This window comes from Somniosus microcephalus, chromosome 3, assembly GCF_052327205.1.
Source record: "Somniosus microcephalus isolate GS21.2 chromosome 3, FLI_Smic_1.0, whole genome shotgun sequence".
Classification (NCBI taxonomy): domain Eukaryota; kingdom Metazoa; phylum Chordata; class Chondrichthyes; order Squaliformes; family Somniosidae; genus Somniosus; species Somniosus microcephalus.
In genome coordinates this window covers 273,452,112-273,524,200 of record NC_140989.1, presented here as the reverse complement: position 1 = coordinate 273,524,200, position 72,089 = coordinate 273,452,112, and the positions used below count along the sequence as shown (strand labels likewise).

At 46.8% G+C, this 72,089-nt stretch overlaps 2 protein-coding genes across 2 annotated transcripts in view; both read left to right on the top strand.

The window, feature by feature from the left end:
- The window catches only part of LOC147121957 (L-selectin-like), a 60,182-nt gene extending 47,184 nt beyond the window's left edge, over positions 1 to 12,998 (top strand). The window contains exons 9-11 of the mRNA XM_085978096.1: positions 2,501 to 2,617; positions 5,461 to 5,488; positions 12,668 to 12,998. Coding sequence (XP_085834222.1) covers positions 2,501 to 2,617; positions 5,461 to 5,488; positions 12,668 to 12,674 — 152 coding nt within the window. The 3' untranslated portion in view covers positions 12,675 to 12,998. The remainder of the gene's footprint in view (positions 1 to 2,500; positions 2,618 to 5,460; positions 5,489 to 12,667) is intronic.
- An 11,126-nt stretch (positions 12,999 to 24,124) lies between these two features.
- LOC147121956 (14 kDa phosphohistidine phosphatase) lies at positions 24,125 to 63,709 on the top strand. The gene is made up of 3 exons (XM_085982548.1): positions 24,125 to 24,365; positions 50,244 to 50,368; positions 63,397 to 63,709. Exons 1-3 carry the CDS (start codon positions 24,152 to 24,154, stop codon positions 63,487 to 63,489), a joined length of 432 nt encoding a protein of 143 aa, XP_085838674.1. The 5' UTR covers positions 24,125 to 24,151; the 3' UTR covers positions 63,490 to 63,709.
- Positions 63,710 to 72,089: the final 8,380 nt, after the last annotated feature.

The following is a 72,089-nucleotide window of genomic DNA, read 5'->3' as shown; positions in this document are numbered from 1 at the left end:
CCCGCAACCCCCCGAGATATCTGCGCTCCTCTAATTCTGCCCTCTTGAACATCCCTGATTATAATCGCTCAACCTTTGGTGGCCGTACCTTCTGTTGTCTAGGCCCTAAGCTCTGGAATTCCCTGCCCAAACCTGTCCGCCTCGCTACCTCTCTTTCCTCCTTTAAGACACTTCTTAAAACCTACTTCTTTGACCATCTGCCCTAATTTATTCTTATGTGGATCGGTGTCAAATTTTTTGTCTTAAAATACTCCTGTGCAGTGCATTGGGATGTTTTACTACGTTAAAGGCGCTTTATAAATACAAGTTGTTGTTGTTGCAGTAATAATCAGATAATATCCTTCGTATTCTACTTTAGAACCACCATAATTCCCTTATTTTACTCTTAGAGTAATCAAAACCTTATTTATAATCATTTATACTGCATGAGCAACAGTCATTTTCAGAGTTCTTCCCTAGTGCATCAATCTGCATTGACTGGGTGGACGGGGGAGGTCCACCTGCCACTACTCAGTGGGACGCACCCCCAGCTGCTGTTCGAAGGCAACGCATGCATTGGGGCCTGGAGGGATGGGTGAGTTGCAATGGGAAGGCCCAGGAGGCAGTGTGCTGGGCCAGACTCAGTTGTCTTTCTGGTGAATTTATGCATGTCGTTAATTTTGTAAGAAGGGCTCAAGCTTTGGGTGTAACCATGGAACGTGAATGATTTTGTCCTCCTGCCACAACCTCCCATACTCTGCCATGACTCTAGGTTCCACCTGTGCTGCTGGGGAGGGGTGAGGTTAATTTTTGTTGAGTTTTCATTTGTTGCTATGAATAGATGCATTATTCTGTGGTGAGTGGCTTACATCCTGACTCCCCAAAGCCTTTCCACCACCTACAAGTCAGGAGTGTGCTGGAATACTCTCCACTTGCCTGTAAGGGTGCAACTTCAACAACACTCAAGAAGCTCGACACTGTTCAAGACAAAGCAGTTCGCTTGATCAGCACTTCACCCAGAGTGGATGGATATCAATGTGCCATGTATACAATACTATGTTCACTGTGTACTGTGAAAAATATCCCCCTAAGATTCAACATCCTCCCGCTCCACACCGGTGTATCGTGATTGCAGTGCTTATTATCTACAGGAAACTGTGTAGCAACTCACCAAGACTTCTTCAGCAGCATCTTCCAAACTCGTGACCTCCACCAGCCAGAAGGACAAGGGAACACCATCACCTCTAAGTTCAGATGGCCATTCTATTCCCATTTGGGATTTCACAGCCCAGTCCCACCCTGTCCTCACAAATCACACACACACACACTCACGCACATACACCCACACACACGCACGCACGCACACACATGCGCACACACACATTCACATGCACACACACACACTCACACACATACTCACTCATGCACACACACTCACACACACACGCACTCACTCACACACATGCACACTCACACGCACACACACACACATACTCACTCATGCACACACGCGCACTCACACATGCACACACATGCATACGCGCACGCACACACACACTCACGCACAGTCACACACACACACACACACACACTCACACTCACATGCACACATACGCACTCACTCACACACACACATACTCACACATTCACACACACACTCTCACACACACACACTCACACACACATTCACACTCACACACACGCATGCACACTCACTCACACACACTCACACTTACATGCACACACTCACACGCACACTCACGCACACATGCACTCATTCTCACACGCACGCACACACTCACACTCATGCACTCACACACACACACACACACACACGTACACACACACTCACACACCCGCACAATCACACACTCACATGCACACTCACACTCACACACACATGCACACATACGCACTCACTCACACACACACATACTCACACATTCACACACACACTCTCACACACACACACTCACACACACATTCACACTCACACACACACGCATGCACACTCACTCACACACACTCACACTTACATGCACACACTCACACGCACACTCACGCACACATGCACTCATTCTCACACGCACGCACACACTCACACTCATGCACTCACACACACACACACACACACACACACGTACACACACACTCACACACCCGCACAATCACACACTCACATGCACACTCACACTCACACACACACATGCACTCACACACACACATGCGCACTCACACTCACACACACACATCTATTTTCCAGAAGCAGTGATTGGATAGTAATCAGCATCTGGGCTGCTGGCTGATGATATTTTTCTTCTCCTCACCTCAGTGGTGCACAAGCTAATTCTGGTGCCTCTCCCTCCACCTGCACTTTAGCTGAGATCAGCTGACTCAGCCCACACCACCAAGAATAAGTGGGACTTTCCTGCTCGGTCCAGTCAGCCCCACCCCACAGCTTGATTTTCTCTCTATTTCCTATTCTAGTCATCATATTTGCAGCTTTTTTTTCCTGTTTTAGGCACCCAGCATGAACAATACAAATTTATGGAAGTCACCAGCATCGCTACTGCTTTATCAGCCTGCTTAATTTCTGTGCCTTTCATTATCTGGATTATCAAACACTATCGAAAGAAAGGTAAGGCTTTTTTTTAAAATCTCACCTTTCTATTCTTTGATGGATTAGTACCCAAAGTTCTCTCCCTGCTCGTGTACACATTCTGTGTGTTGATTTTGTCCAAGGGCTATTAATATAACTGGGGGAGATTTAATAGCTTAATGAGGCTTCAAACACTTTAATGAATAATTGATGACCAAATATAGAGGTTTATGATCAGACTGCCTGCCTAGACAGGGAATGATGTGTGATGCTGGGTAAAACCTAAAAGGAAGGGCGAAATAATATGTAAAAATACAATGCTAGTAAGCAGGTTACACAGTACAATTTACAGTCTGCATCCAGGAACAAGCAGAAGGCCTCATTTCAGAGCTTTGTAACTTATTACCTAGTCAAACGCAGCAGCCATTTAGCACGCTAACATTTATTGGGCCAGATTTTGCTGTGAGCGTCTGCCATTCGTTAGACATCCACTTGCCCACAGACTTTCTATGGGGTTTTGAATGGCAAGTTGCTGACAGCGGGACATCCAAACAGCATGGCACCCTCTACAGGGCATCTGGGACCTGTGCGAACAGGGCAAGCAACTGTATATCACCTTAACCAATCAGATTGAAGAATCAGTATTGAACAGCACAGACTCTGAACCAGGAAGTGTCAGTTAGAATAGTGATTTCAATGTCAAGTCAGGTACAGAAAGCGAAATAAAGAGAGGAAAAGAAAGATTGGATGAATGAGAGAGAGATAAAAGAGACAGAAAGAAAAAGTTTAAAAACAAAAATTATTTAATTTGTTTTTAAAATCTCCAACAATAATTAAAAGCTGAAAGGATGAGACTCCACACTTATAAAAGTTAATTTTTAGTTCCAGAGAGATTGTTTGGCAATAATTAAGATTTACCACGCCGTTAAAAAAGGTACTTAGACTTGAATGGATAAGCCCTATCTGTGGTGAGTTTAGTCCGTATCTACGATGTCAGTACAGGAACTTCACGCCATTCTGTACCTTTGAATGGGGATCCAGACGGCGAGATGCCTTTTTTGCGCACCTTATAGAGGAGCGGCGCATCTTGGACCGTAATCTCCGGATTTTCAGGTTTAACTGTGCATCTCCGCTCGCCAGAAGTTGCTGTCCAATTTGTGTATAAATAACGGTGAGCACAGCAAATACCGTCCCAATATGTTGTTTTGGTTGTGGGAGGAATGTTGACCAAGACAACTCCTTGTTCTTCCAATCGGATCCACTTGAAGAGACAGATGGGGCCTTGGTTAACAGCACCTCTGATAATGCAGCACTCTCTTAGTACTACATTGGAGTGTCTAGCTAAGTTAGGTGTTCCAAGTCCTGGAGCAGGGATTGAACTCAGAACCTTCTGATTCAGACTAACTGAACCAAACTGACACTGTAGCACAATGTGTCTCCGTTTCGATCTGTTTGCTCTTTATTAGATTTTTCTGTGGCAACAAGTGCCTGGTTCCTGTGCAAGTTAGATAAGGTATCCCAGTTTATCTCATTTAAACTGAATGGAGTCACAGGAACAGGAATCTGTAAACTTCAAGATATGAGATTATAAATGGCTGGATGAGCACCAGGTCTGGAATGGAGTTTGAGGATTATAAAGATAAGTATAGGTGGAGAGATGACCAGATAGTGAATGCAATGTGACGGATCCTGAGCTGCTGGCACCAAATAAATCCCATATCCTAGAAGGCAACATGTCAAGGATGAATAATTTCATTTCGCTAGATATTGTGGAGTTTTCCTTGATCTTGATTTACCTTGTAGGAGTTGAGGGAGAAATTTTGCATAACCTTTTCTCAGGAGATTAAATGGGTGGAGTGGAGTCCATGATAGAGTGGATTGTACGGAGTCTGAGTAAGGATCAAGCTTGATGCACTCAATGGCCTTTTTTCCATTGTCTGTGTTCTTATGTTCTTATATAGTGGAACCTGCATTATCTGCCAGAATGAAGGAGATCCCACCTGATAGGTATTGGTGATTAGTGGGTAATCGGAAGTCCCTGAATTTTAGTCTTGATCATATGGTACAGTAATAGCCTTGGCATGTGAATACAAAGACAAGAGCCATACAAATAACAGAAACTGAATTCAATCTTTCTTGGACGAGTTCGAGTTAGACAGCAGGAGACTGGGGTTAGCGAGATGTACAGTGAGGCAGTGACCTGCGCAAGGTTTTTTATTGTGAAAATTCTGGCTTAAAGCAGGACGTCAGATAATGGAAGTTCAACTGTAAATTAATTGTTATGTCCTTTGACTAATAAACTGAAACTTTTAAAATAAAAATCCAATAAAAATGTAACATAAACATAGAAACATAGAAGATAGGAGCAGGAGTAGGCCATTCGGCCCCTCGAGCCTGCTCCGCCATTCAATTCGATCATGGCTGATCATCCAAATTCAGTGCCCTGTCCCTGCTTTCTCCCCATACCCCTTGATCCCTTTAGCCTTAAGAAATATATCCAACTCCTTCTTGAATATATTTAAAGAATTGGCCTCTACTGCCTTCTGTGGTAGAGAATTCCACAGGTTCACCACTCTCTGGGTGAAGAAATTCCTCCTCATTTCTGTCCTAAATGGCTTACCCCTTATCCTTAGACTGTGACCCCTGGTTCTGGACTCCCCGGCCATCATAAACATCCTTCCTGCATCTAGTCTGTCCAGTCCTGTCAGAATTTTATAAGTTTCAATGAGACTGCGTAACAGAAACTGCGTTAATTGAAGTCTGTGGAAAGGAGATTTCAGATCTATCACAATGATCAGTTTAAAGTTATTCCTCAAATACAATGTTAGCTGAGAGCTGAGATGTACATGAATAATAACATATTTTCTGTTTTTGTTTTCTAGTGATGAAGAGAAGTTTTTCGCCTGTAAGGTAATGCTTTATATGTATCTGTGTAAAAAGACTGCAGTCCAATTGGCTGCTTTCTCAATGTTTAAATGATTGGGTTGGTAAATGGAACTATGACTGCAGCCAGTAGGATTCCAGCTTTAGCTTCTTATGTAACTATGTAGCTAATTAGGTAGCAGATCTGCTTGGATTGCCTGGGATGGTAAAACCGCTACCAGCTCTCACTGGCATTTCCACGTCCCACGAGGTTTTCCAGTGTCCTGATTGTCAAGCCCTTTTTTTTTAACTCTCACCCTCTCACTATTTCCTAGGTCTCATTTTTACAAGCAATCTCTTGAACTTTATCTTATTGCCCCTTCCCTCCCATCCTTTTCATTGCTCAGCTCTTCATTACATTTTTTCCTCCCATGTTGACTATGTCCTACTTTGACTTCTTCTTTCTCAGGTCTGGAAACTATGGCGCTCCTTACCTCCTTCATTCTTCCCTTCCTCCAGCAGTCTACAGGCTTGGCATCACCTAATCACTGCTTCTGTATTTGTGTTGTTTTCTTTCCTACTCATTTAAATCTTGGTGTTGTCCTGGCACTTCACTTAAATTTATTGATGAAACAAAAACATTTTGAGCCAATCATATTCATCAATTGCCTCTGTGGTATTTTTGCTATGGCCAACCCTCCCCTTAACTGGCATGAATGGACTAAGAATATAACTGGTGTCTTCATGCTACGTGCGATTGGTTAGTGTCACCGTCAATCACACGATACAGTTATACAATGGTACCAGCAGAAACCTGGGAGATTTTCACTTGTCTATGTTCTCGATCAGAGGTTGGTCCCCAGTACCAGCAGAAACCTGGGAGATTTCACTTGTCTATGTTCTCGATCAGAGGTTGGTCCCCAGCACCAACAGAAACCTGGGAGATTTTCACTTGTCTATGTTCTCGATCAGAGGTTGGTCCCCAGTACCAGCAGAAACCTGGGAGATTTTCACTTGTCTATGTTCTCGATCAGAGGTTGGTCCCCAGTACCAGCAGAAACCTGGGAGATTTCACTTGTCTATGTTCTCGATCAGAGGTTGGTCCCCAGTACCAACAGAAATCTGGGAGATTTTCACTTGTCTTTGTTCGCGATCAGAGGTTGGTCCCCAGTACCAGCAGAAACCTGGGAGATTTTCACTTGTCTATGTTCTCGATCAGTGGTTGGTCCCCAGTACCAGCAGAAACCTGGGAGATTTCACTTGTCTATGTTCTCGATCAGAGGTTGGTCTCCAGTGTAGTGTATGTACCCGTCTACCTTTAAGAGAACTATTGTATGTAACCGTTCACCTTTAAGAGAACTACTTTAGGTGTGGCACTACTTGTTTGGCTTCTGTATACTGTAATACCGACGGTGACCACACCGGTATATAAGTGTTGTGGCATGATTCCTTGGGCAGATTCGCCCTGACCTTCGAATAGTAAAGACCTGTTTGTTTGTTATTCCTGAAGTCTGTGTCGTTATTAACTGTACAACCCACAGACTTTACAGTGGCGACGAGTCCGATCGTACCCTGCGGCAAGACTACCAAAGCAACTAAAGAGCGTCGAAGAGAGGCAAACGCCCTCGTCGTTCTGCTGGAAGAAAACACGAGGCTGCAGCAATAGAAAGGAGGAAGTCTTTAGCAACAAAAGCTTCCATCAGCAACAGGCACTGACTACCCTTCTACCACGGTGCGGAGTGAGCCGATCAGCAGGAAACAAGGCGGCCGCGGAGACTGTGAGTAGGGGAAAGTGTAACGAAATCCAGAGGATAAGGGCTGTGCACTCGACCACGGTCGAGGGGGAGCAGAGCTGGTCAGGAAGGCGGGTCCAACGGCGTCGTGAGATAGCCGGACTGCGATCGGCGGGAAAAGCCGGGCAGCGACCGAAGCCACGAAGCGCTGAGACCGGGAGCAGGCGTGGGAAGAGAGAAACTCAGCCGCAGCCGGGGAGGGAAGCACCGGACTGCGTGAGGGCTGGGAGGCGAACGGGAGCCGGGCGTGTGGGAGAGGCAGAGCCGACCAAAGGAGGCTGCGCGAGAGCCAGTCCAGCGGCTGAACTGTTCTCCACCAACGGGGTACCCAGCGCCGGTAGAGCCGAACGTGGGGGAGAGAGAGACAGAGCCGAGCAAGGGGAGAGAGACTGCGCGAGAGCCAGTCCAGCGGCTGAACTGTTCTCCGTGAACGGGGTACCCAGCGCCGGTAGAGCCGTGCGAGCGGGAGTGAAAGACAGAGCCAAGTAAGGGGAGCTGTGCAGAAGCCAGCCCAGCGGCTGAACCTGTCCGCTGTGGGGAAAGCGTACCCCTCCCACCAGGGAAGAAACGCGGGAAGCCGCCATTAGGCGGAGAAGACGACAGACGCGGGAGACCGCCATTAAAGGGGCGGGGAGAGAAGGAAAGAGTGGGAAACCGCCATTTTCGCGGGAAAAACCGCCATCTTAGAAATAAATAAATAATAAATAAGAATTTAAAGAAATACTTGTGCTGCTCCCAAGGAAAGGAAGATGCCTAAGCGAGGGAATATTAACGATTTTAATTCTGAGATAGAAGACTGGGCCACGTACGTGGAACGCATCGAGATCTATTGTGAAGCCAACAAAATAGAGGAAGACGACAAATCGATAACATTGCCAAACTCGATGGGCGCAAAGACATACGGGCTCTTGAAGCATCTACTAGCACCAGCTAAACCGGCGGATCAGACTTTCGAAGGGATTGTGGCTGTTCTGAAGGACCACTTGAACCCCACACCGTTGATGTTGGCTGAACGATTCAAATTCTATGCAAGAACGCAACGGAAAGACGAAAGCAACGCGGAATATTTGGTCGAACTGCGTAGGCTAGCGAAATGCTGCCAGTTCGGAGGGAATCTGACAGAGGCACTGCGAGACAAGTTCGTATGCGGATTGTCCAAGGAAGGGACACAAAAGCGACTACTCGAAGAGAACGACCTCATACTTGACAGGGCTGTCCTTATAGCCGCATCGCACGAAGCCGCAGCGAAAGGAACGGCGGAAATGCAGTTAAAGGCGGCGGCACTCGGGGTGGACCAAATTGCCTCAAGTACAACAAAATGCTATCGTTGTGGGAAGACAACACACGACCAGAATCAATGCTGGTTTAAGAACCAAGAATGTAGGAAATGTGGCAAACTGGGTCACATCGCTAAGGTATGCCGGTCAGGGAAGAAGACCAACAACCAAAGGAAGCCACCACAAGAAAAGTACAACAAGGTACACAAGGTGGCTGAGAAGAGTTCAGACGAACAGAATTCAGACTCAGACCCAAACAGCCAGGAGCTGGGTAGTCTGAGAATTCACAATGTGAGTAAGGAAGCTGACCTACAAACTATCTGGGTCATACTAAAAATAGCTGGAGTCCAAGTAAGAATGGAGTTGGACATTGGATCAGCTCTATCAGTCATAAATCGAAGGGACTACCACTGGCTATTCTCTCACATACCCTTAAGAAATACCAAGTTCGTATTGCAGACATACACGGGGCATAAGGTATACCCCATGGGGAAGATAAGAGTCAAGGTGAGAGATAGGGGTAAAGAACACCCAAGAATGAACTTGTACGTATTATCTGAGGGAGGACCACCACTTCTAGGACGAGAGTGGATCAAGAAAATAGACATGGAATGGCACTATCTAAAAGCCATAATGAGTGAGGACTCGGTGCAAGCTATCAGCTCAGATTCTGAAACGGATGACGATAAGACCAACTCAAATATGGAAGACAAGGCTAAAATGAACTTGCCGACTATGGTGGAGAAAACGAAGACATGCATAAAGGCTTATGCTACCGAGAAGAATAAAGCTTCAGAGCAGAACTCCAGTTTGACAGAGAATTCTGAGCCTGTTCAAGTTAAGGACTTATCCACGACGGAAGAACACCGAACTCGGACTCAAACTTATTTCAAAGTACGACAACAATTAGAACAGTTGAGTTACCGTCTCGTACAAGAGATGAAAACAATGGAAAAGTTCTGGGACACCGAATGGGAGAACCTGGAAAGACAGCAGAGGCAGCTAGCTCAAGCAAAGAGCGACCATACAGCCATCGTGACCAGTTACCGATCACATCTCCCTTATGATGTTCAGGAGTTAGAATATTTGCATGATCTAGAGATACAGCATAAAGGCAAACCACGCTACACTGAGGATTTTGTTCTGCAATTGGAGACGGAGCTAGTGCAAGCAAGGTTAAGAGAAGCTGAATCGCAGTGTGCACTTAAAGATATGCAGAAAAAAATCTTGGACATGGAAAAGAGAAACGCTTCTTTACCTGATGTGAATAATGTGGCCATGTTGCAAGAGGAGCTTATAGGGGCGAAACTGAAAGAAGCTAAGCAAAGGATGTTGGAACTTGAAACACAGAACCAAATCAGCAGTAACCAGCTATGTCGAGCAGAGAAGGAGTGCTATGGTCTACATGAGAAGGTGCAATATCTCTCAGCCCAGAATAAGGGACTACTCACTCAGTTAAATGAAAGTAATCGGAAAATGGCTGAGATAGACTGCAGGAATAAAGAAGATTTGATGGCAGTGAGACTTCGAGAGGCAGATAGCATAGCAGCCTTGGCTGAACTCCAACAGGAAATTGCGAAAGAAGCAAATGAAGAGGAATCTTCAGGAAGCCAGGATGTTATTCCAGTTCTTCTCTACGACTCCTTACAAGCAGAGTGTGAGAAGTTGAAAGAACAGTATGAACAGGCCCAGGCTACAATTCTGGAGGGGGTTAACTCGGCAACCTCCGAAAAGCTAGTTTCAGTAGAAGCATATGAACAACTAAAGGTTGAACATGAGCAGGAAGTCCAAAGGCTGCAGGAAATTCTTGATGAGCTCAAGGCCAAGACAGACTCATCGGTAGAAGTTCCATCCATAGATGAGAAATTAGAGGTGAAAGACATGGCAGAACATGAAAGACAAGATGTCCAAGAACTCATAAAAATATTGAAGGAAACCCAAGACAAATATGAGGCGGCAATGACCGAGGTTCAACAACTTGAAGAACAGATTCAACTGGGAATCCTTTCAGTGGAAGAAAAGGAAACTGTAAGAAACACAGAGACTGTAAGAATGGTCCCTGAACATGAGCTAGAGAGCATCAGGGCGCAACTTTTCCGAGCGCTGAAAGCCAAAGTACAAGAGGAACAGAAGGTGGAAGCATTGGAGGAAAAGGTGGATGAAATGGAGAAGACTCTGATCCACAGTGTTCCCGTGGAAGAGTTAACAGTCAGCCAACTCCTTCATATGCTGAGGGAAAAGACTCTGCAATGGGAACAATCTGAACACGAGCTTCAATCTTCAACGGGAAGGAGTTCGGAGCTCTCAAAAGTTTGGGAAATAGCTGAGGTTGCAAAACAGACTTTACTGGGATGCCAAAAGTACGCTGAATCGCGTCTATGTGAACAACAGAATGTTGAAACAGCTGCTCCAGTAGAAGGATTGAATAGCCCGATCAATCAATCCCCGAGGGAAGGGGTAGTGTTGAAATCACAAATGAGGTCATTAGTGAAGGATTTGCAGGAAACCCAGGAAGAGCGGGTTGAAGATGAATGCATGAAGAAGTCTTTTCAAGAAAGATGTCTAGGGAAGGAACCACAGTCAGCTAACGTCCAGATGGGTAAGGAGGAAGTAGAAGGCCCTCTCGCTGGCCTAACTCAGGACGAACCCGAATATTACCATGACCTGTTGAGTGACACTGAATATTACGAGGATGTGGTCTGCCCAGTTTGTGATGAAAACTCCCAAAGTGCCGAAATCAGGATGAAGCACTTAAAGTCGAAGGAACATAGAGAGTTGGTGGCGCTACAGCTGGCAGCTGATAAGGGAGCCCCGAGGGTCTCCAAAAAGCAGAAAAGAAAAAGAAGAAGCAGAAGATGATAACTATCGCAAATATTATCACTTCTACCAGATCATGCGTGGACCCTACGAAAGGAGTTAAATCAGTTGGGAAGTAGGAAAATATCAAGGCAACCCAGTTGTTGTAAAAGTCAGCACTGCTGGTTCAGCAGGACGAAAGTTCAAGCTGTTACGTCAAGAAAAGGATATGGAGGAGTCACGCTAGCAATGTGAACCATCTACACCAAAGAGATGTTGTTCGGACCGAGTCAAGATCAGAGACTGAATCTGTGAACTGTTCCCGCAGAGACTGAACCTGTGAACTGTTTCCCACCGAGACTATGTCTGTAAATTGTTTTATATGAAGTTGAAGATATGTTATGTTTAATGGGGACTCTGTATGTAATAAGCTAAAAAGGGAGGATTGTAGTGTATGTACCCGTCTACCTTTAAGAGAACTATTGTATGTAACCGTTCACCTTTAAGAGAACTACTTTAGGTGTGGCACTACTTGTTTGGCTTCTGTATACTGTAATACCGACGGTGACCACACCGGTATATAAGTGTTGTGGCATGATTCCTTGGGCAGATTCGCCCTGACCTTCGAATAGTAAAGACCTGTTTGTTTGTTATTCCTGAAGTCTGTGTCATTATTAACTGTACAACCCACAGACTTTACACCCAGTACCAGCAGAAACCTGGGAGATTTTCACTTGTCTATGTTCTCGATCAGAGGTTGGTCCCCAGTACCAGCAGAAACCTGGGAGATTTCACTTGTCTATGTTCTCGATCAGAGGTTGGTCCCCAGTACCAGCAGAAACCTGGGAGCTTGTCACCTGCCTTGGTCGGGGGAGAGCTCCCGGCGTTCAACATGTCCATTTTTTTTAAACAGCAGCTAAGATTCTCTCTAAAGCAGTCAAAGACTGCATTCAGGCTACTGGAAACTACCCAAAATGATTAGTCCTGGGAACACCGCACTGGAGGGACTTCTGTCCATTGAGCAGGCATTGGAGCCTGGAGCTTTCCTTTAAATTGACATTGTTAAAGAATTCTTAATTTAAACATTAAACACAGTGGGATCCTGTTAAAGGAAAGGAAAGTCGAGGACTATTCTGTGGTCTACTGAGAAATATATATTGGAAAAAGTACAGTTTGATCTTTTTTGTAATATATGTCAATTTTACTTCACAATTTAACAACTGAGAACTATCAATAGTTATGGATATAATGAAGCAACTAACTAGTTAGGCATCTTTAATGAAGGTCCACCAGACACTGTTTTTAAAGTGCTGTGGTCAAATAATGATAATGGATTCTCAATTTTTCTCCTTTAATTACAGGTCTTAAATAGACCGGCCAACTCCAAGACGAAACCAGAAAAAATGGGGGGATGTTCGGAGTCTGAGACATATCATTTCTTCACAAAGAACTTGAGGCTTTTTGTCGCTATGATTCCCTGAAAAAACATAAATGTAAAAAGTATTCAAATACAGAATAATACTGCCCTTTAAAACTGTGAAGATGTCACACTCTATTATCGGTGGTTGAGAGGAGACACCAATGTTTATGTCCCATGTTATCATTCATTACTGGGCAGTTTCGGAGCTGCAAGAACCTGCCCTATACTCCATAGAAGCTAATTAAAATGAATAAAATATTGGTAAAATTTAATTCCTTGATTTACTAGTTTGCTTGGTTGGTTAGTGTGTAGAGATGAGAACTTATTAGTGACAGAAAGTAGCTCCTTGGATGGCATAACTGCAAAAAGCAGCACATAGCTGAGCTACTCACAGCCAAAAGTCCCAGGTTCAATTTCTGGTCTGTGCTGAGAGTCCTGATCTCAGCTGGGGTGCAGTGCGACAATCTGCCTGAACACTTGTGTGCTAGAGAGGAGGAACTAAGCCAGGGGTCCCTGCTCTTGAATAATATCTAGTGATCTCTGCTGGAAAGTGTTTGTATGCGGATAGGGTTGAAGATAAGTCTGCTGATACTCACTGTTTAGGCTCCCACAAGAAGAATGAGCATTTTGAAGAGGTACCAAAGGGTGATTAGCATCTGTGGAACCAGACACCAGAAGGAGCCAGAGTCAGAGCCTGCAGGACAGCAGGAAGAAAAAGAAAACTTGGTGAAAAAGAATTGAGAGAGAGAAAATTGTATCAGAGCTACCAACAGACTGAATCTGCATGGGAAATTCAATCTCTTCTCTTTTAGTTTATGAGGAAAGGTTAAGGGAATAGGGGAGACTTTGACTGGTTTGATATTCTGAAGGGAATTAAGAAATTGTTCACTTCAGTGAAAGATTCAAATACTATAAGAAAAAAGAACTGTTGTGCCTAAAGCATAATAAACTTGGGAAATAAGGACCATAAGGCAACTACAAACATTCCTGGAGGGAGAAGGGATTGAGGGAAGTAAGTGAGCACACAGGGCTGATCCTGCATTACAACAGTGACTAAACTTCAAAAGTACTTCATTGGCTGTAAAGTGCTTTGGGACGTCCTGAGGTTGTGAAAGGCGCTATATAAATGCAAGTATTTTGTTCTTTCTGATTTATAAAAAAGGGACAAGCTTATTAAGCTTTTCTCTGTTGCTAACAATTTTTTGGTACACTTTAGAACTTCTCCTCACTAATTTCACTTCTAATGCATTCATATCTCGACACACTAACTAACCAAGAAAATGATGCCAGAGTAAATCAGTTAACATTAGCTACCACAGACCAACATGTTTGATATTTTCTTTTAGTGAATTTGATGTGGAGATTGCTTTATATTTTTGAGCGCTGTTTACGTCTGGTATCATGATATTTTGTTGATTCAAGGTTCTAAATCTGATTAAGACACTGCTTTATTTTAGCACATGCTATCTGTGAATACAACTGACTAAGAGCTTCTTCAGCTTCTTCGGTACTTTATTGTTTCAGAGCTGAGGCCTCGATGGGATTGCTAATGTGTGCTGCAGTCTATGAGATTCTGCGCATTGATGAGACTTAGGCAGATTTTGTTGTTCTACAAATATATATTCACGTATATATGTTAAAAATTAGAATTGCTGTTTTAGAATAATGAAATATAAACAGCAAAATACTGTAAATATAGAGTTGGTCTGCAAGTTTCTGAATGAGAAAAGACAGATTAGCATTTCAGGCCTAAGCTTTCATTAGAAGTCTCACAGTTGAATCTGATCATATCTTCAGTTGTTTTTGCATTGCTCTGCCTAACTTAAAATTGCCAACCAACAATTACTGGGCAATACTATAGTGTGACATCATTTTTCAACCTCATAAAAGTGGACACTCTTGTTAACAAGTTAATACCAACTGTAAGATACCCTAGTCGTATATACATATATAGGTAGGGTTAGGATTTGGTTTCATCTCATATGATTTTGCTTTCTTTTTACTTATAAATGACCTGTGGATTTGTACTGTAGCTAGAAATAATGAAATGGTTAAAGTTGTTAATTCCCAGGATGCTTTAGGGTTTAATGTGTCAGGGTACGATTTAGCTGACTGCACTGTTTAGCTTCTACTGAAAGTGCAGGATGTGTGATTCATGCCTGTTGACTTACTTTCGTCACCACATTGTGAAACAAGATAGCCAAGACAATCTTGAGATAAGTAGATGGAACAATGAGCTCAGGATAATCAGTGACATGCTTATGGTAAACAGATTGGCCATCTCAAAGTTTGTAGGAACTATCTCATTTGTGGGTGTCTTGTTCACAATAATACTTGTCATGCCATAATGAATCAACAAAGACAGTATGGGTGACTAGAGGCCTATAAAGATTTCGAGCTTTCCTTCACAATTTGTAGAGTCAGCATCAAGAAGATTGATGAAGGTTACGTCTCTACCCAGGGGAAAAACGGGGTAATATTGTTTATTTCTCTGTCTGTCTACTGCTTAAAGACATTGCGTGTGTCAAAGGCTTGATTGAACACAATAAAAGGATTAAGTTGCAAACCATATTCAGATGTCAGATTCGAATTGTCTTACACAACACAGTAAAACAGATGCTAACTTCAGCCTGCAACATCCACATTTAACAAACTGAACATAATAGAAACATAGAAGATAGGAGCAGGAGTAGGCCATTCGGCCCCTCGAGCATGTTCCGCCATTTAATGAGATCATGGCTGATCATCCAAATTCAGTACCCTGTCCCTGCTTTCTCCCCATATCCCTTGATCCCTTTAGCCGTAAGAAATATATCTAACTCCTTCTTGAATATATTTAATGAATTGGCCTCAACTGCCTTCTGTGGTAGAGAATTCCACGGGCTCACCACTCTCTGGGTGAAGAAATTCCTCCTCATCTCAGTCCTAAATGGCTTACCCCTTATCCTTAGACTGTGACCTCTGGTTCTGGACTCCCCGCCATCGGGAACATCCTTGCTGCATCTAGTCTGTCTCGTCCTGTTAGAATTTTATAAGTTTCAATGAGATCCCCACTCATTCTACTAAACTCTAGCGAATATAAGCCTAATCGACCCAATCTCTCTCCATACTTCATTCCTGCCATCCCAGGTATCAGTCTGGTGAATCTCCACTGCACTCCCTCCATGGCAAGAACATCCTTCCTCAGACAAGGTGACCAAAACTGCACACAATACTCAAGGTGTGGTCTCACCAAGGCCCTTTACAACTGCAGCAAGACATCCTTTGCCCCTGTAGTCGAATCCTCTCGCTATGAAGGCCAACATACCATTTGCCTTCTTAACCGCCTGCTGCACCTGCATGCTTACTTTCAGCGACTGGTGCACAAGGGCACCCAGGTCTCGTTGCACTTCCTCTTTTCCCAATCTATTGCCGTTCAGATAATAATCTGTCTTCCTGTTTTTGCCACCAAAGTTGATAGTCTCGCATTTATCCACATTATACTGCATCTGCCATGCATCTGCCCAATCACCCAACCTGTCCAAATCATACTGGAGTTTCTCTGCATCCTCCTCACAGCATACATGCCCACCCAGCTTTGTGTCGTCTGCAAACTTGGAGATATTACATCTAGTTCCCTTGTCTAGATCATTAATATATATTGTGAATAGCTGGGGTCCTAGCACCGATCCCTGCGGTACCCCACTAGTCACTGCCTGCCACTTGGAAAAAGACCCGTTTATTCCAACTCTTTGCTTCCTGTCTGCCAACCAGTTCTCTATCCAAGTCAGTACCTTACCCCCAATCCCATGTGCTTTAACTTTGCACGCTAATCTGTTATGTGGGACCTTATCGAAAGCCTTCTGAAAATCCAAATACACCACATCCACTGGTTCTCCCTTATCTATTCTACCAGTTACATCCTCAAAAAATTCCAGTAATTAGTCAAGCGTGATTTACCTTTTGTAAATCCATGTTGACTTTGTCCGATCCTGTCACTGTTTTCCAAGTGCTCTGCTATTACATCTTTTATAATGGACTCTAGCATTTTCCCCACTACCGATGTCAGGCTTACTGGTCTATAATTCCCCATTTTCTCTCTACCACCTTTTTTAAATAGTGGGATTACATTAGCTACCCTCCAATCCATGGGAACTGTTCCAGAGTCTATAGAATTTTGGAAGATGACCAGCAATGCATCTACTATTTCTAGGGCCACTTCTTTAATACCCTAGGATGTAGATTATCAGGCCCTGGGGATTTATCGGCCTTCAATCCCGTCAATTTCCCTAACACCATTTCCCTACAAATGCTGATTTCATTCAATTCCTCCCTATCATTAGACCCTATGTTCCCCAACATCTCTGGGAGGCTATTTGTGTCCTCCTTTGTGAAGACAGAACCAAAGTATGTATTTAGTTGGTCTGCCATTTCTTTATTCCCCATTATAAATTCCCCTGAGTCTGGCTGCAAGGGAGAAGTGTCTGCTGCTGCAGGAACTCCAGCTCCGTGTTGATGAGCTGGAGTCTGAGCTTCAGACACTGCGACACATCAGGGAGGGGGAGAAGTACCTGGACTCTGTGTATCAGGAGGTGGTCACACCTATGAAGTTAAGTAATTCAGATGTAGCCCATGGTCAGGGACAGGACGGTGTGACTACGAGTGAGGCAGGTACGGGGATCCAGGAGGTAGAGCTGGAGGAGCCACAGCCCTTGCTCTTGACCAACAGGTTCGAGGTTCTTACTCCCTGTGGGGACAGGAGCAGGGACTGCAGGGAGGATGAGCAACCTGGCCACAGCACCGTGGAACGGGGGGCCATTCAAGAGGGGGGAGTAAATAGAAATGTTGTAGTGGTAGGGGATAGTATTATTAGGGGGATAGATAGAGTTCTCTGCAGCCAAGAGCGAGAGTCCCGAAGGCTGTGTTGCCTACCCGGTGCCAGGGTTAAGGACATCTCCTCTGGGCTGGAAAGAAACTTACAGTGGGAGGGGGTGGATCCAGTTGTCGTGGTCCATGTTGGTACAAATGACGTAGATAGGACTAGGAGGCCGGTTCTGTTAAAGGAGTATGAGCAGCTTGGGGTCAATTTAAAAAACAGAACCTCAAGGGTAATAATCCTACCTGAGCCACGAGCGAATTTGGCTAGGACAAATAAAATTAGAGAGTTAAATGCGTGGCTCAAAGACTGGTGTGGGAGAAATGGGTTTTGCTTCCTGGGACACTGGCACCAGTACTGGGGCAGGAGGGAGCTGTTCCGTTGGGACGGGCTTCACTTGGCCAGTGCTGGGACTAGAGTCCTGGCGGACCATATAACTAGGGCTGTAGAGAGGACTTTAAACTAACTAGTGGGGGGGAGGTTCCTAGAGAGCAAATATTAAAAATGACAACAGAGAAGGTCATAGACTTAGGTAGCAGTGGGGAAATTAAAAACCAGAGCATGTCAGGAAGGGGCAGAAGGTATGGAGTAAAAGGTAAAGTAATAAAAAGGGCAAAAGCAGGAACTAAGTGTCACAAAACATATTTGAAAGTTCTCTATCTGAATGCACGTAGCATTCGTAACAAAATAGACGAGTTAATGGCACAAATAACTACATATGGGTATGATCTTGTGGCCATTACAGAAACATGGCTGCAGGGTGACAATGCCTGGGAATTAAACATACCAGGTTATTTAACGATCAGGAAGGACAGGCAGGAAGGAAGGGGAGGTGGGGTGGCTATGTTAATAAAGGAAGGAATCACTGTAATACAGAGAAATGATATTGGGTCAAAAGATCAGGATAATGAAACAGTTTGGGTGGAGGTAAGGAATAATAAGGGGTAAAAAAACTAGTGGGCGTAGTCTATAGGCCTCCGAACAGTTGCAACTCTGTTGGATGGAGTATCAATCAGGAAATAGTTGAGGCTTGTAATAAGGGAGCATCTATAATTATGGGGGATTTTAACTATCATATTAATTGGACAAATCAAATTGGGCAGGGCTGCCTTGAGGATGAGTTCATTGAGTGTATTAGGGATGGGTTTCTTGAGCAGTATGTAACTGAACCGACCAGGGGGCAAGCAACCTTAGATCTGGTCCTGTGTAACGAGACAGGATTAATTAAAAATGTCCTAGTAAAGGATCCCCTTGGAATGAGTGACCATAACATGGTTGAATTCCATATTCAATTAGAGGGTGAGAAGGTTGGATCTCAAACAAGCGTGCTAAGCTTGAATAAAGGAGACTATGAAGGTATGAGAGCGGAATTGAGTAGAGTGGATTGGGAAAATAGATTAAAGGGTAAGACGATACATGATCAGTGGTGTACATTTAAGGAGTTATTTTACAACTTCCAAAAAATATATATTTCACTGAGAAGAAAAGGGTGTAAAAGAAAAGACAGCCATCCGTGGCTAAGTAAAGAAATTAAGGATAGTATTTGACTAAAAACAAGGGCATATAAGGTAGCCAAATCTAGTGGGAGGATCGAGGATTGGGGAAACTTTAAAAGACAGCAAAAAATAACAAAAAGATTGATTAAGAAAGGGAAGATAGATTATGAAAGTAAATTAGCAAAAAATATAAAAACAGATAGTAAGAGTTTTTATAGTTATATAAAAAGAAAAAGGGTGGCTAAAGTAAATGTTGGTTCCTTAGAGGATGAGACCGGGAAATTAATGGTGGGAAATATGGAGATGGCAAAAACACTGAATGAATATTTTGTATCAGTCTTTACAGTAGAAGACACTAAGAATATCCCAACACTGGACAAACAGGGGGCTATAGGGGGGGAGGAGCTAAACACGATCAAAATCACTAAGGAAGTGGTACTCGGTAAAATAATGGGACTCAAGGCAGATAAATCACCTGGACCTGATGGCTTACATCCTAGGGTCTTGAGGGAAGTGGCGGTAGGGATTGTGGATGCATTGGTAATATAATTTTCCAAAACTCCCTGGACTCAGCAAAGGTCCCGGCAGACTGGAAAACTGCTAATGTAACGCCCTTATTTAAAAAGGGCAGTAGACAGAAGGCTGGAAACTATAGACCGGTTAGCCTAACATCTGTGATAGGTAAAATATTGGAGTACATTATTAAGGAGACAGTAACAGGACATTTGGATAATCATAATTTAATAGGACAAAGTCAGCATGGTTTTATGAAGGGGAAGTCATGTTTGACAAATTTGCTGGAGTTCTTTGAGGAAGTAACATATAGGGTGGATAAAGGGGAACCAGTGGACGTAGTGTATTTAGACTTCCAAAAGGCATTTGACAAGGTGCCACACAAAAGATTATTGCTTAAGATAAAAAATCACGGGATTGGGGGTAATATTCTGGCATGGATAAAGGATTGACTATCTAACAGAAGGCAGAGAGTTGGGATAAATGGTTCATTCTCGGACTGGCAATCAGTAACTAGTGGTGTTCCACAGGGGTCAGTGCTGGATCCCCAGCTCTTTACAATCTATATTAACAATTTGGAGGAGGGGACCGAGTGTAACATATCAAAGTTTGCAGATGATACTAAGATGGGAGGGAAAGTAGTGAGTGAGGAGGACATAAAAAACCTGCAAGGGGACATAGACAGGCTAAGTAAGTGGGCAGAGATTTGGCAGATGGAATACAATACTGGAAAGTGTGAGGTTATGCACTTTGGCAGGAAAAATCGTAGAGCAAGTTATTATCTTAATGGCAAGAAACTGGAAAGTACTGAAGTACAAAGGGATCTGGGGGTCCTGGTGCACGAAACTCAAAAGGTTAGTATGCAGGTGCAGCAAGTGATTAAGAAGGCCAATGGAATGTTGGCTTTCATTGCTAGGGGGATAGAATATAAAAATAGGGAGGTATTGCTTCAGTTGTACAAGGTATTGGTGAGACCGCACCTGGAATACTGCGTACAGTTTTGGTGTCCATACTTAAGAAAAGACATACTTGCTCTCGAGTCAGTACAAAGAAGGTTCACTCGGTTAATCCCGGGGATGAGGGGATGGACATATGAGGAGAGGTTGAGTAGACTGGGACTCTACTCATTGGAGTTCAGAAGAATGAGAGGCGATCTTATTGAAACATATAAGATTGTGAAGGGGTTGGATCGGGTGGATGCGGGGAGGATGTTCCCGATGATGGGTGAAACTAGAACTAGGGGGCATAGTCTTAGAATAAGGGGCTGCTCTTTCAAAACTGGGATGAGGAGGAACTACTTCACTTCGAGGGTGGTAGGTCCATGGAATATGCTGCCCCAAAAAGCTGTAGAAGCTACATCATTACATAAATTTAAAACAGAAATAGACAGTTTCCTAGAAGTAAAGGGAATAAAGGGTTATGGGGAGCGGGCAGGAATTTGGACATGAGTCTAGGTTCGGATCGGTCATGGCCCTGTGGATAGCGGAGCGGGCCCAGGGGCCATGTAGCCTGATCCTGCTCCTATTTCATGTGTCTAATTCTGTTAGATTCAGGAGATGGTTCTGTGATAGTAGATTGGCGGTTAGGATCAAATCAGCCATGATCTTATTGAATGGCGGAGCAGGCTCGAGGGGCCGATTGGCCTACTCCTGCTCCTATTTCTTAAGTTCTTATGTTCTTATGACCTACGCTTGACTTCACCAATCTTTTTCTCTTCACATATCTATAAAAGCTTTTACAGTCAGTTTTTATAATCTCTATTATAATTCACACAATGACAGTCAAAATAATCTGGAGCAATGAAGCTCCCATATTTCAAAGGCACTTGGAAGGACAAATAAAATATCTAACTGTGGTACTAAATCAATGTGTGCAAATATGATCTTTGATAAAACTGGTGCTTGTTTAATAAATTAGACTAGCGTTTGATTTATTGCTTTCAATTTTTTATTGGCAAGATCTGAACCTATTTAATTGTGGAGAAATGTTCTTGTAGACACTGCATGTGTGAACCAGTTTGCAATGAGCTAAACTATGTAGCCAAATCAGTAGTGTACAAGTTGAAGGATGACATGCTAAGAATGTATGGTATTCTGGTCAGATTGCACTTTCACTACTATGTCCTGTTCTGGTCATTGACATGCAACAGGGCAATAGTATTTACTCCTAGCACAGGTTATGAATTTAATTTCTGATTCTGCAAAAGATAGATATTTTCTTCCTCCAAGTTCTGATTATTGACTTATTCAATCACGAATGTGGAACAGCATCAAACACTGGTGCAATTAAAAGTTCAGAATAGGGAAGGAAACAGACCCTATGGTGAATGATCCAAACAGAGAAAGAGCAGCGCCCTGGGAAGAAAACATCCTCTATAAGGTTCATGAAAGAACTATGTAGAGAAGGCACGCCCTGGTGAACAGGGGAAAGCAGTCACTGGAGATAATATTCAAAATATTTTACACAGTGATCTTAGAGAGATTCTTAAAAAAAGTTAACACAACTAAGCTACTGAGTCACATGGACAATAATAGGTGGATTAAAACCACTGCTACATGGTTAGAGATGTACAAGATACTGCTCCACATCCAACTTATTTATTTCCTTCACTATTTGAAAAATTTGAATCTTATCCCCAAAGCTCTCTCCCTGCCCCGAGACACAATGCCTTGAATCCGCCACCACCCACCCCAGCAAGGCCTCTGTCACGCTCTCTTCCATCCCCTGAGCCCCAATCCTCTGGCCTGTAGTCCCTGTTTACCCGAGCCCCACTCTGTCTCTTTCTCTCTCCCAGAATCCTGGCAACATGTCGGTCCCCTGTCTGCTTATCCTGAAGCAGGGCCAGCTCTGTGTATGGGGGTGGGGAGGAGGGGGCGATGCCACTGAGCTGGAGGCTTCCGGGAGACTCCCGGGCAATGCACGGTTCAAGAAAGGGTGTAAGGACAATCCTAGTAACTATAGGCCGGTCAGTTTAATATCAATGAAGGGTAAAGTTTTCGAAATAATAATCAAGGAAAAAAATTAACCTGCACTTGGAGAGGTTTAAGCTAATTAAGGAGAGTCAACGCGGATTTGTAAAAAGCAGATCGTGTTTGACTAATCTAATTGAATTTTTTGATAAAGTAACAGAGAGGATTGATGAAGGGAATGCAATGGATGTTGTCTACATGGATTTTCGGAAGGTGTTTGACAAAGTACCACGTAGAAGGCTGGTTAACAAAATTGAGGCTCATGGACTAGGTGGGTCAGTGGCAGCTTGGATAAGGAATTGGCTTAAGGACAGAAAACAGCAAGTTGTGGTAAATGGCTGTTTTTCAGACTGGAGGATGGTAGACAGTGGTGTTCCCCAAGGGTCAGTGCTGAGGCTACTGCTTTTTTTGATATTTTGACCTGGATATTGGAATGCAGAGTAGAATTTCTAAATTTGCCAATGACACCAAACTTGGGGGTGTGGCAGACAGTGAGGATGATACCAATCGACTGCAACAGGACATAGAAAGGCTAGCAGAATGGGCAGACAAGTGTCAGATCGGATTTAATACAGAGAAGTGTGAGGTGATGCATTTTGGCAGAAGGAACAGGGAGAGGCAATATACAGTTAATGGCACCATTTTAAAGAGTGTGCAGGGACAGAGGGACCTGGGAGTTAATGTGCATAGGTCCCGGAAGGTGGCAGGACATATTGAGAGAGCGGTTAGCAAAGCATATGTCATCTTGGGCTTCATAAATAGGGTTATTGAGTACAAAAGCAGAGAGGTTATGCTGAACCTTTATAAAGCGCTGGTTAGGCCACAACTGGAGTATTGCGTCCAGTTCGGGTCACCACACTTTAGGAAGGATGTGAAGGCACTTGAGAGGGTGCAGAGGAGATTTACCAGAATGGTTCTGGGGATGGGGGACCTTAGCTACAAGGACAGGTTGGAGAAGCTGGATTTGTTTTTATTAGAGCAAAGGAGGTTGAGGGGTGATTTGATGGAGGTGTACAAGATTATGACCTAAAAGCAGCAACAGAAAGACTAGACGGGGAAAGGCTGTTCCCACTAGTTGATGGTACAAGGACTAGGGGACACAGATTTAAGGTTTTGGGCAAGAAATACAGGGGGGATGTGAGGAACAACTTTTTGTGAGGTCCTGGAACTCGCTGCCGATGGAAGTGGTGGAAGCGGAGACACTCAATGTGTTCAAGGGGAGACTGGATAGGCACTTGAGGGAAATAAACTTGCAGGGCTATGGGGATAGAGCGGGGGGAATGGGACTGACTGGATTGCTCTACAGATTGCCAGCACGGATGCGATGGGCCGAATGGCCCCCCTTCTGTGCCGTATGACTTATGTTGGATATGTCTGATAAAAGCAGAAAAAGGGCCAACATATGAAAGGATAAATTAACGATTGGTGCGGCAGAACAACCCAAATGTATCTGTTTTTCTGACCCCACTGGCTCCACATCCAGGTTTTCCTTATTGCTGACTGGCACCGGCACTAGCAGTGTGCGGGATTGGAGTGGGCTCTGCTCCCTCCTCTCCGCCAAGTTTGCATTGCTCCCTCCTCCTGCCGCCCCTATGACCGTTCTGGCGTCTCTCTGGCGCATAGCCCGCCCGGCACTCCGCCCACTCGCAGCTCCGCACCACAGGGACATGGCTGGTCTGGCGAGCGTCGCGGACGTGGAGATCGACTCTGACGGGGTGTTCAAATACATCCTGGTGAGGCTCAGCCGCAAGGGCGGCTCCGAGCACAAGGACATCGTGCGGGGCACCAAGAGCGCCGAGTATCACAGTAAGTGCCCGGGGAGGGAGCCGCCCCCAGCCCGCCCTCTGCGGTGGGGGCACCGCTCCAGCCAGGGGAGCCACACCAGCGCTCCCCCTCCCGCTCAATGCGTGCAGTAGTGAAGTCTTTCTGTTGCTGCTTTTAGGTTATTTTAACATTGTGCAAAGTGCAGGGAGGACGCGCCTCCTGTGTATTGCGGTGACCGTATACAGCACTGCAGTGACTGGAGGATCCATCTGGGCCAAGTTTAGGGTTTCAACCTGGCAGGAGACCGAAACCATCTGTTTCAGGGCTAATGAGTGGGGGAGTCAAATGAGGTCGAAAAATAAAAGACCCTATTTAGAACCATAAGCCCAAATGTTTTACAAACAGGCCTATGTAGCCTGAGCTTTTGCCCTGTGTCCATTCGCTTGTGCACTTTGGCTGCCACTCCGGACCCGAGCCATTCCACTTTTTCCCCCTATTTTCCTTTTCTCTCTATTCCTCCTTGACCGCATTCTCCTGTCGTCATGCCTCTTTTCATCTCTCCTCTCTCGGATACACTGCCCTCCCAAATCCCTACCCCAATTCTTCATTACTCTTCGATCTTCCTACTCACCTGCCGCTGTCTCAGGCTTGACTCCCTCTTAGATAAGCCCACAGCTTCCCTCTGTGCCTCTCTTGGCATCCTACGAAGGGCCCATCGAGGCACTCGTCGCTGCCGCCTTAAGAGCAGCAACCCCAAATGTCCCATCCTACTCTCTCGCCGACCTTCCCGCCCAGCGCGTTCACTGGGGGCAAATCTTGCCAATCTCCTCCCCATCCAACTCATCGCCTCCCCCCCCCCCCCCCCCCAGCGCTGACCCTGTGGATGCTGGCAGTGGGGCAGCCATCACCGACCCTCTCCGCATCTCCCTCCAGAATATCCGTTCACTTGCAAACAAGGCCTTTGCCATCCATGAGCTTATCGTGGATGACTGCATAGATATCATGACCCTGACTGAAACTTGGTTGAGGGGTGATGACACCTTACCCTTAAATTAAGCCTCCCCACCTGGCTATACCTTCCACTACTTGCCCCGCTCAGACCGCCGTGGTGGCGGTATGGCTCTCATTACCAAATCACACCTTGGTCTGTCCCCCTACCCAAGTACCATAAAAATGTTATTACTGAGATATCTTCAATGTTCTCCCTCAGCCTCTGCACCGAATGACTTCTCATTCTCGGTGATTTCAACCTCCATCTCAATTCATCATCCTCTCCTCTGAGTTCACTAGCCTCCTACCCTCCCTTAATCTCTCCCTCTATGCAAACTCCCCAACCCAACCCCCTCGACCTTGCCATCTCTCGTGGCCTCACTACTCCCATCGTGTCAATTGCAGATAAGGCCATCGCTGACCATTTCCTTGTATCGCTCTCCACCCACATCCCCATCCACCCACCCCTCCAATCCTACTTCCGTCTGTGTCCACCCCTGGAAAAAACACTCTTCCCAACTCTCTTACAACTGCACTTATGAAATCCCAACTGTCCAGCCTCTGGCCCTCCATTCACCATGATATATCTGTAGCTACCGATCTGCTCAACCACACCCTCACCGCTATCTTTGATGCCCTAGTCCCTACTAAAACAATTACCCTCTCTCACGCTGGCCGTTCCCCTGGTACGGCTCTCATCTTCGCTCCCTTAAGTTCAAGGGACGCAGACTCGAACGGATATGGCGGACAACTGGTTTAGCCATTCACCGTCAGATCTGGCTGGACCACATAAAGTACTTTCGGGCCCTGCTCTCGTCTGCCAAAATTGCTCACTATTCCAGAATCATTTTGGAATGCAAAGATAAACCCCGGCTCCTATTCTCTACTGCTAACCGACTTCTTAAACCCCTCTCCCCTGTCTCCTCCACCTTGACCACCAATAACAAATGTGAGGAGCTCATGGACTCTCTAAGATTGAGACCATCCGTTCAGCTGCCTCTGCCACTTCCTTCCCCTAGCCCTCTGGGCCAAACTTCCTCTAAGGTTCCCCCTGTCCTAGCCCTGAACTCTCATCTTTCTCCAGTTTCTCTCCGATCTCCACTCATGACCTCTCCGCGCTCATCTTGTCCATGAGACCCACCTCCTGCTCCCTCGACCCTATTCCCACCAAACTGCTGACCACCCAACTTCCTTTTCTGGCTCCCATGTTAGCTGATATTGTTAACGGTTCTCTCTCCTCGGGTACTGTCCCCCTCTCCTTCAAATCTGCTGTCATCACCCCTCTCAAAAAAAACAAACCTTGATCCCTCTGTCCTTGCAAACTACTGCCCCATCTCCAACCTCCCTTTCCTCTCCAAAGTCCTTGAATGTGTTGTCACCTCCCAAACCCATGCCCATCTTTCCCGCAATTCCATGTTTGAATCGCTCCAATCCAGTTTCTGCCTCTGCCACAGTACCGAAATGGCTCTCATCGAAGTCACAAATGACATCCTTTGTGACTGTGACAAAGGTAAACTGTCCTTCTTGAGTTGCCTGCAGCCTTTGACACGGTTGACCACTCCATCCTTCTCCAACGCCTCTCCACCGTCGTCCAGCTGGGTGGGACTGCACTTGCCTGGTTCCATTCTTATCTATCTAATTGTAACCAGAGAATCACCTGCAACGGCTTCTCTTCCCGCTCCCGCATTGTTACCTCTGGTGTCCCCCAAGGATCTATCCTTTGCCCCCCTCCTATTTCTTATCTACATGTTGCCCCTTGACGACATCATCCGAAAACACAGCGTCAGTTTCCACATGTACGCTGATGACACCCAGCTCTACCTCACCACCACTTCTCTCGACCCCCACGGTGTCTAAATTGTCAGACTGCTTGTCCGACATACAGTTCTGGATGAGCAAAAATTTTCTCCAATTAAATATTGGGAAAAACGAAGCCATTGTTTTCGGTCCCTGCCACAAACTCCGTTCCCCAGCTACTGACTCCATCCCTCTCCCTAACATCTGTCTGAGACTGAACCACACTGTTCGCAACCTTGGTGACCCTGAAATGAGCTTCAGGGTCAAATATGACACCAAGGCGACATATCCACAGCATAACAAAGATCGCTTACTTCCACCTCCGTAACATCGCCTGTCTCCACCCTTGCTTCAGCTCATCTGCTGCTGAAACCCTCATCCAAGCCTTTGTTACCTCTAGACTTGACTATTCCAACGTACTCCTGGCTGGCCTCCCACATTCCACCCTACGTAAGCTTGAGGTCATCCAAAACTCGGCTGTCCATGTCCTAACTTGCACCAAGTCCCGTTCGCCCATCACCCCTGTGCTCGCTGACCTACATTGGCTCCCGGTTAAGCAGCGCCTCGATTTCAAAATTCTCATCCTTGTTTTCAAATCCCTCCATGGCCTCGTCCGTCCCTATCTCTGTAACCTCCTTCAGCCTCACAACCCCCCCCCCCCCCCCCCCCCGAGATATCTGCGCTCCTCTAATTCTGCCCTCTTGAGCATCCCTGATTATAATCGCTCAACCTTTGGTGGTCGTGCCTTCTGTTGCCTATGCCCTAAGCTCTGGAATTCTCTGCCTAAACCTGTCCACCGCGCTACCTCTCTTTCCTCCTTTAAGACGCTCCTTAAAACCTACCTCTTTGACCAAGCTTTTGGTCACCTGCCCTAATTTATCCTTAGGTGGATCGGTGTCAAATGTTTTGTCTTAAAATACTCCTGTGTGGCGCCTTGGGACGTTTGAGATGAAGGGCCCAGGCCCCTGGTAGATGAGGTAATCAGGAAATGGTAGTTTGTTGATGCCAAGTTTGTTTCAGTTATACGAGGAAGGAACAGAACAGACTGAGGGAGGTAAGGAAGTTTGACAGTTTAGAGGCCCTGGGAAAGATTGAGTTAAGAGCCTGCACAGTGAGTTGATTTAAACACAGTGAGAGTGCAGGCACAAACTATAGAACATCCTCTTTGGATCTTGTTGGGGGAAAAAAACCATATAATTCAGAATAGCGATGCTTGTCATAGTAGTAAATGGATAAAGATAGAAAAGGTTGCGACACAGAGCTTACAGGGCTGATGTGTAAATTCATGCTCCTGGCAGGGAACCTCGCCTGTTGGCAGCCTACAGTGGGAAATCGCCAGTGCGCCCCTCACTGTTTTCCATTGCTAAAGTCACGGGGAACATACCTGTGATTGCCCAATAGGTGTTCCCAACCGGTGAACTACCCTGCTGGAAGAATTTATTAGTAAAATTGCTCCAAGTGAGGGAAGAATTGCCTAACTGATGAGTTTTTGCCTGTGTCAATTCCATGGTTGTATGTGAGGTATTTGAGTCTCTCCAGATGTGTGAGCTGCATCCAAGTCTTTCAGGAACTCTGTGTGTAGAAACAGAAGGAAAAAGAGAGTTGATGAGGGAAGAGAAGTGTTTAGCATGAAGCAAAGAATCACGTTTCTTGTCAACTCTAGAATGGAGGAGCTGCACGAGAAGATGAAAAAAAAACAAAGGGTGAAGCCATCGAGGCAACTACCCCATTGAAGGGCCCGGAGATCAAGATTTAGTTATTCATTGCACTGCAAGAAGAATGAAGGTTTTGTTCATTGAGAGTGTACAATCTCAGTATTGTAAGGTGAAATCATTAGGAAGAGAGTCGGTAGAGTTCGATGGTGAGTAAAGGAGGGCGCAGATATGAGTTGTTTCACCAACAGGAAGAAAGAAGGTAGTTTTTGGCAGCCCAGCTGCTCATTCTAATCTGTTCTGCCCCTCTTGTAATCTAAGCCAAGTATGGACGAAGACTTGCTTGAGAATCTGTTGAGTTTCCCAATTGCCATGGAAAACTCTCTTCAACCAGTTAAACCATTTGTGCTGCTCTGGTATTTCCCAATTTCAAAGTCGGACATTTGTCGAGTTGAATGGCAGATCCCATGGATGGATGGGCTGTGAAGAGAGAAGCGAAAATGAACATTTATGTCACTTTTATACCGCACTGAGTGGTACAGTATCAGCTTATTTTAATAGCATGCAAGTGGAGGGCCACAGTTTCACTGCACATTCAGATCATTGTGAAAGTGGAAAAGGCTGAGCTCTACACATGCAGATAACTCAACAGTGTTTGTAAGTATTAAAAATGGTTAAAAGTTAAGATTAAATTCAATATCTTCTTGACCATTCCTGTTGATTTTAATTTGTGTAAAGATTCCTGTTTAAATGATGAAGTGAGTGCTGGCTTTACTGAGAGAATATGGTAATTAAGGAATTGGTGTATCAGTAGAAGTACAAGTTTCTGTTGGTGATATTAGCAGATGAACATGGAATGGAATTTCTATGTCACTCCTGTTTCTGCTGTTTTAATGGAGGTGTTAACCAGTTTATTTTAAATGATTGATTAGCAGGCATTAAGCATTTGTCCACTAATATCACCAATGGTAAATATTAAGCTACAGTCATTAATACCAGCTACTGGCTGGGAGTGTTACTAATCCAAATGGTATGGTCGGGATCTTCTGCTTCTGCACTTGTCAGGCAGCGACTTCACATCTATTTTTGTCATTTGAATTGCGCATGTTAATTCAGTTCCCTCACTGCCTGAGCTCGATATCTGATCCAACCCATTTCTCCCTGTAGACACTTTTATAGAAACATCAAAAAATAGGAACAGGAGTAGGCCATTTGGCCCTTCGAGGCTGCTGTGCCATTCAATATGATCATAGCTGATCCTCTATCTCAATACTATATTCCCGCTCACTCCCCATACCCCTTGATGCCTTTTGTGTCTACAAATCTATCTATCTCCTCCTAAATATATTCAGTGACCTGGCCTCCACAGCTGTCTGTGGTAGAGAATTCCACAGGTTCACCACCCTCTGAGTGAAGACATTTCTCTTCATCTCAGTCCTTAATGTCCTACCCCTTATCCTGAGACTGTGACCCCTCATTCTAGACCCCCCAGCCAGGGGAAACATCCTCCCTGCATCCAGTCTAGTGAATACAGTCGACCCATTCTCTCCTCATACGACAGTCCTGCCATCCCAGGAATCAGTCTGGTGAACCTTTGTTGCACTCCCTCTGTGGCAAGTATATCCTTTCTTAGGTAAGGAGACCAAAACTGCACACAGTACTCCAGGTGTGGTCTCACCAAGGCCCTATATAACTGTAGTAACATAGAAACATAGAAGATAGGAGCAGGAGTAGGCCATTCGGCCCCTCGAGCCTGCTCCGCCATTCAATGCGATCATGGCTGATCATCCAAATTCAGTACCCTGTCCCTGCTTTCTCCCCATATCCCTTGATCCCTTTAGCATTAAGAAATATCCTTCTTGAATATATTTAATGAATTGGCCTCTACTGCCTTCTGTGGTAGAGAGTTCCACAGGTTCACCACTCTGGGTGAAGAAATTCCTCCTCATTTCTGTCCTAAATGGCTTACCCCTTAGCCTTATGTCAGAAGTCACACAACACCAGGTTATAGTCCAACAGCTTTATTTGAAATCACAAGCTTTCGGAGCGCTGCTCCTTCTTCAGGTGAAGTGGAGAAATGCATAAAGACCAGCTTATATAGTCAGAGAATCATGTCAGATGTTTACAGGTAACCTTTCCAACTACCATTTATCACACCTCGGCAGAGAGATAATCACAGCAGTCAAAAGTGTGAATGGTGTCCAAACAGGTCAGTCAGGGAAACATTACATCAAAGAACAATAAGGTGGGGTCACAAGGGGTCAAATATTGCAGATGCTGGGGTCTGTATGAAAAACAAAAAAACAGACAAAAAACATTTTTTTTGGCTGGAAATCACAGCAGGTCCGGCCGCATCTGTGTAGAGAGAACAAGCCAATGTCGACTCGAGTCTGGATGACCCTGCATCAGGTGGGGTTACATGTAGCGTGACATGAACCCAAGATCTCGGTTGAGGCCGTCCTCATGGGTGCGGAACTTGGCTATCAGTTTCTGCTCGACGATTTTGCGTTGTGTGTCTCGAAGGCCACCTTGGAGAATGCTTACCCGAAGATCGGAGGCTGAATGTCCTTGACTGCTGAAGTGTTCCCCGACTGGGAGGGAACACTCCTGCCTGGTGATTGTTGCGCGGTGTCCGTTCATCCGTTGTCGCAGTGTCTGCATGGTCTCGCCGATGTACCATGCTCCGGGGCATCCTTTCCTGCAACGTATGAGGTAGACAACGTTGGCCGAGTCACATGAGTATGTACCATGTACCTGGTGGGTGGTGTCCTCACGTGTGATGATGGTATCTGTGTTGATGATCTGGCATGTCTTGCAGAGGTTGCTGTGGCAGGGTTGTGTGGTGTCGTGGTCACTGTTCTCCTGAAAGCTGGGTAATTTGCTGCGAACGATGGTCTGTTTGAGGTTAGCCTTAGACTGTGAGCCCTGGTTCTGGATTCCCCGACCATCGGGAACATCCTTCCTACATCTAGTCTGTCCAGTCCTGTCAGAATTTTATAAGTTTCAATGAGATCCCCTCTCATTCTTCTAAACTCCAGCGAGTATAAGCCCAATCGACCCAATCTCTCCTCATACGTCATTCCTGCCATCCCAGGTATCAGCCTGGTGAATCTTCGCTGAACTCCTTCCATGGCAAGAACATCCTTCCTCAGATAAGGCAACCAAAACTGCACACAATACTCAAGATGTGGTCTCACCAAGGCCCTGTACAACTGCAGCAAGACATCCTTGTTCCTGTACTCAAACCCTCTCGCTATGAAGGCCAACATACCATTTGCCTTCTTAACCGCCTGCTGCACCTGCATGCTTACCTTCAGCGACTAGTGCACAAGCACATCCAGGTCTCGTTGCACTTCCCCTTCTCCCAATCTATTGCCATTCAGATAATAATCTGCCTTCCTGTTTTTGACACCAAAGTGGATAACCTCGCATTTATCCACGTTATATTGCATCTGCCATGCATCTGCCATGCTTCTGCCCAATCACCCAACCTGTCCAAATCATCCTGGAGTTTCTCTTCATCCTCCTCACAGCTTTGTGTCATCTGCAAACCTGGAGATATTACATCTAGTTCCTTTGTCTTGATCATTAATATATATTGCGAATAGCTGGGGTCCAAGGACTGATCCCTGCGGTACCCCACTAGTCACTGCCTGCCACTCGGAAAGAGACCCGTTTATTCCAACTCTTTGCTTTCTGTCTGCATACCAGTTCTCTATCCAAGTCAATACCTTGCCCCCAATCCCATGTGCCTTAACTTTACACGCTAATTTCTTATGCGGGACCTTATCGAAAGCCTTTTGAAAGTCCAAATACACCACATCCACTGGTTGTCCCTTATCTATTTTATCAGTTACATCCTCAAAAAATTCCAGTGGATTAGTCAAGCACGATTTACCTTTTGTAAATCCATGTTGACTTTGTCCGATCCTGTCACTGTTTTCAAAGTGCTCTGCTATTACATCTTTTATAATGGACTCTAGCATTTTCCCCATTACCGATGTCAGGCTTACCGGTCTGTAAATCCCTGTTTTCTCTCTACCACCTTTTTTGAATAGTGGGGTAACATTAGCTACCCTCCAATCCATGGGTACTGTTCCAGATTCCATCAAATGTTGGAAGATGACCAGCAATGCATCTACTATTTCTAGGGCCACTTCCTTAAGTACCCTAGGATGTAGATTATCAGGCCCTGGGGATTTATCGGCCTTCAATCCCATTAATTTCCCTAACACCATTTCCCTACAAATACTGATTTCTTTCAGTTCCTCCCTTTCATCAGACCCTATGTTCCCTGACATCTCTGGGAGGTTCTTTGTGTCCTCCTTTGTGAAGACCGAACCAAAATATGAATTTAATTGGTCTGCCATTTCTTTTTACCCCATTATAAATTCCCCTGATTCTGACTGCAAGGGACCTACGCTTGACTTCACCAATCTTTTTCTCTTCACATGTCTATAAAAGCTTTTACAGTCAGTTTTTATGTTCCCTGCAAGCTTACTCTCATGTTCTATTTTCCCCTTCTTAATTAATCCCTTTGTCCTCTTTTGTTGAATCTTAAACTGCTCCCAATCCTCAGGTTTACTGCTTTTTCTGGCCAATTTATATGTCCTCTCCTTGGATGTTATGCTATCCTTCATTTCCCTTGTTAGCCACGGTTGAGTCACCTTTTTTGTTTTATTTTTATGCCAAACTGGGATGAACAACTTCTGTAGTTCATCCATGCGGTCTTTGAATGTTTGCCATTGTCTATCCACCATCAACCCTTTGAGTGACATTCCCCAATCAATCCTACCCAACTCGCGCCTCATACCATCGTTGTTTCCTTTATTTAAATTCAGGACCCTAGTCTCTGTGTCAACTACTTCACTCTCCATCTTAATAAAGAATTCTATCATATTATGATCACTCCGACCCAAGGGGCCTTGTACAACAAGATTGCTAATTAATCCTTTCTCATTACATAATACCCAGTCTAAGATGGCCTGATCTCTGGTTGGTTCCTCGACATATTGGTCCAGGAAACCATCCCGTAAACACTCCAGGAATTCCTCCTCCACAGTATTGTTACTAATTTGGTTAACCCAATCTATACGTAGATTAAAGTCACCCATGATAACTGCTGTGCCCTTATTGCACGCTTGTCTAATTTCCCTTTTAATGCCATCCCCAACCTCCGCATTACTGTTTAGAGGTCTATATACCACTTTCTGCCCCTTGGTATTTCTCAGTTCTACCCATACAGATTCCACATCATCAGAGCTAATATCGTTCCTTACAATTGTGTTAATCGCCTCTTTAACCAGCAATGCTACCCCACCTGCCTTTCCTTTTTGCGTATCTTTCCTGAATATTAAATACCCCTGGATGTAAGACATCCTTGCTCCTGTACTCAAATCCTCTTGCAATGAAGGCCAGCATGCCATTTGCCTTCCTAACTGCTTGCTGCACCTGCATGTTTGCTTTCAGTGACTGGTATACAAGGACATCCAGGTCCCTTTTGTACATCAACATTTCCCAATCTATCACCATTTAAATAGTAGTCTGCCTTTCTGTTTTTCCTACCGAAGTGGATAACTTCACATTTATCCACAATATACTGCATGTATTTGCCCACTCACTCAACTTGTCTAAATCGCCTTGAAGCCTCTTTGCATCCTCCTCACAACTCATAATCCCACCTAGTTTCGTGTTGTCAGCAAACTTGGAAATATTACATTTGGTTCCCACATCCAAATCATTGATATATATGTTGTGAATAACTGGGGCCCAAGCACTGATCCCTGCAGTACCCCACTAGCCACCGCCTGCCACCCCGAAAAAGACCCATTTATTCCTACTCTCTGTTTCTTGTCTGATAACCAATTTTCAATCCATGCCAGTATATTACCCCAAATCCCATGTGCTTTAATTTTGCACACTAACCTCTTATGTGGGACTTTATCAAAGGCCTTCTGAAAATCTAAATACACCACATCCACTGGTTCTCCCTTGTCTATTCTACCTGTTACATCCTTAAAAAACTCCAGTAGGTTTATCAAACATGATTTCCCTTTCATAAATCCATGATTTGTCTAATCCCGTTGATATTTTCTAAGTGTCCTGTTATCACATCCTTTATAATAGACTCTAGCATTTTCCCTACTACTGATGTTAGGCTAACCGCTCTGTAGTTCCCTGTTTTCTCTCTCCTTTTTTAAATAGTGGGGTTACATTTGCCACCCTGCAATCTGCAGGAACTGTTCCATAATCTATAGAATTTTGGAAGATGACAACCATTGCATCCACTATTTCCATGGCTACCTCTTTTAGTACTCTGGGATGCAGATTATCAGGCCCTGGGGATTTATCGGCTTTCAGTCCCATTAATTTCTCCAGCACACTTTTTTTTACTAATACTAGTTTCCTTTAATTCCTCCTTCTCACTAGACTCTAGCATTTCTGGGAAGTTATTTGTGTCCTCTTCCGTGAAGACAGAACCAAAGTATTTGTTTAACTGCTCAGCCATTTCCTTGTTCCCCATTATAAATTCCCCTGTATCTGACTGTAAGGGACCTAGTCTTCACTAATTTTTTTTTACATGCTTGTAGAAGCTTTTACAATCCGCTTTTATGTTCCTTGCAAGTTTACCCTCACACTCGGTTTTCCCCCTCTTAATCAATGTCTTGGTCCTTTTTTGCTGAATTCTAAACTACTCCCAATCCTCAGGCTTTTTCTGGCAACTTTATATGACTCCTCTGGATCTAATACTATCCTTAATTTCTTTTGTTAGCCATGGTTGGGCCGCTTTTCCTTTTGTGTTTTTGCGCTAGAAAGGAATGTGTAACTGTTGCAATTCATGCATTCGTTCCTTAAATGTTAGCCATTGCCTATCCACTGTCATGCCTTTTAATGAAGTTCCCCAATCTATCATAGCCAACTCACTCCTCATACCTTTGTAGTTTCCTTTTGTTTAGATTTAGGACCCTAGCTTCAGATTGGACTTCTTCACTTTCCATCTTAATGAAGAATTCTATCATGTTATGGTCACTCTTCCCTAAAGGACCCCGCACAACAAGATTATTCATTAACCCCTTCTCATTGCACAGTACCCAATCTAGGATAGCCTGTTCCCTAGTTAGCTCCTCAACGTACTGGTCTAAGAAAACCATCTCGTACACACTCCAGGAATTCATCCTCCACAGTATTATTGCTAATTTGGTTTGGCCAGTCTATATGTAGATTAAAGTCACCCATGATTACTGTAATACCCTTGTTACATGCATCTCTAATTTCCTGTTTGATGCCATCCCCTACACTACCACTACTGTTTGGAGGCTGTAGTGTCCGTGTGTAGATAAAGACACTGAAGACAGGAGTTGGTTCATAGGTATTTACTAAGCAAGTCTGGGGGGGGGTTCTAAAGGATATACACAATACACAGGCTTATATAGCCCAAGTGGCCATTACCAGCATTACGTACACCTGGGGCTTTTAAAGGCACATACACCACAATTCCTCCCCTTCTAGCTAACTAGTACATCATATTTTAAGTAATTATTAATTACATGTTATATGCAAAATAATATACATTGCTGTATTAATTAATTATAAGTTAGTCTCTCAGGAGGCTTCCTGACTCGGTCCGGATAACGCCTCGGGGGTGTAGTAGTTTCTGGTGGTGTAGTAGGTTCTTCTGGCAAGGCTGATTCGGCTTGAAGGCCAATGTCGGGTTCATCGGGTTCCAGTATCACCGGATCGGAGGTAGATATGGGTATCTCTACGTCATCGTTCGATGTATAGCGTGGTGGTGTAGGTTGTCCCTTTTCGGATGACTTGATGATTTGGTCAGCATGGCGCCTTATTATGCTTTCTCCGATGTCCACGGTATACATCAGTGGTCCTAGTCGTGTGCAGATAGTTCCAGGCTGCCATTTCTCGGTACGGTAGTCCCGGGCCAAAACCGGTTGGCCTATCTGGAAGGCCCTAGTCGGCCTTTCATTCATGCCCTGAAACTGCCGGTTCTCCACGTCCCTTCGGATGTTGGGCTTGACCAAATCCAGCCGGCATCTTAGGTTTCTATTGTAGAACATCATGGCGGGAGTTTGGTTTGTAACCATATGTGTTGCATTCCTATATGCAAATAAGAAGTTATCCACCTTGTGCTGAAGTTTTATGTCTTCATTACCCATGGCCTTTATGGCCTTCTTAAAGGTCTGGACAAACCTTTCAGCCAATCCATTGGTGGCGGGATGATATGGGGCGGACGTGTAGTGCTTTACCCCATTGTTCTTTAAGAACTTTCTGAATTCTTCGGACACAAATTGCGGTCCATTATCAGAACAGATCTGTTCCGGCAGCCCATTCCTGGCAAATATGGTCCTTAATACTGTGATGGTTTTTTCCGTGGTGGTGGAGGACATCTTTATTACCTCCGGCCACTTGGAGTGTGCATCAACTGCGATTAAGAACATTGAGTCCATAAATGGACCAGCAAAGTCGATGTGCACCCTTTGCCAGGGAGATGAGGGCCACTCCCATGGGTGTAGAGGGGCCTGTGGCGGAGCATTTTGGACCTTCTGGCATCCTAGGCAGCTCTTGGTCATGTCTTCGATGTCTCCATCGATACCTGGCCACCATACAAACGCCCTAGCTAGGTTCTTCATTTTCACTCCACCCAGATGCCCTTCGTGAAGCTCCTTTAGCACTTTATCCTGGAGTTTGGGTGGAATCACCACTCTGGATCCACACATCAAGGTTCCTCGGCACACTGACAGCTGTTCTCTTCTTTGCGAGAATGCTGGCAACAGTGGTTCGCCATGTGCTGGCCATCCCTTCGTTGTTAAATCGTAGACCCGTGAGAGAGTAGGGTCATTTCTTGTCTCCCTTTCAATGGCAGAATTTGTCACCGGTAGACATTCCACTATGGTAGAGTGGAATATCTCTACTGGGTCTACTGTAGGTGCCTCTTCTATCGTTGGCAACGGCAGGCGCGATAAACCGTCAGCATTCCCATGCTGTTTTGACCCTTTGTATTCAATGTTGTATTGGTGTGCCCCTAGAAAAAGGGACCACCTCTGTAGTCTTTGTGCCGTCATAATGGGGACACCTTTCTTAGGGTTGAATATGGAGATGAGGGGTTGATGGTCAGTCAGCAAGGTAAATTTTTGTCCGTGTAGGTAATGGTTGAATTTCTTCACTCCCCATACCAGGCTGAGTGCTTCCCTGTCTATCTGGGAATAGTTACGCTCAGCTGAGTTCAATGAGCGTGACGCAAAAGCTATCGGCCGTTCCGAGCCATCAGGGAATCTATGGGACAATACCGCTCCTATGCCGTAAGGGGATGCATCGCACGCCAGTCTGATTGGTAGTGATGGGTTGTAATGAGCCAAAACTTTCTCGGATGTGATTAAGTCTTTACATTTATGGAAGGCACGTTTACAGTCTTCGTTCCATTTCCAAATCACTCCTGTGTGTAGAAGATCATTAAGAGGGTGTAGAATAGTTGATAAGTTCGGTAAAAATTTATGATAGTAATTTATTAATCCCAGGAATGACCTCAATTGTGAAACATTTTCAGGTGCTGGGGCTTTTATAACTGCTTCAATTTTTTCAGGTGACTTATGCAACCCTTCCTTATTAATTATGTGGCCACAATATGATATCTGATTTTGGAAAAATTCGCACTTGGGGCGATTTGCTCGTAGGCCCCGTTCTTTCAGCCTAGTGAGCACCTGCTCCAAATTGGCAAGGTGCTCGTTGTCATTTTCTCCTGTTATAAGGATGTCGTCTAGGTAGCATTGAGTCCCCGGAATCCCTTGCAGGACTTGCTCCATAGCTCTTTGCCAGATAGCTGGAGCTGATGCTACTCCAAAAACCAGTCGATTGTACTGGTACAGGCCTTTGTGTGTGTTTATTGTGAGACACTTTTTAGAGGTCTCCTCAACCTCCATCTGTAGATATGCCTGTGCCAAGTCAATTTTTGTGAAACGTTTTCCTCCGGATAGTGAGGCGAAAATATCTTCTATCCTCGGAAGAGGATACTGTACCGTGTGAAGGACCGGGTTTACAGTCACCTTAAAGTCCCCACAGATGCGAATTTTTCTCTGTTCCTCAGAGTTATTTTTCAATGCTTTTTTCATGACTGGAACGATGGGTGTTGCCCATTCGCTCCAATCTATTTTGGATAATACGCCTGCCTTTTCCAAATTCTCCAGCTCTGCCTCGACTGCCGGACGTATTGCGTATGGCACCGGTCTTGCCTTAAAAAATTTTGGAATTGCTGCATCTTCCACTTTTATTGAGGCGGTGATGCCTTTCAAGGTTCCTAGTTTCTCTTGAAACACTTCTTTGGCGTTGGCCAAGATGTCTTTTAATCGTTCAGGTATGATGTCATCATTGTTTTTTTCCTTACTGGTCACCGTCAGTGCCTGAATGGAGTGCCAGTCTAAACGTATCTTCCTTATCCATTCACGTCCCAACAACGGTGGACCACCATCTTGTAGAATGTATAAATACAACTTTTGTATTTCTTTGCCGTTGTATACCACAGGCACCTTTATTTTTCCATTGGGGTATACTTTCTGCCCCGTATATGTTTTTAAGATAATGGATGTGTCTTTTAGAGGTATATGCGAAAATAGCCTCTCGTAATCTCGTCGATTTATTACGGTTAGAGCTGATCCTGTATCTAGCTCCATTTTAACTGGGGACCCTGCTATTATGAGGGTAACCCAAATGGTCTGGTAATCTTCATTGGCAATTACATTATGTAATTTGAGAGAGCTTAGTCTCTTGTTCCCGGAGTCGCTATCGCTCTTCTGGTCTTTGGAGCTACTGTCCGTCATCATTTGTACCTTTCTGTGCTTTTCATTATTGATTCTCTTCCCGTTAGTGGATTTTTTATTTTCAGATCGGCATACACGTGGAATGTGTCCCATTTTTCCGCATCGCCTGCATGCTTTTTCTTTGAACCAGCAATCCCTCTGGTCATGGTTGGATCTGCCGCAGCGATAACATCTCTTGAAACCCCGTGTCATTTCATGGGTGCCGAAGTCCTGTGGCCTTTGCTGTATCTTTGCCGCTCCTATTGCACTGAAAGCCTTGTCCAGTGTTAAATCTTTTCCAGAAGATACCTTTTTTTGTGTTTTTACACTTAGGGGATCGCAGATGAATTTGTCTTGCAGAGAATCTGCCAGTCCTGCCTCGAATTGGCAGTGTAGGGTATCAACAATCTCCACAAAATTCTTGTCCATCGGTTCGGCTGGAGTGATTAAGTTGCGTAACAGCTTGTATGTTTCTGCGCCCATTAGATCCAGAAGCACTGAAGCTTTTTTTTCATCTTCTATTCCACTTGCGGTGCAAAACACCTCCACTCTTTCTACATATGTGGTCCAATCCTCTATCTTGTTATCAAAAACATCAATATTGCCAAAGTTAGGCTCTGTTTCGTTATCAAAAGCATCAATATTGCCAGACTTAGGCATTTCAAAAAAAGATATGGCGCTTCCCGCGCTTTTTTTTTCTCTGTAGCAACGATATGGCGCTTCCTGCGCTTTCCCGCCGCTGCTACCGATAACAACGCTGTTTTACTGTGGTTTCCGTTTATTCACTGTTGGAGACTCGTTCCCGATGGAGGTCTAAACGCTGACCTGCTTGCCGCGCCGGCCGTCTCCCGAGTGCACCCTCCCAGTCCGTTATTGCTTGCCTCCGATTTCGCTGCCTGTCTCAGCTGTAGAGCCCGCCGCTGGAGCCCCAGCCTGACGCCCAGGAAGGATTAGCGCAGTACCTGCCACCAGCTTGGCCAGCTAGTGAAACCACAGTTTCTATTACTTCCTTGAGTCTTCTGGACGCTGGAGGAATCGATGTCCTTGAGGTGCTGCCGAATTGCAGGTAAGTCCGTTTCCACTTCGTCGCCACTGTAGTGTCCGTGTGTAGATAAAGACACTGAAGACAGGAGTTGGTTCATAGGTATTTACTAAGCAAGTCTGGGGGTGGGGGGTTCTAAAGGATATACACAATACACAGGCTTATATAGCCCAAGTGGCAATTACCGACATTACGTACACCTGGGGCTTTTAAAGGCACATACACCACAGAGGCCTATAGACAACTCACACCAATGTTTTCTGCCCCTTAGTGCTTCTTAGCTCCACCCAGACTGATTCTACATCTTTATTTTCTGAGCCAATATCCTTTCTCACTATTGCTCTGATTTCATCCTTTACTAACAAGGCCACCCCACCTCCTTTTCCTTTTTGCCTGCCCTTCCTAAATATCGAATATCCTTGGATATTCAGCTCCCAGCCTTGGTCACCCTGCAGCCATGTCTCCGTAATCGTAATTATATCATATCCGTTTACATCTATTTGCGCTGTTAATTCGTTTACCTTATTACGAATGCTTCATGCATTCAGATACAGTGGGCTCGATTTTGCCATTGGGGCGGGCTGGGGACGTGTCAGGTGTTTTTCGAGTCCTGAACCCGACTCCAGTGTGATGTGGGAAAAAAGTGCAATTTTGCCCTAATTGGGCAATTGATTTCCAGCGTGTGGGAACCCCTGGCCCAATTAGCCTTTCCATCCTGAAAGTCGCCTCCAATGACGTCATCAATGCTGCTGGATTTAAGGCCTGTAAGCAGCCTTGCTTCTTCTGGAGACTGCAAACTTTATGCCCATTGCTGTGATCGCTTCATTCAGCAACTATGTCCAGCAGTAGGCCAAAGTGTGCTCCACGGTTCAATGATGCTGCCCCTGCAAGCTCTGGTGGAAGGAGCAAGAGCAAATAAGGAGGTGCTCTTCACTTCCTCAGGGAGGAAGAAGCCTCCTCAGCAGACTAAAGCTGTGTGGATGCAAGTGGCCCAGAAGGTCAACTCTATGTCTATGTGTCGCAGAACCTGGCTGCAGTGCAGGAAGAGGTTTCATGACTTTCTGCGCACAGGAAAAGTGAGTGTGACTTTCCCATCACCCGCAACCGGATCCCCATCGCCTCTCCTCACCAGCACTCTGCTTTGCCAACCTCTTCCTCCACATCCCACTTGACACTTACATCCCTGCACCCTTACCCATTCCCTCTCTCTCTCTGTGGTCACATTCACTTAACTATTCTACCATGCAGCCCTCACACACTCTATCACTGTGATGCAATGACAACTTACAACACACAGGGAGGGCCCTTTGTCTCCTAAGCATCTATGCTATGGATTCCCTACACTCACTCCTTCATTCTCGCTCAAACTCCACTTGTGTCCCTCATTGCAGGAAAAGAGTGCTCACAATAAGAAGGAAAGAGCAAGGACAGGAGGAGGGCCACCCTCAGTAGCCCAGCTCACCACCTCGGAGGAGGCGGCCCTGGAAATTCCTGGGATCGAGGAGGATTCCCAAGTGGGGGACGGACAGGCAGGCGCATCACAGCAAGCTGGTGACAGAATAGTTTGGCATCGCTCTCATTGACATTGCATGAGTCACTGATAATGAACCTGATGCTCTAACAGATTGACTTATGATCATCTGCACTGTTCAATGTGCATGTAACCTCGACCTCACATCTCTAACTCTTTCCTTTACTCCCCCACAGGACCATCGACAGTCCCCGTCCCCACTGTCCAGGAGGAAGAGCCTGAGCTTCCAGACTCCTCGGAGGAAGCCGCAACCTCTGCGGGCGCTGCGTCAGCAGAATTAAGCGCACACATCACCAGCGCAGACACTCGCACCTCGGTGGGACCTTCGGGACATAGAGTAGAGTTGTCACCTGGTGTATCACAGCTCACAAGTGAGCATCAGCAGATGGTGGAGACAGGGACAGCAGTGGAGAGTCCTCGTCGGAGGGCGCAGGACGCTCCCAGCTTGGCTCTGCTGCATGTCGACCCTGTGCCTCCGGGTCCATCCAGAAGGAGAGCGATGCTGGAACTCCAGGAACAGGTGCAGGAGTCTCTGGCAGGTTTTGTCTCCAGGGTCGCTGCGAGTGTGGAGCGAATGGAGGAGTCCATCGCTAACATGAGCAGAGCCTTTGTGGAGGCGTTGGCGCATGAACGCATCACCACGGAAAGGATGGCAACCTCCGTGGAAAGGATGGCTACCTCCATGGTAAGGCTGGCTACTGTAGAGGAGAGGGTGGCTATGTCCATGGAGGAGCTTAGTCGCCAGGGTATGGAAAACATGGTAATTGTTCAGAATAGACTGATATATCTGGAGGAGCAATGGTCAGCTATTGAGCAAACAAACCAGACCTTTATGCACGTCCTCGGGAGTAGGACTTCCAGTACAGAAACGGGTCCTTATGGCCCCCCTGAAGTGCAGCAAGGTTCTGTCAACCCACTTGCTAGTCCTGAAGTGGGGCTGACCCATGAGAGGGATGTTGGTGGCAGACAACAAGTAAGTGGGGGCTCTTCTCCAAGCGCTCACACGACCATACCACTGCAAAGCCCTCGATCAGAGCCCCACCAGACTCCCCACCTAACTGAGATCGGCGTCTCAACCCCTGCACAGCCGCAGGAGCAGCAGACTGTTGCCGAGCCCTCACAGGCTCACAAACCCAGAGGACTCCCACCAAAGGTGTAGAGACAGGAGCAGCAAGAAAGTGAGCAAGGGGCCTCCGCATCTGCTGAAGCCACAGGGGAAGCACCACGTAGGAGCACGCATAAGAGGAAGATACTGCACAAGTAGTCACTTGGGCGTAATGTTATGTTTAATTTTGAAAAGCCATCAGTTGGTTATTGTCATTAAAAATTCTGATGGCAAACTGTTGCAGTTGTGGCGTGTCATTTCGCTAATGGGACTTCCACATTGAGGGCTTAGGATGACTTGCAATTGTCAGTATGGTGGTCAGAGTGATAGGAATCCGCAGGTTCTTGGCCATTGTCGATGGTCTGATAAGAAGGTGCGAGGCAAAAGTGTTTGATTGTGCAGGCTAAGCAAATCTGGCCAAGATGAGTGCATGCCTTGCATCCCGGGCAGCAATGTGCTCGCATGCTGCTGTCGCTGGTTGATGCGCCTCTGCAAGCTGGTCGTTGTCGCTCTCCTCCTCCTCATCTAAGGAGGCTATGTGATGAGCCATTTGTTCCTCAGGCATCGGCAAGCCACAATGCTGTGCCATGTTGTGAAGTGCACAGCAAACCACGACCATTCTGGAGACCCTGGCTGCTGAGTACTGCAGGGCTCCATCTGATCTATCAAGGCATCTGAAGCGCATCTTCAGCAAGCCGATGGTTTGCTCGATTATGGATCTGGTGGAAATGTGGCTGGAGTTGTAGCGCTCCTCAGCTTCGGTGGATGGGCTCCTCAACGGCGTCATTAGCCATATCTTCAGGGGATAGCCCATGTCTCCAAGTAGCCATCCAAAAAGTTGGTCTGCAGACTGAATAGCGGAGGCACACTAGACTGGCGCAAGCTGAAGGAGTCATGGCAACTGCCAGGGTACTTGGCACAAACATGCAAAATTTCCTTGTGGTCACACACCAGCTGTACGTTGAGGGAGTGGAAGCCCTTGCGGTTGACAAAAATACCTGGATTGTGATGGGGTGCGTTAAGGGCCATATGTGCAGTCAATGATGCCCTGCACACTTGGAAAGCCTGCCAGATTGTCGAACCCAACCGCACACGCAGTTACACTGGCTTGATCCTTGGAGAAATTGAAGTAATTGTGCACGATGGCAAAGAGGGCAGCAGTTACCTGCATGATGCAAGTGTGTGCAGCCGCCTGGGAGACGCCGCTGATGTCTGCTGCTGATCCCTGGAATGAGGCTGAAGCAAAAAAGTTAAGTGTGGTGGTGACTTTGACGGCCACTGGTAAGGGGTGTCCACCTGGTCCTCTGGGCTCCAGGTCTTGCTGCAGCATTGCGCAGATGTCACCCACCACCTCTCGCGAAAGTCGGAGCCTCCTTTGGCACTGCTGCTCAGTCATGTAGAGGTAGCTGATCCTCTGTAGACGCTGTTTTGGGGGTATCTCCTGCGCCGACGTGCTTCCATGCGCTGGCGCCTTCTGGCTTGTGCAGCTTCAGGTGGGTGAGCAGCAGCTTGGAGCTCCTGCAGTTGGTGCTGCTGTTGGTCAGGGCTCTGCTGCTGCGGTGGCTGGTCTTCATCCGAATCTGATGTCCAGGAGGAAAGGAAATAAATAGTTCCCATTCTTCTGGTATATACCTCAGTTGAGGAAGTGCTCATTCAAGATGGGGAGAGGGGTTTCCCAGGAGGTCATACTGGAGATGGGTGTCAGGCTCTAAACTTCCATAACAATGAGTATGCCTGCTAAAAGTTCCACCAGACCTGAGTCAACAAAGTTCTGCCACCTGCAAATGATTGGTGAAAACTCCTTTTTAATGGTGGCGCTGCAGCTGTTTGTAAGCAATCCACTTGCGATGCCGCCAGGATTCACTGGTGTGTTCCAGAGGAGGAGTGCAGCACGTGGGAAAAGTGGGAAAATTAGAAAGGCCCCTCAAAATGGGATTATAGAGGCAATTAAGTGGTTGTTAAGGGCCTATCCCGTCTCTTGGAGGCCGGATGGAAACGGGGTCAGAAAACTCGCATGTGGGAAAATTGCTCGGAGGCGGGATCGGGCCCGCATGCCATTTTTTGTGATTTTTACCACCTCGCACGCCTCCAATCCCACCTCCTCGGGCCTGGCAAAATCGAGCCCAGTGTCTTTAGATTTGTGTTTTTAACATTTTTAGACACCATAACATTTTTTTGTACTATGGCCCTATTTGTCTTATTACCATTTTTTTTTCTTACCCAGACCCTATTTGTTAGTGCACTCCTTTGTTTGTACGTTCTGTCCCTTCCTGACACAATCTGGTTATCCTTACCCCAATCACTTTCCAGCACTGCTTCCTTGTCTTTTCTCTCTTTAGCATTCTAGATTTCTCTCCGCCAGGAACCTGCCCCCCCCCCCCCCCCCCCCCGACCCCTTTATCTAGTTTAAAGCCCTAAAGCCAGTTTAAAGAAACTGTTCACATGGAGACTTGTCAGCACTGAGTGCCATCCTCTCCTGTTTACTAACCTGCTACTCGATCCCCATTAGGCCCAAGGGAGAAGGTCCATATGTTTTACAGTTGTTGGGAGCCAGGAAAAGTCGGGCCCTGCTTACAATCGGAGACATGGGGGTCGATTTTCCCGCAGGTGCAGGGAATTGTCGGGTTCCCCGAATGTCGGGGTTCCCACACGAATGTAAATGGGTCTGCCAGATTGATGCAATTTTCCCTCAATTGGCCAATTCATTTCCAGCGTGTGGGAACCCTTGCTAATTGACTATTTCCAGTCAGAAAGCCCCACAGTATGATGTCATCATTCGTGGTGCTTTTAAAGTCTATAGCAAGCATTGCAACCTCTGCAGGCTTCCATACGAACCACACAGGCTGGCAGAGGAGCCTGCAGCAGCTGTGGCCAGTGCCAGAACCCGAGCTGGCAGCAAATTCGACGAGGCTTCACTGGAGACATTATTGGATGGGCTGAGGGCCCACAGGGAGGTCCTCTTCCCTAGGTCAGGGAGGAAGAGGCCTTCTACTGAGACCAAGGCTGCATGGATGCAGGTGGCAGCAGATGTCAACTCGCTGGGAGTCACCAGAAGAACCTGGATACAGTGTCGGAAGCGATTCCATGACCTTCACCGTACAGGAAAAGTAAGTATGAAGTTTCCATCACCCTCAAACTGATCCCCTTTGCCTTTCCCCACCAGCATTCTGCTTTAGCACTCTCTTCCTCCACATCCCACTTCACAGTCACATCCATGCACCCTTACCCATTCCCTCTCTATGCTCACATTCACATAACTATTCCACCATGCAGCCCTCACACTCCCTCTCACTCTGATGCTTTGAGCACAACTGACAACACACAGGGAGGGCCCTTGGTCTTGCAGCCTCACACCATCTTTGCCTCCCTCTAAGTACCTATGCTATGCAATCTCTACACTCACTGCTTCATTCTCACTCAAACTCCACTTGTCTCCCTCATTGCATGAAAAGAGAGCTCACAACAACAGAGAGCGAGCCAGGACTGGAGGAGGCCCACCCTCAATAGCCCACCTGACCACCTGGGAGGAAAGAGTCCTGGAAATTGTCGGGGCTGATGTGGCTGCGGAAGCTGGGGAAGGAGAAACAGGGGCAGGTCCGCAAGCTGGTGACAGAATAGTTTTCCATCTCTCTCATTGACATAGCATGAGTCGCTGTTATGATTCTGAAGCTACATCATTTGGACTTATGAACATCTGCAAAATCCAATGTGCATGTAACCTTGGCATCACATCTCTAACTCTTTCCTTTACTCCCCCACAGGACCATCCGAAGCCCCCGTCCCCACTGCGGAGGAGGAAGAGGTTGAGCAGCCAGATGCCTCCGAGGAAGCTCCAACCTCTGAGGGCGCAGCGTCAGCAGAATTCAGCGCACCCAGCACCAGCGCAGACACTCGCACCTCGGTGGGACCTTCGCGAGATAGAGTAGTGTTGTCACCTGGTGTATCATAGCTCACAAGTGAGCATCAGCAGATGGTGGAGACAGGGACAGCAGTGGAGAGTCCTCGTTGGAGGGCGCAGGACTCTGCCAGCTCAGCTCTGCTGCATGTCGACCCGCTGCCTCTGGGTCCATCCGCAAGAGAAGAGGTGATGGATCTCCATGCACAAATGCAGGAGTCTCTGGCAGGTTTTGTCTCCAGGGTCGCTACAAGTGTGGAGCGAATGGAGGAGTCCATAGCGAACATGAGCAGAGCCTTTGTGGAGTCATTGGCGCATGAACACATCACCACGGAAAGGATGGCAACCTCCGTGGAAAGGATGGCTACAGTAGAGGAGAGGATGGCTATGGCCATGGAGGAGCTAAGTCGCCAGAGTGCTGAAAACATGGTGAGTGTTCAGAATAGACTGACATCTCTGGAGGAGCGATGGTCAGCTATTGAGCAGAGAAGTCAGACCTTCATGGCAGGCCCTCTGAGTAGGACTGCCATTGTAGAAACGGGTCCCCATGGCTCCCCCTGATGTGCAGCAAGCTGCTCTCAAGCCACTTGCAGGCACTGAGGGGGACCTGACCCATGAGAGGGAGGTTGGTGGCATACCGCAAGGAAGTGGGGGCTTCTCTCCAAGCGCTCACACTTCCATGCCACTGCAGACCCCTCAGTCCGAGCCCCGCCGGAGTCCCCACCCAACGGAGATAGAGGTCTCAACCCCTGCACAGCCGCAGGAGCAGCAGACTGCTGGCGAGCCCTCGCAGGCGTGCCACCCCAGAGGACGCCCGCCAAAGGTGTCGAGACAGGAGCAGCAGGAAAGTGAGCAAGGGGTCTCCACATCTGCTGAAGCCACAGGGGGACCACTACGTAGGAGCACGCGTAAGAGAAAAATAAAGCACCACTAATCACAAGGGTAGTCACTTGGGTGAAATGTGTTTATTTTAAAAATGCCATCAGTTGGTTATTGTAAATAAAATTTCAGATGGCAACTTCTGCAGTTGTGGCGTGTGTCATTTCGCGATTGGGGCTGGAGGTCCTCTAATGCCAAGAGGGGAAGGAAAGAAAGGCCTCCCATGCTTCTGGTAGGTGCCTCAGTTGAGGAAGTGCTGAGTGAGGGTGGCGAGAGGGGCTTCCCAGGAGCTCTCACTGGAGAAGTGTGTGAGGCTCCAACCTTCCACAGCTGTGCCTAAGCCTTGAACAAGTTGTCCCAAGCCTGAAACAACAAGGTCCTGCAACCTACAAATGCTGTCTGATTAAATCTCTTCTTTCCTGATTGACCTGCAGCTGAAAGTAAGCAAGCAGACATTGTTCACGCCAGGTTTCATCAGCGGGGTTCCCACCAGGCGTGTTTAGAGTGGGAAAAGGCTGAAAATAGCAAGGGCCCCTTAAAATGGCATTAAAGATGCCAATTATTGGTGATTACGCTCCCGACGTTCAGTCCTGCCAGCTGCAGGCGGGACTGATTCAGATCGGATTGAAACGCCGGGGTGAAAGTCAGACGGGGCGGGGAATCAGGCGGGGTGGGGGGGGGGGTCGCGGCCCCCTATTTTTGCAATTTCCCCCCCCCATGCCTGAAACCCTACCTGATGGCTCCAGGAAAATCGACCCCATGGAGTTCACCTATATAAGTCAGCACTCGGTCTATAGCCAGCAGAAAGACCGAGCTGACTCTGACTCCATGGTAGTCTTTCACCGTGTATGATGTGAGCAACTGTGATTTAAGGATTACTATGTTGAGACGCAACATAGGGGAAGTGTCTTTGTTGGTTTGACCTTTTGAGGAGAATAATAAATTTTTAAAATTACTGTAAATATGCTGTTTATACTAAATATTGTTCATTTACTAAATTTGTTTGTTGGGCCTCAGTCTGACAAAGTGTATATTCATCCACCTACCAAAGTCAAGGAAGGCACGTGATATATTCCAGTAAGCTGGAGTATAGTATGAAGGGTTCTCTATTCAACCCTGGGTCTTAGTCAATGTCCCCTGTCATGTTTTTTTGGGCTGCATGGCCTGTGCAAAAATCTGTGCATGCGTTTTTGTTCAATTTAAAAGCTGGCCGTGCAGCTTAAAGGGAATATTGGTCTTAGTCCGATTACCCAGATAAAGACACGCTCTGATTCCTAGGGAATGCGGGGTCTTCTTACTGGAGTGGTCACTGACCTTGAACCATTGTAGTACGTGTCACATAAAAACCAAAAAACATGGATGCAAGGAGTCCCACAGTTTTGAGGTCTTAGGAAAGAATGAGTTGGAGTAGGAGACTGTTTGACTAGTCTTAATTTCAACACACCTGAGGATGTGGGCAGGAGGACAACATACTTGGAGTTTAGAAAGAAAATGGGAGGAAAGTTCAGAGGAGCACTGAATGTAGTATTAATTAGGATTGCAGTGGAGCGGGGTGGGGAAGGCGGTTGGAAGCTAGAATTGAGGGGAGGCGCAGCGATTTTCATTACCCCATTGAAGGGTGTAGAGATCAAGATTTAGTGATTGTTGTTGCACTGAGAGGAATGGAGGGTTGACAGTTGCAATGTTTGGGTAGTGGGAGTCACCAGGAAAAGAGTGGATAGGGCTGCTGAGTAAACAAGATTGTTGATACATAGAAGGAAGAGAGTGGGAGAGGACAGAGTTCTGTGAAACACAAGGGAAAAAGTGATTTAAACAAATTAATTATACCACAGATACAGTGATTTAAGAGATAACTGAAGGTAACAATTCTACTTCGACACTCCCAGCGCATGCCTCAGAATGCATATCGTGAATTGCACAACCGCATAATAAGTGGAAAACCGTGAGCTGGGGTTGCACTATTTCGGGATCTGCGTACCTGGGTGTGTGTTGGCGCAGAAGGCAGCATTTTTACCCCTGGGTAGTCATGAATCTCGCACAGAAATTTAAATGACAGAACCATTGGTGGGGTAGGGGGAGAGAGACGCAAGACTCATTATCATCACTGCTGCGTACCTTTTAGTTCTCGGAATGTTTTGGTTTGGGTAATTTAAATCTACAAAACCAGCAGGTTTGTTTGATGGAAATGGTGGATTATAAAACCGATTCTCTCATTGCGCTACAGATAACATCTTTGAAAAGTTGAGTCCTGAAATGGAGAAACTGGACCTGGAGTGCAAGTGTTTGGGAGGTGGGAAGATTGATCACAACAGCAAGCAGAAGAAAATTCGAGTATTCGGTGTTTCCACGGTGAGTAACCTATTGCCACTCCTTGAGCAGAATGCAAAGTCACTTAAGCCTTGAAAATAATGTCGTATTCCAAAGAATGCCTGCACTATAAGTGATTTACAGGGAAGTAATATCGGGAGTGCAGAGTAATGAACAGTTCCTGCCTGTTTATTGCACGCTGCCCAATTGCTCTTTGGCGGATCTGGTGTGTTGGTGCTGGAGAAGTGTGTTGAGCTAACTAAGCTAATTATTGGCAGCAGAACAGCTGGTTAGTTGAAACGTGCAGCATATTCCAAGGTCACACATCATGGGTGTATCTAGTAGGTCATAAATTTATTTTCAGCAGGGCCAACAGCTTTAACCCTTTCCCCATTGACTGACAGCAATATGCGACAGTAACACAATTCTACTGGCTTTAGTGGAGCCCAGGTGGGTCATTAATTCCACCGCCGTTAACATTGGCTACTGCAGACAATGCCGAGACCTATATGAACCATAACATTTATATTCCATCAGTACAGCTGGTATGCGAAGAGTAATGCAGGCGAATGCCTGCTTTAACTGGAGCTCCCAAGGTGCATTTCTTTTTAGGCAGTCATCTGTACTTGTCGCAGATGCATCTGTCCATGACAGCATCGGTAGCAGTGACCACCGCAGAGTCATTGTGGAGACGAAGTTCTGTCTTCACACTGAGGACACCCTCTAACGTGTTGTGTGGCACTACCACCGTGCTAAATGGGATAGATTCAGAACAGATCTAGCAGCTCAAAACTGGGCATCCATGAGGCGCTATGGGCCATCAACAGCAGCAGAATTGTATTCCACCACAATCTGTAACCTCATGTCCCTCACTCTACCATTACCACCAAGCCAGGGGACCAACCCTGGTTCAATAAGGAGTGTAGAAGAGCATGCCAGGAGCAGCACCAGGAGTACCGAAAAATGAGTTGCCAACCTGGGGAAGCTGCAACACAGGACTACATGCATGCTAAAAAGTGAAAGCAGCATGCTATAGACAGGTCTAAGTGATCCCACAATCAACAGATCAGATCAAAGCTCTGCAGTCCTGCCACATTCAGTCGTGAATGGTGGTGGACCATTAAACAACTAACGGGAGGAGGAGGCTCCCATGAATATCCCCATCCTCAATGATGGTGGAGCTTAGCACATGAGTGCAAAAGACGAGGTTGAAGCGTTTGCAACCATCTTCAGCCAGAAGTGCTGAATGAATTATCCATATCGGCCTACTCCCGAGGTCCCCACCATCACAGAAGCCAGTCTTCAGTCAATTCGATTCACTCCACGTGATATCAAGAAACAGCTGAGTGCACTGGATATAGCAAAGGATATGGGCACCGACAACATCCCGGCTATCGTGCTGAAGACTTGTGCTCCAGAACTAGCTGCGCCTTTAGCCAAGCTGTTCCAGTAAAGCTACAACACTGGCATCTATCCGACAATGTGGAAAACTGCTCAGGTAAGACCTGTCCACAAAAATCTGGAGAAATCCAACCTGGCTAATTTACCGCCCCATCAGTCTACTCTCAATCACCAGCAAAGTGATGGAAGGTGTCATCGACAGTGCTATCAAGCGGCACTTACTCACCAATAACCTGCTCACTGATGCCCAGTTTGGGTTCCGTCAAGACCACTAGGCTTCCGACCTCATTACAGCCTTGGTCCAAACATGGACAGAGAAGCTGAATTCCAGAGGTGAGAGTGATTGCCCTTGACATCAAGGCGGCATTTGACTGAGTGTGGCATGAAGGAACCCTAGTAAAACTGAAGTCAATGGGAATCGGGGAAAACTCTCCACTGGCTGGAGTCATACCTAGCACAAAGGAAGGTGGTTGAAGATCAATCATCACAGCCCCAGGACATCGCAGTAGGTGTTTCTCAGTGCAGTGTCCTAGGCCCAACCATCTTCAGCTGCTTCATCAATGACCTTCCCTCCAACATAAGGTCAGAAATGGAGATGTTCGCTGATGACTGCACAGTGTTCAGCGCCATTCACAACTCCTGATATAATGAAGCAGTCCATGCCCACATGCAACAAGACCTGAACGACGTTCAGGCTTGGGCTAATAAGTGGCAGGTAACATTTGTGCCACAGAAGTACCAGGCAACGACTATCTCCAACAAGTGAGAGCCTCACCACCTCCCCTTGACGTTCAGCGGCATTACCATCACCGAATCCCCCACCATCAACATCCTGAGGGTCATCATTGACCAGAAACTTAACTGGACCAGCCACATAAATACTGTGGCAACAAGAGTAGGTCAGAGGCAGGGTATTCTGCGGCTGTGGCTCACCTCCTGACTCCCCAAAGCCTTTCCACCGTCTACAAGGCACAAGTAAGGATTGTGATAGAATGCTCTTCACTTGCCTGGATGAGTGCAGCTCCAACAACACTCGAAGCTCGACACCATCCAGGACAAAGCAGCCCATTTGATTGGCACCTCATCCACCACCTTAAACATTCACTCCCTCCACCACTGGCGTACCGTGGCTGCAGTGTGTACCATCTACAAGATGCACTGCAGCAACTCGCCAACGTTTCTTTGGCAGCACCTCCCAAACCCACGACCTCTTCCAACCAGAAGGACAAGGGCAGCAGGCGCATGGGAACACCACCACCTCCAAGTTCCCTTCCAAGTCACACACCATCTTGACTTAGAAGTATATTGCTGTTCCTTCATCGTCGCTGAGTCAAAATCCTGGAACTCCCTACCTAACAGCACTGTGGGGAGTACCTTCACCACACAGACTATAGAGGTTCAAGAAGGCGACTCACCACCACCTTCTCAAAGGCAATTAGGGATGAGCAATAAATGCTGACCTTGCCAGTGACGCCCACATCCCATAAACTAATAAAAAAGAACAGGGAGTGCTGCCTGAGGCTGTCCTTGCCTCGCTGCAGCTGTCAGGATACCCGAGTCCCGGGACATGTAGCGCCGTGTGACAAGTAGCACTTAACCTTGTACTTCACCCAAGTGATTCCCTTATGGCAGGAATATTTGTGCTGGCTAGCTGCTTGGTTTCAGCATAAGTGGTATTTGGAGAACAGCCAGCCTGCTGGGAGTCTACCTTGTGAGAGTGCCTAGCGATAGGCTTACATTGAACCAGCCATGCCTGATGCGCTTGTGGCTGGCTTCTTCCATCAAGAAATCCCTTGTCAAAATGCTGTTTCAAATAATCACCTCCAAACAGACTTTCATTGCATGATACTTTTTATGATGTTACTTGTGGTAAACCACGTTCACTATCTTATCACTGTTAGTAGTTAGCACTGTTCACCACTGTTCGTTATAACTGTATCACTGACCACTATTGTATCACGGTACGAGGTCGCCTCTTGCCACACTGCTATACCTGGGATGACCACTGCCGACTCCGCCTTGGCTCCACCCACCAGGCCAGGTATAAAGGTGAGCGACTGGCTGGTATTCCTCCTGCTTGGATCGGATCACCCACGAGAGTGGGCTCTGTTATTTAGTCAATAAAAACCTTTAGTCACCTTCGTAACTCTTCGCCTTTTATTGGAGGAATTGATAGGTATATCAATTTTATTGACTAAATTTAATGATGTCCGACAACGAGTCACAACCGGCGGAGGAGCCACCAGCGCAGCTCCCAGGAGCACAGCCACACCAGCCAGCTTGGCTGCGAGCCCTCAGACCGCCGTACCTGGACCTGAACCCACGAGCAGCAAACTCAGCCGCAGACTTTAAACACTGGCTGGTCTGCTTCGAATCATACCTGAGAGAATCCAGCGTCCCTCAGGCATCCAAACTAAGTGTCCTGCAGGCACAACTGAGCCCGAGAGTATACACTCTCATCGAGGACATGACTACCTACGAGACCGCCATCAACCTGCTGAAACAGAAGTACCGGACCCCGGTAAACTACATGTACGCTAGGCACCTCCTAAGATCACGGCCGCAACAGCCAGGAGAATCAGTAGCCGAATTCTCACAGGCGCTATATGCACTCGCCAGGAACTGTGACTTTAAATCGGTGTCGGCAGCCGAAAATACTGAAGATAATATCCGCGACGCATTCCTGAAAGGCCTACGGTCCGAGTACTCACGGCAAAGACTGCTGGAAGCTAAAGACCTCAGCATGGAAAAAGCTGAAGCCCTCGCTATCTCCCTGGAAGTGGCCCACCAAGATCAGGAAGCATTCACCAGGTACTGCTCGCGACCCTGGGACTCGGGCCCGACCCCTACCACAGCACCCTTCCCAGCGCTGCCCCCGGGACCTACCTCTGCGTCGGCGTCCTGGACCCGACCGGCCCCGCCACCCCCGGCACCGGCCCCGACATCGGGCAGCCGCGATCGGGCCGCCGGCTGTTTTTTTTGTGGCCAGGAGAAGCACCCGAGGTCGCGCTGCCCAGCCAAGAACTCCATATGCAAAACCTGCCTGAAGAAAGGCCACTTCTCCAAGGCCTGCAGGAGCGGATCCTCAGAGGCCAGCAGTGCCGCATGCGAACTATGGGGGCGGCCATCTTCGTTTAGGGCAACTGAGGCCAGCATCCCCACACATGAGTCATGGGGGCGGCCATCTTTGATTAAGGCAACCGACCCCAATAGTGCCTCATGTGAGCTACGGGGGCAGCCATCTTCTCCGTCATTTTGCCCTACCTCGTGGGAGACGCCATTTTACTCACCACGCCCGACCGCCTCGCCCGCAGATGACAACGACTCGCTCAGCTACACTCTAGCTTCCGTCACCCTGGACCAAGCCCGCCCGCACCATCTGTCCAAGTCAATGATGGACATCAAAGTGAACGGCCACGCCACGACCTGCCTGTTCGACAGCGGAAGCACGGAGAGCTTCATCCACCCAGACACGGTGAGCCACTACTCCCTCTCTGTCCTACCAACGCGCAGCCGAATCTCGATGGCATCGAGGTCCCACGCCACGGACATCAGCGGCTACTGTGTCGTGACCCTGTCGGTTAAGGGCACGGAGTATAAAAACTTTAAACTCCTCGTCCTCCCCCCATCTCTGCGCTGCCGTCCTACTAGGGCTGGACTTCCAATCCCACCTCCAAAGCGTAACCCTAGCATACGGTGGACCCCTCCCCCCACTCACAGTCAACAACCAGCAAACGTTAAACCGCCCACCGCGTAACACCTGCAGCCTCTCCACCCTCAAGGTCCCGCCACCCTCTCTGTTTGCTAACCTTACCCCTGACTGCAAACCCGTCGCTACCAAGAGCAGGCGGTATAGCGCCGGGGACAGAGCCTTCATTAGCTCTGAGGTGCGGCGCCTCCTGAAAGAGGGCATTATCGAGGGGAGCAGCAGCCCCTGGCGTGCCCAGGTCGTAGTTGTAAAGACCGGCGATAAAAACCGCCTGGTCATCGACTACAGCCAGACCATAAACAGATATACCCAGCTGGACGCATACCCCCTCCCCCGCATATCTGACATGGTCAATCAGATTGCACAGTATAAAGTATTCTCGACCATCGACCTGAAGTCGGCCTACCACCAACTCCCTATCCACCCTGAGGACCGCCAGTATACCGCCTTCGAGGCGAATGGGCGCCTATACCACTTCCTTAGGGTCCCCTTCGGTGTCACTAATGGGGTCTCGGTCTTCCAAAGGGAGATGGACCAGATGGTTGACCAGAACGAACTGCAGGCTACATTCCCCTACCTAGATAACGTCACTATCTGCGGCCGCGACCGGCAGGAACATGACGCGAATCTGGAGAAATTCCTCCGTACGGCCCAACGGCTGAACCTCACCTACAATAAGGAGAAATGCGTGTTTAACACCACGCGCCTTGCCATCCTCGGCTGCGTAGTGGAGAACGGAATCATCGGCCCCGACCCAGAAAGAATGCGCCCCCTCATGGAGCTACCCCTCCCCCACTGCCCTAAAGCACTTAGGAGAACCCTGGGGCTTTTCGCCTACTATGCCCAATGGGTACCCAATTACGCGGACAAAGCCAGACCCCTCCTGAAAGCCACTTCCTTCCCCCTCACGGAAGAGGCGTGCGCGGCCTTCTCCCTCATTAAGGGAGACATAGCCAAGGCCACGATGCACGCAGTGGACGAGTCCATCCCCTTCCAGGTGGAGAGCGACGCATCCGACTTCGCCTTAGCCGCCACCCTAAACCAGGAGGGGAGGCCAGTGGCCTTCTTCTCAAGGACCCTACAGGGCCCCAAGATCCGACATTCGTCGGTCGAGAAAGAGGCCCAGGCGATCGTGGAGGCAGTACGGCGTTGGAGGCACTACCTGGCAGGCAAACGATTTACCCTCCTCACCGACCAGCGTTCGGTGGCTTTCATGTTTAATAACAAGCTGAAGGGCAAAATCAAGAATGACAAGATTTTGAGATGGAGAATCGAGCTCTCCACCTACGATTATGAGATCTTGTACCGGCCAGGCAAGCTGAACGAATCCCCTGATGCCCTTTCACGAATGACATGCGCCAGCGCGCATATCGATAGGCTTCAGACCCTCCACGACCAGCTCTGCCACCCCGGAGTCACCAGACTCTACCATTTCATTAAGGCCCGCAACCTGACCTACTCCATCGAGGAGGTCAGGACCATGACCAGGAACTGCCAGACCTGTGCGGAGTGCAAACCGCACTTCTATAGGCCGGACCGAGCAAGCCTGATCAAGGCCACCCGCCCCTTCGAGCGCCTGAGCATCGACTTTAAGGGGCCCCTCCCGTCCTCTGACCGTAATGTGTACTTCCTCAACATCGTTGATGAGTACTCCCGTTTCCCCTTTGCCTTCCCCTGCCCCGACATGACCAGTAGCACGGTCATTAAGTGCCTGAATGCCCTCTTCGCCTTGTTCGGGTTCCCGAACTATATACACAGCGACCGGGGCTCCTCCTTCATGAGCGAAGAACTCCGGCAATTCCTCCTAGAGAGAGGTATTGCAGCAAGCAGGACCACCAGCTACAACCCCAGAGGTAACGGTCAGGTGGAAAGAGAGAACGCGACGGTATGGAAGGCCGTCCTCTTAGCCTTAAAGTCTAAGGGCCTCCCAACCTCCCGCTGGCAAGAAGTCCTCCCGACAGCGCTGCACTCCATCCGGTCATTACTTTGCACGGCCACTAACACCACCCCCCATGAACGAATGTTCGTTTTCCCCAGGAAGTCGACTACGGGAACCACTCTACCAACCTGGCTGACCGCCCCGGGGCCGGTCTGGCTGCGGAAACACGTGAGGGCCCATAAAACGGACCCCCTGGTCGAGAGGGTGAACCTCCTGCACGCCAACCCCCAGTACGCCTACGTGGCGTACCCAGACGGGCGGGAGGACACTGTCTCCCTACGAGACCTCGCACCCTCAGCCGATCCGGAAACACCGCCACCACCCCCCCCAACCCCAGCCCAGGTAGACGGCATGCCGGAACCCCACGAGCCCTCGCCGACCACGCAAACACCAGCATCAACACCGGATAAGGCACCAGCACCGGATAAGGCAACACCACCGCTGCGGCGATCGGAGAGGCTTACGAAGCCTCCGGACAGACTGACCTACCAGAATTGGTAGTACACTTCACCCCGCCGGACTTAATTCTAAACAAGGGGTGAATGTGGTAAACCACGTTCACTATCGTATCACTGTTAGTAGTTAGCACTGTTCACCACTGTTCGTTATAACTGTATCACTGACCACTATTGTATCACGGTACGAGGTCACCTCTTGCCACACTGCTATACCTGGGATGACCACTGCCGACTCCGCCTTGGCTCCACCCACCAGGCCAGGTATAAAGGTGAGCGACTGGCTGGTATTCCTCCTGCTTGGATCGGATCACCCACGAGAGTGGGCTCTGTTATTTAGTCAATAAAAACCTTTAGTCACCTTCGTAACTCTTCGCCTTTTATTGGAGGAATTGATAGGTATATCATTACTCAAGTTCATTGTGTGCATTACATGGCATGAACATGATACCTGGTACGTACTGGGCATGAGCTCAGGGGAGGCCCCCAGTTTCAACAGCTGCTCTTCAATGTGGAGGGCAGCTCCTCAAATGGAGCCTTGGACTTGAATGGCTTTGGGCCACTACCCGTGCAATCCCACTCTTGCGATTATACTGATGTTATACTGGAAGCAGACAGATAGTAGTGAGATTCTGCAAGTACATAGAGCTCAGACATTGTCATGCAGCTGCACAGTTTCAACCCACACTCCGATATAAATTGAACAGACATCACTGCTCGGTTGACATACAAGCATTCCTTGTGTGAACCTCCTTTAACAATTGTTGACGTTCACACATGTTGGTATATGGACATGCTCGTTGTATCTTTCCCAGTTGTGCAAAGCGTAGATTGCCCTGATTCTTTCATGGAAGTACTGCAGTGTACAACCTCCACTAGCATGGCTTAGTGGTCAAGGATTTAAGAAGTGTGTCAGGATAGCCATTTCTTGCATATCTACGTGTAACAGGCGCTTGTTCTAATAACTATTATTGTATTACTCGAGCAGTTTTATTTAGATCTTACATTGCAGATCTCTTTAGGTCCTGTGGGTGCTCCTATTTCCTTCCACACCTGCTGCAATTGGTGCTTTATGGGTGCGGCGGGGGCAGGGGTGTGTGGGGGGGTGGGTGGCAGGAGGCTGCCATAAAGTCCTATAAATTCTGTCCTTTCTTTCTCACTCTTAGTAATGCAATTGTTGTGCCCTGGTGCACAGGACAATCGCAGCTTGGCCTCGCTGAAAGGCACTATTTCAATGGTTTAACTGGCTGTTTAGCACTGCTAACAGATGCTGACTGTGATTTAGATGCTCTGTTCTGTATCCATGAAAGAAATCAGTGGTTTGACGAGCTGGCTAAGTAATACTAACCGCATAAGCAATGTTACTTTTACCCCTTCATTACTGCACAAACTCATTTCTCGCCTTTAGATTGTTTCTGTATTCACACTGATAGCCAAAGATTGTAAGATGTGTTGTATTTATCAGTCATACTTTCTAATACACAGCAGCTATGGTATCCCTGTACCAGCTAGCAAAATTAATCATAGTACTGCAGCACATTGCCAAACATCCATCACCGTTGCCATGATTCGCCCATTGTCATCTAGTTCAGATGTAGCCAAATTGATTCTCCATGTCTCAATCTTGGCCATGGTGGGGAGTGGAATCCAACTGGATGTCAGATACTTTACCACAACAAGGGAATATTGAAAATATACAAATAATTGGTCTAAAATCTGTATTTTAAAAAAAAAAAGTGCATATCATAAATTGAGTAACCAGGATGTCCTTAATCATGCAGGTGAAGTTCAAAAGTTTTTTTTTTTTACTTTACTCCACTTCTCAAAAATCATTAAATAAGAAAAGATATATGCAATCACTATTTGTGGGTACTGAGCAATGCAGTAGATCTGTGCAATGTCTTTTCACCTCTGGAGCTCGGGTTCAAATCCAGCCCAGACTATTGGGATTAGACCCTTTCTCACTGGGCTGAAATGGTTTCAATCCAGTTCCTAGTGGCTATAATTCCACAGCACAAAACTGCCAGTAATTCAATAGAGGTGCCTTTCTGAATGTGGGGTTAAGATAAATAGGGGTAAAACTGACTCTCCATTAGTTGTAGCAGAATTGTAAATACGCCCTTTATACATGTGATTAGGATAACAGAGCAAACCTACCTCCATTGTCGGAGCAGAGTATAGGCAACTTAATAGGGCTTTCCCCATACCTGCCTGGGTGGCAAAAGCAATATTTTCCCCACCAGCACTAACATACCTCACTTTGGCAAATAATTTTTCTTTAAAAACTCAGTCTTATAAGGAAGAATATTCTAGAATGTGTTGGGGAGTACCAGATCTCCAGGTTGCTTGAGCTGCCATCTCAACCCCTCAATATGTTACTGTCTGGCAATTCATTCTAAACTCTCTTATCCTCTGTGATGCAGATCTGTAGATCCTTGCCACTCAACACGATGACGTGTCCTCAGGCAGGTAGATTGGTGAGGATGAGGTTTCCTACCACAGGCCCAGTCTGGCAGCTCGGTCAGTAGTGGTGCTGCCGAGCCACTTTTGGTGATGGACATTGAAGTCCCCCACCCAAAGTATGTTCTGTGCCCTTGCTACCTTCAGTGCTTCTTCCAAGTGGTGTTCAACATGGGTTCATCAGCTGAGGGAGGATGGTAGGTGGTAATCAGCAGGAGTTTTCCTTGCCCATGTTTAACCTGATACTATGAGACTTCATGGTGTCTGGAGTCAAGGTTGAGGACTCCCAGGACCACTCCCTCCCGACTGTATACCACTGTGCCACCACCTCTGGTGGGACAGGCCATACCCAGGGATGGTGATGGAGGAGTCTGGGATGCTGGCTGAAAGGTATGATTCTTTGACTATATCAGGCTAGTCCCCAGATGTTAGTGAGGAGGACTTTGCAGGGTCGACTGGGCTGGGTGTCTGTCAGGATTTATTAGTATACTTCTTTGGAGCAGTTTGGAACAACTGAGTGGCTTGCTAGGCCATTTCAGAGGGCAGTTAAACGTCAACATTGTTATGGGTCTGGAGTCGCATATAGGCCAGACCAGATAAGGACAGTAGATCTCCTTCCCTAAAGGACATTAGTGAACTATATGGGGTTTTTATGACAATCCAGTAGTTTCATGGTTACCATTACTGATACTAGCTTTTTATTCCAGATTTATTTAATTAACTGAATTTAAATTCCCCAGCTGCCGTGGTGGGATTTGAACTCTTGTTTCTGGATCATTAGTCCAGGCCTCTTGGATTACTAGTCCAGTAACATAACCACTATGCTATCGTACCACTGTGCGCCCTTCCTATACATATTCCTATGCTAGATAGCTTTTGTCAGTGGAGAGGCTGGCCGGACAGGCTCTTTCCTGTCCTCTGCCAGTGTTGGCGTTGAGTTGCCTGTCACGTGCAGAACTGTGGTCTGGGGTTACTTGACCTTGAATGTTTTCTCCCTGTGGTGAAATAACTGAGATCCTGTTACATTTGTTATAAGATTATGAACCCCTGATGTTGAGAATTGATTTGGCTATGTTTAAAATAGATGCCAATTTTTACCAAAAGTGGGTTTCACTTTTGCCACTGTCATATACTCACACTAGTGATTGAAATACGCAGTGGCCTGAGGCTGCTAAATTTTGCATGTTGCAAGTCCACTTGGCTCCTTGGCTTTATCACATTGGCCGTTTCAGTGTGACAGCGAATTACTCTTCTGGTACCCAGGCAGTAAAAGTGCTGGAGTAGGTAATATCTTTGTCAGGTGGAAGTTATTATTGGCTTTTTAAGTGTGGCTGCAAAAAGCTGCATGTTACCTGGAGCTTTAGAATTAATAAAGGAGTCTTTACTCCTGTATCATCCACATTTGAGATAGTAGCTGGCATAAAGTGTATAACAAGTCCAGAACACACATGTTCTTTGACCACACTTTTGGTTACCCCTCCTAATATCTCATTCATTGACTTGGGGGGAGAAATTGGGTATGTAGCGCCACCTATTAGCGCCTAAAGAGGGCAGTCAGTGGCTGTAGCGCCACTGGCCGCGCCTCCCGCGATATTCAGCGGGGGCGCTAATGGTGGCGTTAGCCTGTTGCGCTGCGCCGCTACCGATGACGTCATCGGTGTGTGCAGCGCCCCGATCATGATATTTGGTAGTGAACGCCGCTGTAACGCCGTTCGCTACCCGTGTCCGGTTCATGGGGCCTTGCTGTGCCGGCAGTGGCGCAAGTTAAGGCGGAGGTGCGGGGCGGCCGCCTTTTTCGGCAGCCGCCTGCCAGCACCTCCGTCCCCGGCCTACTGACCCCGCCCCCCCCCCCCCCCCCCGCGGCATTGCTTTTTAAGTGTTGGCGTTGAGTTGCCTGTCACGTGCAGAACTGTGGTCTGGGGTTACTTGACCTTGAATGTTTTCTCCCTGTGGTGAAATAACTGAGATCCTGTTACATTCGTTATAAGATTATGAACCCCTGATCGCACTGTTGCAGGCCCCTCCACGTTGCGCTGCAATATTCAGTTTCAGCGCCCTAAGAGGGACGCGAGTGCCTCGAGCCTCGCCCCGTCTCCCTCTAGGGGCGCTGAAACTGAATTTCTGACGTTCGTTAATGCTCCGAACGCTGCGCAAAAATCAGCGCCCAGACGAACTTGGCGCCACTTGGCGCCTCAACCCAATTTCTAGGCCTTGGTGTCAATTTATGTCTGATTACACCTCTGTGAAGCACCTTGGGACATTTTTAGATGTTAAATCCGCCATATAAATGCAAATTGTTGTTATTGTTAACTGCCAGGGTGAAGTTGAAGAGGTTTTATATTTATATTGTTCTTGCCCCTTACCCTCCTCTCCTGAAAGCAGACTGACCCTAGTTTACTGTGAACCAATGACAATACTTTCACCACTGTCCAGGGCCCCAAACACCCCTTCCAGTTGAAACAGCGATTTAATTGTACTTCTTGCAATTTAGTATACTGTATTCGCTGCTCACGGTGCGGTCTCCTCTACATTGGGGAGACCAAACGCAGATTGGGTGACCATTTTGTGGAACACCTCCATTCAGTCTGTAAGGGTGACCCTGAGCTTCCTGTTCAGACCATAACCTCTGCCCCTATTTTTTCAGCCGGCAGCTGTTGATGATTCTGCCGTCCCCATTTGCAACATTTAACCACTCTTGCCTTCTACCCTAGCACAGACTGTTCCTTTTGTTCTTCCCACCCTCGCCCCCACCCCCTTTCCCTGCCTCTGCACCTGCGTAAAACCTGATACATCTCTAACTTTTTCCAGTTCTGACGAAGGGTCACAGACCTGAAACGTTAACTCTGTTTCTCTCTCCACGGATGCTGCCTGTCCTGCTGAGTGTTTCCAGCATTTTCTGTTGTTTCAGATTTCCAGTATCGGCAGTGTTTTGCTATTGTTACTTTAATCTCCTGGCGGATGTCCTCGCCCGATGTCCACACACACTTATCAGCAGTTACAGGATGGCAACCAAGAGCAGGAACCCCGTTGAACCTATCCTGCGGAGGCTGTGGTGCGCGATGAGAGTAAATATAATTGATGTTAATGTCCTGTTTATTTGTCTTAGGGTTTTGGGAAAGCGGATCACTCCATTTCCGTGGAAAAGCTGAAGACCGTGTACAAGGACTATGATATTACCTGGTCAGACGATACCAAGTGAAAACGAGGAGTCACTAGACTGTCAACAGGATTGGTGTAAAACTGTTTTCACTTGTTTTTGTTGAAGCAGCTTCAGTATTTCTGGATGAAAGCAGTTTATTTGTAGCATTCAGTTGAACTATGATAGTGCTATGGGATTTTGCACACTGTGGTGTTAAACCGTGTCCATGTAGAATTTACTTTGAGATTCATTGCCCAATAAATGGTACGTTGTGAGTTTACCTCGAATGTATTGTGTGGTAACTTGTCAGCAGATTGCACTGGGCTGTAAAGTAATTGATTTAAGTCTGTTCTGGTGCAGACAATGTTTTGTGCTGGTGGTCAGCACGGAATTTGGATTTGCACTTGCACTTTCAAGGTAGTGTTTTTTAAAGATTGCCTAAATTCAGGGGTGAAGAACTCTGGTCAAAGTAGATAAGGGGGAACCAGTGGATGTAGTATATTTAGATCTTCAAAAGGCATTCGATAAGGTGCCACACAAAAGGTTATTGCAGAAGATAAGGGCTCATGGGGTTGGGGGTAATATATTACTAACATGGATAAACAATTGGTTAAAGGACAGAATAAACGGATCTTTTTCAGGTGGGCAGGCTGTAACTAGTGGGTGCAGCAAGGATCGGTGCTTGGACCTCGGCTATTTACAATCTATATTAATGACTTGGATGAAGGGATTGAGTGTAAAGTATCCAAGTTTGCTGATGATACTAAACTAGGTGGAAACGTAAGCTGTGAGGAGGACACAGAGGCCGCGATTTTCCCAACCTTGGCGGGTCTGGTGCGGCCGGGGTCGGTGGCAGGGTGCGACCCCACTGCTGGCTCCAGCCCGCTGTCCAAAGTGATCTTGTGCTGATTGGGCTTGTTAAGCCCACCCAGCGCGTTTCCCAGCCAATTGAAGTAAGCGGGTCTGATGACACCACTTGATGCGTCATCAGACGGTTTCCTTAAAGGGACCATGTGCGCAAATTGATTTTGTCCGTTGTGCTGTCAGTATACTACAGCATTGAGGTGCTGCTAACACGGACAACCACTGCACAGAGGTGCACATCTGCACCCAGTCTCTCCCATGACTTCCTCCATATGCTTATGGAGGGAGTCACAGCACACAGGGAGGTTCCCTTCCCTTCCCATGGGCAGAAGAGACCTTCCCCAGGAGATCAACGCAGCCTGGTTGCACATTGCACAGGAGGACACAAGCAGGGATGTTGTCAGGAGGACCAGGCTGCAGTGGCGCAAACCTTTCAATGATCTCAGAAGATCACAAAACGTTACGACAAAGCTACACTCAACCTCATCCTGCTGTGCCACTCATCACATCCCCATCACTCTGCCTTCCCTACCCTACTCCTGCACATCCTTACTCACACCAACTTACCTTGCACCTCCACCCATCCCTCTCTATCTACATTATCACTTCCCCATCTCACCATCCACCCCTCACACTCACACTCACCCTAGTCCAATCATACCAAGTAACAACACACAAGGGTAGGCACTTGGGTGTTTTATCCAACGTTCATGTGAAGTTTCTGTTAATGTGCTGTCGAACATTGAAATCTTTATTTTCAACACTTTGTGTTCTTGGACAGATTTGTGTGCACCTTTTGAAGTGGCTGAGTGAGTTGCAGTGAATGGTGAGACATAACAGTACCCCCCGCAATGGTGATGAGTATGAAAGGAATGGCTTGGGCATTGTAGGGATGCTTTATGGTGTTGCTGTGGGGTGGTGCCAACCTGGCGCATCATGTGGTAGCCAGGGTGTACAGTGTAAGGTTAACTAAATCTGGCCTTGGTGAGACGATCCCTGGCCTCCCGGGCAGCGATGTGGTTGGGTGCTGATGCCCTCCGTCCTGTGCAGCATCAGTTGATTGCGGAGAAGGTTGTTGGTGTGCCTGGTGCTGCTGGTGTTGGCGCTGATTGTGCTGGGATTCTGAGGACCAAGGTGAGATAGTTTCAAGGGCACCGATGCTGATAGAATAGATGGCAGGTGAAGTTGAGATGACAGAAACGATCTGTTAATGGTGAGAGAGGTTGTTCCAATGAGGTGACACTGGATACAGAGTTTGCTCCAAACACTTGCAACCTGCGTAAAGTTCAATCCATCTTCCAAATGCAGTAAGCAACAGCTTCTAACCTTGGAAAGTGAACAGCTGTGAAATGGAAGCTTTTATAGCACATTTGCAGCTGTCAAGTTAACATAGACATAGAAGATAGGAGCGGGAGTAGGCCATTCGGCCCCTCGAGCCTGCTCCGCCATTTAATGAGATCATGGCTGATCATCCAAATTCAGTACCCTGTCCCTGCTTTCTCCCCATATGCCTTGATCCCTTTAGCCTTAAGAAATATATCTAACTCCTTCTTGAATATATTTAATGAATTGGCCTCAACTGCCTTTTGTGGTAGAGAATTCCACAGGTTCACCACTCTCTGGGTGAAGAAATTCTTCCTCATCTCTGTCCTAAATGGCTTACCCCTTATCCTTAGACTGTGACCCCTGGTTCTGGACTCCCCCGCCATTGGGAACATCCTGCATCTAGTCTGTCTAGTCCTGTTAGAATTTTATAAGTTTCAATGAGATCCCCTCTCATTCTTCTAAACTCCAGCGAATATAAGCCCAATCGACCCAATCTCTCCTCATACGTCATTCCTGCCATCCCAGGTATCAGTCTGGTGAATCTTCACTGCACTCCCTCCATGGCAAGAACATCCTTCCTCAGATAAGGCAACCAAAACTGCACACAGTACTCAAGGTGTGGTCTCACTAAGGCCCTGTACAACTGCAGCAAGACATCCTTGCTCCTGTACTCGAATCCTCTTGCTACGAAGGCCAACATACCATTTGCCTTCTTAACCGCCTGCTGCACCTGCATGCTTACCTTCAGCGACTGGTGCACAAGAACACCCAGGTCTTGTTGCACTTCCCCTTCTCCCAATCTATTGCCATTCAGATAATCTGCCTTCCTGTTTTTGCCACCAAAGTGGATAACCTCGCATTTATCCACATATGGCAGATGCAGTATAATCACCCAACTTGTCCAAATCATACTGGAGTTTCTCGGCATCCTCCTCACAGCACACACGCCCACCCAGCTTTGTGTTGTCTGCAAACTTGGAGATATTACATCTAGTTCCCTCGTCTAGATCATTAATATATACAGGAAACTTTCGTTTAACCGGAGGTTAAATGTCCAGAAAGCTCTATCTACCGGCAAAATTCAGGAGCTGTTTCCTATAAGTTTTTTTACTTCTCGTTGCTTTTTTTTTCCAGTCAGGCTCTGCAAGGTCTAGCTGAAGCTGTTGCTTAGCTACAGAGACACTTTTAAGCTGCGGCCGACTGTTTTGAAGCTGTTGCTAAGCAACAGGGTTTGAGCTCCGTATGTTTTAACATTAGCACTGGTTTCCACAGCAGTTTTGATGGTACGGCACCAGCTCGGTCCCGTCTGTGCCGGATACCAGAAAGTTTCCTGTATTGTGAATAGCTGAGGTCCTAGCACCGATCCCTGCAGTACCCCACTAGTCACTGCCTGCCACTTGGAAAAAGACCTGTTTATTCCAACTCTTTGCTTCCTGTCTGCCAACCAGTTCTCTATCCAAGTCAGTACCTTACCCCCAATCCCATGTGCTTTAACTTTACATGCTAATCTCTTATGCGGGACCTTATTGAAAGCCTTCTGAAAGTCCAAATACACCACATCCACTGGTTCTCCCTTACATCCTCAAAAAATTCCAGTAGATTAGTAAAGCATGATTTACCTTTTGTAAATCCATGTTGACTTTGTCCGATCCTGTCACTGTTTTCCAAGTGCTCTGCCATTACATCTTTTATAATGGACCCTAGCATTTTCCCCACTACCGATGTCAGAATTACCGGTCTAAAATTCCCCGTTTTCTCTCTACCACCTTTTTTGAATAGTGGGGTTACATTAGCTACTCTCCAATCCATGGGAACTGTTCCAGAGTCTATAGAATTTTAGGAAGATGACCAACAATGCATCTACTATTTTTAGGGCCACTTCCTTAAGTACCCTAGGATGTAGATTATCAGGCCCTGGGATTTATCGGCCTTCAATCCCGTCAATTTCCCTACAAATACTGATTTCATTCAGTTCTTCCCTCTCATTAGACCCTATGTTCACTGACATCTCTGGGAGGCTATTTGTGTCCTCCTTTGTGAAGACAGAACCAAAGTATGTATTTATTTGGTCTGCCATTTCTTTGTTCCCCATTATAAATTCCCCTGATTCTGACTGCAAGGGACCTACGCTTGACTTCACCAATCTTTTTCTCTGCAATCTTACTCTCGTACTCTATATTCCCCCTCTTAATTAATCCCTTTGTCCTCCTTTGCTGAATCCTAAACTGCTCCCAATCCTCAGGTTTGCTGCTTTTTCTGGCCAATTTATATGTCCTCTCCTTGGATCTTATGCTATCCCTAATTTCCCTTGTTAGCCACGGTTGAATCACCTTCTTTGTTTTATTTTTATGCCAAACTGGGATGAACAAATTCTGTAGTTCATCCATGCGTTCTTGTAGGGTTCTCAAAATTCCCACATTCCCTGAAAGTTATGGCTAAAGGGACCCTGTATGGACAAGTTATTAAAAACAGGGTACCCAAAATGGCTTCTGCAACCTCGTGACCAAAAGTACAGGATTTTAAAAGCAAGGCCCTGCAGAAAAGGCAGGCACTTTTCAAAGCCTGAAACAAAACCTAAAATGCATAAATCTGTGAAGAGCCTTTGTGGAGCCAGACAGCTAAGCAAACACAGAATATGTATTCATTCACCTTGGAACAGATCAGGTTAGAATGGGCCTAAATCGAGGCCATTCGGTTTCTGCATATTTGATCGGTAACAGCACACAGTAGCCATCAAGCCAGGATGAGGACAATTAAGTTTCATAAATGACAAACAGCCAGGACATCGAGGCCATTAAGCACGGAGACAACCACTCCAGAAGTCGTTAAAGTAAATGGCTGTAATCGTTTTAAACGAGGCCGCCAAAAGTTAGACGAAGGACTGACCTGATTTGGCGCTCAGATAAGGAATGAAGAACGGGTATAATTGTAGGCCCATCAGTGGTGATCTTTTCTCTTATCTCTTGCTTGTGGCCTTGGCCTCCTGCCTCTTGTTCTCGTGCCCTGGCCTCATGGCGGGCTCGCTTCTCGCTCCCCACGCCGCTCAACACCAAGGACGACCATTACACCGGGGCCAAACGCGGGAGGAGAACGGAACCCGATTCGAGGACACACAGGCCACAAACGGGCAGACGAGACGAAGAATACAGTAAACCGAGAAGAGCAGTGGAAAGACGCGTTGGGGGACAAACGCCTAGTTATAAGCTGGCGTTTGAAGAATAAGTTGGCGTTACATGCATGGACAGTAAAACCCCAGAATCATAGCCCAGTTTTAAGAATAAGCTGGTGTTCAAAGCTTGGCTAGCAAAATCATTTAAACGGTAAAGACCGCCAACCGACCCCCAACCGCAGCAATACTGTCGACGACCGCCCGAGGAAGAAGAAGACCCATCGCGACTCGACGATGACGTTAGCTGAGGAAAAGGAGGGTGCTTCGCACAAAAAACTTCAGCGCCGCACCCTGTGACCACATGGCGACGAGATACCCCAAAGGACAGAAAGAGTGAACCTCAAAACCAACCTAGTTAAAGCAACAGGTTTCGAATCGGTGAGTATGAATTCCTGGCCCCTCATAGCTTAATCTAGTTAGGTATTAGGGGGTGGGATAAGGATAAGGGGATTTTTAATGTATTTGTTTCCCTCGATGTGCCGTGTGTTCCCCATTCCCATGTAAGTGTAATTGTTTTATTACTGTATTCGTATCAGTAATTCTCAATAAGATTGTTTTATTCTGCTTTTAATAAAATTTTGGTTTTCTTGCACCAAACCATTTGTCTACTCGATTTTCTGTATCGCCGCCTGTACCTAAGTCCGGTGTCCAGAACCCAGGGGTGTGGGAGCGATTTGAACCGCTCAGACAGTCAGAGGTGAAGCTGACTAGGCGCACACCACCCCCTACACTCTTTAAATATTTGCCATTGCCTATCCACCGTCAACCCTTTAAGTAACATTCCCCAATCTATCCTAGCCAACTCACGCCTCATACCATCATAGTTTCCTTTATTTAAATTCAGGACCCTAGTCTCTGAGTCAACTACTTCACTCTCTATCTCAATGAAGAATTCTATTATATTATGATCGCTCCGCCCAAGGGGCCTCGCACAACAAGATTGCTAATTAATCCTTTCTCATTACATAATACCCAGTCTAAGATGGCCTGATCTCTAGTTGGTTCCTCGACATATTGGTCTAGGAAACCATCCCGTATACACTCCAGGAATTCCTCCTCCACAGTATATTGTTACTAATTTGGTTGGCCCAATCTATATGTAGATTAAAGTCACCCTTGATAACTGCTGTGCCCTTATTGCACGCATATCTAATTTCCCATTTAATGCCATCCCCCAACCTCAGCATTACTGTTTGGGGGTCTGTATACAACTCCCACTAACGTTTTCTGCCCCTTGGTATTTCTCAGCTCTACCCATACAGATTCCACATCATCAGAGCTAATATCCTTCCTTACTATTGTGTTAATCTCCTCTTTAACCAGCAATGCTACCCCACCTCCTTTTTTCGCCTGTCTTTCCTGAATATTGAATACCCCTGGATGTTGAATTCCCAGCCTTGGTCACCCTGGAGCCATGTCTCCGTAATCCCAATTATATCATATCCGTTTACATCTATTTGCGCAGCTAATTCATCCACCTTATTACGAATGCTCCTCGCATTAAGACACAAAGCCTTCAGGCTTGTTTTGTTAACACTCTTAGACCTTTTAGAATTATTATTTACTGTGGCCATGTTTGATTTTAAACCCTTGATTTCTCTGACTGCCACTTTTGCTTTTCTCCTTCCTGTCTTTTGTTTCTATCCTTGCTTCCCTTTCCTCTGTCTCCCTGCACAGGTTCCCAACCCCCTGCCATTTTAGTTTAAACCCTCCCCAACAGCACTAGCAAACACTCCCCCTAGAACATCAGTCCCGGTCCTGGCCAGGTGCAAACCGTTCAGTTTGTACTGGTCCCACCTCCCCCAGAACCGGTTCCAATATCCCAGAAATTTGAATCCCTCCCCCTTGCACCATTCCTCTAGCCATGTATTCATCTGAAATATCCTTCTATTTCTACTCTGACTAGCACGTGGAACTGGTTGCAATCCTGAGATTACTACCTTTGAGGACCTATTTTTTGATTTACCGCCTAACTCCCTATATTCAGCTTTTAGGACCTCATCCCGGTTTTTACCTATATCGTTGGTAGCTATATGCACCCCGACAACTGGCTGTTTACCCTCCCCCTCCAGAATGCCCTGCAGCCACTCCGAGACATCCTTGACCCTTGCACCAGGGAGGCAACATACCATCCTGGAGTCTTTTAGTGGCCGCAGAAATGCCTATCTATTCCCCTTACAATAGAATCCCCTATCACTATAGCTCTCCCGCTCTTTTTCCTCCCGTCCCGTGCAGCAGAACCACCCACGGTGCCAGGAAGTTGGCTGCTGCTGCCTTCCCCCGATAAGCCATCTCCCTCAACAATATCCAAATTGGTATATCTGTTCGAGAGGGGGATGGCCACAGGGGACCCCTGCACTACCTGCCTGCGCCTACTACTCTGCCTGGAGGTCACCCATTCCCTTCCTGCCTGTGCAGTCTTTACCTGCGGTGTGACCAACTGATTAAACGTGATATCCACGATGTCCTCAGCATCGCGAATGCTCCAGTATGTATCCATTCGCAGCTCCAGCGCTGCAATGCGGTCTGTCAGTAGCTGCAGCTGGATACACTTCCCGCACACATGGTCGTCAGGGACACAGGAAGTGTCCCTGATTTCCCACATAGCGCAGGAGGAGCATGCCACAGGGCCGAGCTGTCCTGCCATGACTTACCCTTTAATTAATTTAAATTAATTTAAATCAAATCAGTACCACTAATTACACTACAAGTAAATGATATACTCAAGGGCCCTTGGTTACTAGCACTCCCCGATACACAACAGAGACCTTAGAAACTATAACCACGAAAATTAAGACCGTCTAAATTTTATAAACTATTATTCTTAACTGTCAAACTATAGATTAGTATAAATACTCACCTGGCCGTACTGACCCAATCAGCTGCTTCCTCTTGCCCGTGTCACTTTTTGAACCGTGACGTGACTTCGGAACGCCACCACCGGTCTGTGAGATTGGTAAGCCTTGTACCGCCGCTCTCTCCGCCCCCGACACTGGCCTCAAATCAGCTGCCTCCCCTTGTGCTGACGTCACTTTTGACTTCTGACGTCACTTTTTGAAAATTCTGCCGGTGCTGAGTTGGTGCTGCCTCGCCGCTCCTCCCAGGCCTGCACTGCCGCCGCTGCTGCTGAAATCATCCCATGCTGACACAACTCCCGACCTGCTTACCTGACGTGATCCCCGAGCAGTGGGGATGCTGCGGATGAACTCTTAAAATCTAAAGGTGAGCTTGAAATAGTTTTTAAGTGCCTATTAACAAGCTCTTAATAATCTAAATTGCCTCCCCCGCTGCTTGGTACCGG

Coding starts and splice junctions, on each gene's coding strand:
- LOC147121956 (XM_085982548.1), top strand. CDS start 24,152: ATGACCGTTCTGGCGTCTCTCTGGCGCATAGCCCGCCCGGCACTCCGC. Junction 24,366..50,243: donor CAAGAGCGCCGAGTATCACA/GTAAGTGCCCGG, acceptor ATTGCGCTACAG/ATAACATCTTTGAAAAGTTG. Junction 50,369..63,396: donor GAGTATTCGGTGTTTCCACG/GTGAGTAACCTA, acceptor TATTTGTCTTAG/GGTTTTGGGAAAGCGGATCA.